The sequence below is a fragment of the Bombus bifarius genome, unplaced genomic scaffold, assembly GCF_011952205.1.
Source record: "Bombus bifarius isolate JDL3187 unplaced genomic scaffold, Bbif_JDL3187 scf7180000007992, whole genome shotgun sequence".
Classification (NCBI taxonomy): domain Eukaryota; kingdom Metazoa; phylum Arthropoda; class Insecta; order Hymenoptera; family Apidae; genus Bombus; species Bombus bifarius.
The window spans coordinates 4,006,685-4,078,773 of record NW_022884373.1 but is presented as its reverse complement, the minus strand read 5'-3'; the positions used below and the strand labels follow the sequence as shown (position 1 = coordinate 4,078,773).

Here is a 72,089-nt window from a genome sequence, read left to right as displayed (position 1 = left end):
AACATTGTCCGAGGTAGCCAGGAAAAGTGCGCAGTAGATTCAAACTTATATAACATTGTAATACAAATTGTATTCTCACACGTAATTGTTCGATATATCGTATATCTCTACGTGATTTTATGCCTCTTTCTCAACCAGGTGGATCCTTCATTAATCAGTTCTTACGTTTAAAATAATCACCAGTTCTAGAACTTGAAAATCCTACGAATGCTGATTTTCCAGTTTCTTCGTTGAAAAACCTCGAGAGGCGTTGTTGGCTGGAAAAGTTTTCATTTCCTGTGTCAACCTTTCTCTATCGTACAACATCAACAGGTACGGGCGCAACTGAAATTCGATTCGCGGCAAGATTTATCGGCAAAGGAAGAGATTAACGCGTGGCGTAGGACCGCGAACGGTGAGAAGCAAAAGAAAGTGCTTCGGTTTCTGGCGAGCGTGGCAGGAAAGAAAAATGAACGCCGCAAAACGGAGATGCAGAAGGAGATCGCCGTCCAGTCTAGCGAAACTGGCACAGTGTCAAGGTGCCTTGCGGGTACATTTGCTCCAACACACCGCTGAAGAGGGGCGTGCAGGACATTGGAGGAGTGGGGAATGTATCGTGGTTACCCTTCCACCTTTCTCGTTTCACCACCGAGCAGGCAGAGAACGGCCGGTCGAGGCGAAACGCTGCGGCATGTACGCGAACGAACCACAAGCGGACTTTCACGGGGCTTTCTTCCTTCGCGGCCGACTTGCTGCGATCGTGTGCCACTATTTCGCGTAAACACGCCCGAGATATCGCCTCGTGATCGCACCATTGGCTGGCATCCGGGGTGAAAGGCAAAACGAAGCACATGAACCGAGAGTTGATTTTCCATGGAAATGAAAAGCCTGACGACGCCTTTCTATAATATGTTTGCTCGTCTTTCTAGCACGCTGCACTTTCTTACTTTCGTTTTGTAATACTTGTATCTATAAGTAGAGAGCTGACGTGGCTTGGATTTCTTGATATATTCCATAAAGAAACATCTAGAATCGATACGATGGTATCAGACGTCTAAAAGCTTATTCAGTTGGTCTAGTGAAGTTATATTAAATCTAAATGGACAAGAAGTAGGAAATGAAATGGGTCGAAGTCCAAAAGACAAGGGGACATCGCACCACAAGCCACGTCAATTATCGCGGTGAAACTGCTAAAAAATTCATATCCAAACATACCGATGGATACGAGAGTGGTTCGTAACGCAGTCACGTAACGTCCTCGAAAATTGAATTCTTCCGTGTACCGTCGCTATAGCATTCCGAACGCCGTACCCGGTATGTCATTCATAAAGAAATTACACCAGCCCATTATTCAACGATTATTTATAGGAGACAGGTCGAGCGTGGGCGAGTCGTTCGGTGATTTCCTCTTTTCTTCGGGACCTAGTTTCGCGACATGGGTTGAACGTATTTACAGACGAACGTTTAAACTTCCTTCGACATCATTTGTAATATCTTCTTTGCCAAATCTGAACGTTACGCGTGCTTATTCCAAAAGAATCGAATAAAACACCTACGTGTGCCATAAAAATCTTCAAAACAACAGTGAATCGCCAAATTCGCCTACATTCTTCACCAAGACCGCAGAAATGCAAAGAGATTGAACTCGAAGAGAACACGAGAGACGAAAAGGTGGTGGTGGGTCTCTGCGATACCGCGGTGCCACGAAATGATATTCAGCCGTGTTTCGACAAGCCGGGTGTCGTTAACCTTTCGCGCGGTTCGACGGAGAAACAATTGTCCGATCTAGGATTAGCTGCTTGCGACTGGGACGCCCACTCCTCAGGGACTATTTCAAGACCGCGAGCGTGTCCCGTAGGTTGCGAATTGGGCGTTGGCCTCCGCTTGCTTCCTTCTGGTGTCAGATCGAGGGACGAGCATGCGTGGAATGCCACGTGGGATCACGAACTACGAGAAAACCTTTTTTCCTCCCACCTTCCTGAACAGATTTTAGTGGGTCCCCCGCTTCGAACGAGCGCCGAAACGTTGCCTGAAGGAGAAGGGCGCTCTCGAGAGAGTGACGGCATGCATAGAGGACCAAGAGGAAAGGGACACGGTCGCGATCAACAACTGCGTGTTCACGCTCGTACTCTGAAAATTCAAGGGATCCACGTGGATGGCCCAAACGGCCGACCGAGAGTGTTGCAATCCTGCGCCGGCCTCGTTTTTTTTCTATGCTCTTGTCGGTCCCCTCGAGGCCCCTCTCGAGCCTTTACGATAAATCTCTGCGTGATTTCTCACGATGAACAGAATAACCGTGGGTGGTGGTTGCTTTTGGATATCCAACGTCCGACGTCGTCGTGACCATGACGCGTAAACTGTGTATCTAACCGGAGACGTATACGCACGTAAACGCGTGAGTTAAAGCGAGAGGCCGAAGCCGAAGAGGAGCGGTGTAGATTTGATTAGAAATGTTTGCTAAGAATTGTTTGAGAAGCGACAATGTCAAGAGCAACAGTTGCCTAACCTTTCGACGCGTACAATACATCGCGTGCAATGACGCGTTTCGTAATCCCATCGGCTCGCGGTAGATCCGAAAACGGTTTCAAAGCGGAAATTTACGACCGCGTTTATCCAGCAGGACGGTAGTTTGCAGCGTGCTTAAAGGCGAGCCAGCGTATAGTAGAAACGTCACGCGAGACGAGCTCAGCTGTCCGCGGTAACGTGCACTAACTCGCAGCTCTGATCTATGGTGTCAGGGTCCGCGGCTACCACGACTGATCGCTCTATTAGAGCTTACGGACCGACCGTTCAACCGACCGCCCTACTTTCTTGAAAATCGTAACTCCATGAGATATCAAAGACCGTTAGCTGGAACGTGCTCCGCTTCAACCGGATATCTGCTAGAGGACTTTTAAACATAACCTATATTCCTCTGTCCTCTAGATTATTTGCTCTTTGTATTATAACAAATATAACAAGTTTCCTGCTTATTAATGAAAATTGGAATTGCAAATCTATATACATATATTTTATTGCCCTGATGCGTGTATTGAGTTGGTCAGAACTCAATTCGGAGAACATTGTGTAGTTTATACGTAATAGTAGTATCCACCCTACGTCGTCGAGTCAAGAGCTACCCGTTCAGAAAGTTAATCTTCAAAGCCCAAATACGACTCCACAATACCACTCTGCTCCGATCCCGCCGTCGAAGAACATACAAAAACCCGAAAGTCCATGTTCCTCGCCGCTACGCCGCGCCGCTTCCAAAGAATCATCGATCACAGAGTCGGCGGACCGTGGTTCAATATCGATCAGCCGAAAGTGGCAGAATACCGTCTCGTGACGGCAGTAGATCTCTACGATAACCGTTAGCGGTGGCTACGATGTTCTACAGATATGTATGCAAATTGCACGAGCGGGTTGACCGAGTGAGAGAATAGCTGGGCTAGCAATAGCGGAGGGGCCGGACGAATCTCGACTAAAATCTCGCGGCAGCAGCGGAGGATGAGGAGGAGGCAAGCAACGGTAACCCATTGTATCGAACAGCCGGTTCCTTTACGATGGGTTTCTCACGATCGGTCAGTCGGCGGATAAGCCAGAGGCAAGCGAACGGGGCCCGTCGCGATCCCTCTCGCGAGGATGTACCCCCGGTGCGTGCAACTGGGTTTACAGCCGGATGCAGGCGGCGAGGTCGCGGCCACACAGAGGTAGTAAGGGAATATACACGCGCGAAGTAGTTGGAGCGGAGTCGAAGCGGAGTTGGAGCGGACGGGACAGGACAGGAGAGGACGGGGCGAAGCCGGATTTCTTTTCTCGTTGCGGAGCCGCTTGCCGGCGCTCGCACGCGGCTACGGCTAACTGTATTTTGACTTTGTGGCCTGAATTGCGGTAACACGGTAACTGGCTCCACCGCGCGCGACACCCTGAAGTAACGGGCCATATCTCGAAGCCACGCTCTTCAAGCCTTTACACGCGTGTAAGCTACCTACATAAAAGGCACTCTCACGCGCGTAACTCGGTCCCCTGACTCTGTGTCGACGTGCGTATATACACGCGTGGCAGCAAGCGTGCATTCACGAGGTGACCGCCAAACGCCACCGATATACCGCGACTCTATGTACGATGGACAGATGGTCGATACAAGCATGCAAGAGTAACGAGGAAACGCGCACGACAGAATGGTGGCATCGTTAGATGCCAGAACGAGACGACAGACGGAGGCAAGCGTAGGATCAGGAGCAGCGACGGTTGTCATCGTGTGCGTTCGGCCCGCCGCGAGTTCTTACGTTGGTACACACGCGCTCGTTGCAACGTGAGTGTAGGTACAGTTAGGTAGAAGGTGGCCACCGGCTCGACTCTGTAGGTCGGAGCCGCGGGACGCGCGGACCGACTCTGTATATTCTTCGCATCCGGGGGATCGCCACCGAGACGACAGCAGGACCTTGGGCCTTAACCCACTCTTACTGGGAAAGGGACTAGCAATATAACGCTTCTTCGTGTCTCCTCTCCGTGGCGTGCCTCTTCCGCGTTCACCGTCTCGTGGACACGGCAGTTCGCGGAATTTAGCTGCGTGTTTCTTCATCAATCTCGATCGCGAGATACGTATACTGAGAAAACATAAATTTGATATCTAGAAAGCGTAATTTTATTCGTTTCTTCGAATAACAAGCCGAAGTAGTATTCAAAAATTCTTTGATTAAACATATCTTCGGTTGATTAAAATTAAAAAAATTGCTTGATCGATAAATGTCATTTTAAACTATAAATCGAACGACGCAGATCGTCTCGTAGTCTTTGTCAATGGGTTCTGTTTAACCAACGATCAACATCGCCTGCACGTAAAGAACCTACCGTGAGAGTATCACGTGCCACGGCACGCGACACTCGATTCCCGAGGTCTGCGACGTACGGTGCAGGATCAGGAAGCGTAACCGAGAGAAAGCCATCTCAGACTCGTCTCTGTTGTTCATCGTTCTCACCCCTTTCTCTCCGTAGGTCTTCGTGCGTAGAAAAGGAAGTGCAGCAGCTGTTTCTGCCGCTTTCTCGAGAAGAACCCTTTCTCGGTTGTCCCTTGAAGAAGGTAAAGAAGGTCCTTCCGGGATCCTGTGTATCTCGTATTCCATCGAATTGGTTTTTTCCTGAGGGGAAAAATGGGCACGTGTCAGCGCAGAGGATAAAAGTGGGGGAAAAAGAGAAGGCGACAGGAAAGAAAAAAGCGGTCTGCTTTGTTGTCCATATGGCGCTCGATCCACGCTTTGGGACATCGTCCACGATCCACGCGATCGATTTCTTCCTGGAAACACTCAAATTTGATCTACGAGATCGACAGCTCCAGCGGAGACCCGGAAGTCGGTGGCGTGGCTCTTCGGCCCACGCAACGCGCGCCTTCTTGTCACGGGGATGCAAGATCAACGTGCTTACCCGAAGAAAGGCGGAATAATTATCGATGATATTCGAGTGACGTTCCTTTCACCGATTCCAGATCCTATGCTCCATAGGAGAAGAACGTCTGCCTTTTTCTTCTGTGGGATCACGGTGAAGAACGCTGTGACGTGATTTTCTACATTCTAGTGGAAAAATTCAAGGATGGTCCTAACAACGTACAATGTTAAACGCGATTGGAACCTATCGGTCACAATTCCATCTTCGTACTCGTATTCTGCTGCTGTCCGTTGCTACTTTCCTTTCAATTTTTCATGATCTCTATACGACTTCAAAATGTATTTCTTCGAACAATACACCCCCGTGCTCTCGTTGGCCAAAGAATAATCGACGAACGAGTTTCTCGGTCGACGTCCAGCCGCTCGGGAAGAATCGGTACGCAGATGTCCAGTGGTCACCGTGGTGACATGGAAAAACGGTCAGCCGTTCTACCACGAAAAATGTCTTTTTAATTGGCAATTAGCCGCGTCATGGACCCTTTCGCATCTGTCACACGGCCACGGGTGATCTTTCACCGGCGGACGTAGCCGCCTTCGAGTGTCCCTCGAGACGTCTGAATGGGTCGGTTAACTAAAAAGCCCGCACAGAATGACGGTACATTCTCCGTTAATCCCTGGGACACGCGTTTCCTCCATTTTCCGGAGAGTGGCCACGCGAGCTGGCGAAGAAGGAAGAATGGACGCGATGAGTGTGGCCATCGTGAAGTAGTCGATGGCCCGCTGGACATTTTTCATCCCCTAATTTGATGGACGGGCGTGCGGCCACTGTGCCTCCTTCGTTCTAAGGACATAGTACGCCAAAGAGGGTCGAATATCCATGGGAGGGCATTCATAAGCGTCGGCTTTTCAATCGTCGTGTTTTACATACCGCTGCTCCGTTTTATCCATGGCTGCTTTCACGAGGAAGAAGAATGGTAGGAGAGAACATTAAATTTTCATCGCTTGCTTCCAGTTTGAAATGTATAAAGCTTTTCATAAAGGAGTTATGCGTAGAATCAATGGTACTTGTTATATGAACTTCAGTTATACACGAATAAATTATAACTAAATTATTTGTTTACCGACAATTTCATAATCCTACTATATGTGATGATATTTAACACAGGGAGTTGATAGAGCTTATGATTAGTTCATTTAACTCGTCTATAGTTCCCATAAAATACGTGCAAAAGAAGAAAATCCATTCGTTCAAAAATCATTGCGACATAATCATTCCATAGAAGTTACGATTTTGGTATTTCCAATAATCTCCGTATCGCAACATTTTATGATACCGGTTTAATGTCCAAATTAAAATCTTCACGTTTATATGTACCGTAAAAGGCGCACGAAAAATAAAACGGTACCAGAAGTTTCATGGCGCCCACGCGTCACCACGAAGAAAAGACGCGTCCCGGAAAAGCGATATCTCCGAGGGAGCATTCGAGAAATATCGTCGAACGAACAATGGGAACGAGCGCTGGTTAAGAAGCGATAACAGAATCGAGGCAGCATATCACGGACCTTGAATTGCACCAGGCACACCTCCGTGTTGCCATTACGCGGCCACTTGGCACCGGCCACTTGGTGCGCCTACCCGGCCGCATACATCGCCACTTTTTACCACTGCTGATCTATGCGTTCTACGATTACGCGACGTTCCTCTCATTCTCGAAACGTACGGTCGGCCGCGCGCTTTCCGGCTGTGAAAGAGAAGCAAGACGTAGTATCGACCATTACCTACCGCTCTCTCTCTTCTAACGCGACGCCGCCATTGTCGCGGTTGACTGATAAATCGATTGCTACGGCTAAGCTGCCGGTAGGAAATTCCGCGTTATCGCCTTTTTGCATATGTTGCATAGGGACATTTTGGAGAAAACAGGAAACGATGACGAATTTTCTATTTTCTTCTCTTCTGATCTTTACGAAGGTATTCCTTTCCTCGTTCCGTTTATATTCGTTTATATTCGACTTTACCGTGCGAGATATAAGAATTTTTACGCGTTTCATTTTATTACCTCCAGCTGGAGGAATTTGGAGAACGTCGGGCAACGTTCAAGATTCGGATCGTAAAAGTCGTCGAGGCCCCAAATCTTCTTTGCTTCCTGAAAGCCGAGGCACGATGGAAAGTCCATGGAGGCAGCACGGCGGTCATCGAACAGAATGCAACGCCGCATATCGATGCATCGTGCCGATCGCAGCCAATATAAACACAGCGAAGCGACTGCTATGGCGAAGTCTAATTTCAAACACTTGCGCGACTCCGACGTGGCGTCATGGGAATCGATAATACGACCGATGCCTGTTGTCTTCTTCGTCCTTCTGTTCGCCAGTTGTCGTTCTTCATCGGTCTCGCTTCCTTCCACACTGCCATCTTGCTCTCTCTCACACCAGCTACTTTCTTTCTTCGGCCAGTGCCGATTCATTCGGACTGCCGATGATGTTTCGAGAACAGTTATGTGGGAGTCTGGGTCACGAGGCGTGGCTTCTATGGGGACACCGTCCACTGTCCCATAGAACCACAATCCCATTGGCCAAGAAACACTCGCGAGGCACGACCGGAATAATTATGTAACCTGCGCTTCGCGGTACGCGAGCCGACGCGTTCGTGCTCGAGGGGGGTTGCAAACCACCGCGTCGAGAGAGAAAGAAAAAGACAGAGTGACGAGACAGCGTAGGGAAGGGACGGAGAGAGCGGAACGGAGAGGAAAGGCGAGTAGAAGAGCAGAGAAGGGGAACGGTGACCCCTGCATGCGAGGAAAATAGGTGCCGGTCTGCCCACGTGCGCCTCGTGTTTTTCCTCTTTTTCCTTTCTCCTCTGGCCTTTCGTCGCGACTGTCTCCACAGCCTCTTCGAATGGCAGTCCGTCATTCCGTCCGTCATTGTGGAAGTGGAAAACGATCGACGTGACCTCGGCTAGGATGTCAGCCGCGCGACTAGCTATTTATTGTCCTCCGTTGGGCCTGTTTTATCCACTCGATGGATTCGTGTCAGGGAAAAGGTTAATTATACCCAGTCACGAGCGAGATCGCGACGAGCTTTCGACTAAGCGATGCTGTTATCTTCGCACTTGAGGAATTAACCTTTAGAGCGGCGGCTTTTAACGCGTTCCTCTTCGTCGGACGATCCAATGGAGGCGCATTTGTAACTGCGAGTTTCAAAATATTTTCAAATCATGTCCGAATAAGATAGAAGGTAAGAAAGGAAACAATAGAAAAGAATTCGAGGAGGATAAATGATAATAGTCGTTCAAAAGTGTTGGTGGTAGCGTGTTTATTTCAAAATCGACGCCCACTCAACGGAGGTTGCATACCATTGATAAACTTCCGCGGTGAGGGCACAATGAATCGCATACTCGTTCGCTCGCGAGATATTATATCCTCTTCTTACGTCAGACCGGCAAATTGATTCCACCTTTTCACGGTGAAACACTCGGGGGAAGCGAAGGTTCTTCCGTAACGCCAGAACGAAATAAGTTTTGCGCGATTGTTGTCCCTGATTATACCCACGCGATAGTTCCTGTATTAGGCGCAGATGTTATGTGGCCAGAAGAATTCTAATTACCATCGGTTTTCACGTGTTCGCTGACCGTTTCCGTGTTTCATTATTTTCACCATGCGTCGTGCCTTTCTTTCTATCTTATCAAACGGACGTTGTCGATAGTTATTGAACTACGGTTCCCACGGTGATCGCGCCATTTTTCACTCTTCGCACTTCATCCTTGCGCGAAAATAATTTTTTTTCCACTCTGCATTTCGCTGTCTCGTAAAAAAAAAAGAAGAAGAAAGAAAAGTACTTGGCTGTCTCATTTCGTTTTCGTTATTCATAAAACTACCACGAAGAGAGTAATTTCGGTAACCCAGTAACAAAGGCAGCTACCAAACATTCTTTCGAAATTCTTCGAAGTGACAGCACTCCTACGTGTTCCAAGTAGCACGAAAATTAGCAGGATTCGAAGCATTGGAGGGATCACGGCGTCACTAACGAACCGTGTTCCCAATTATCATGGCCGCGCGAAACGAGGATTTTCGAGGCACGACTGAGCCTAATGCCCCAGTAACGGGATGACTCTTCTCTGTTCATGGTGTCGCAAATTTGCAATTCAAATAATTAGCGAACCTGGCGAAAAACAACCGACTGCCGATCTCTCACTGTATCTCTTTCTCTTGTATCCTCACGTATGCACACGATCGTGTGTATTCGTGTTCGTAGTGTCATCCAAGTGGACGGATGTTCGTTCGTGGTAAAATCGGACATCGATCGTTCGTTCGCCAGGTTTCGCGATGAATGGCGAACACACAACAGTGACTTTTTGACCTAAATTCTTTAACGACCGGCGAAGCTGACGTCAGCGAGTCCTTGACCGTAACCGGCGATCGCCTATACTCCATCGCCGGCACCTCCACCACCGTCGAAGCATCATGGAATCGCCGATGACCCTACCGGGAATTTGATTCGCGCTGACATTTCCTGCTTCTCTTTTCTTTAGTTCTTCCCTCGCATTTCCCTTATTTTTCACCCTGTTTGTTCTTCTTCGGCGCCACTTTTCGACGATTTTTGCCAGTTTCCTTTGCATTTTTATTTTATGATACTTTTTCTTTCGCAGCGTTTCTCTATGTACAGAATGAAATCAGTGTTTAGCATTCTATTAGGTGTCTTTCTTTCCTGATTATTCTCCTTTCCTTTCGTTTATTCTCGTTATCGGGGTTAGTAAAGTTATCGTTTCGGGGTTAAGCAAGAAGATCCATGACACCAGTGAATTTTCAAAGGCGATAATTCGAGCGAAGTTCAACTGGTAACCCGGTTCTTTAGTGTCTTCTTTCGTCGCATGAACACGTCGGGCTGACTCCAGTTAGCAGGAAATTGAAAACGCGAGAAATTTCACGCGGAACCGGTACAATTATGCGTCTCGCGTACCACTGTGACAGGATGTTTACTTATTGAAATTGTAGGCCTACACAAAATCGGTGAGGATTATGCCGAAACCGGTTCCGATTGTGTAGTTATTTTCGGAGGTACGCAAACTCATAAAAGGCTTTTACGAGGACCGATGGCCTGGCGCGTTCGCGAAACTGCCTGCTCAACGGACGTCCATCCATCGACCAGTCGCTTGTTTCTATAGTGCATGATCCCATCCGAGTAAAATGCAGCTGCTTTACTTGCAACTATCGACCTTCGTCATTCAATCTCTAACGAATATTTAGCATTATATCACTGTGCGATATACATTGAGCCGTATCTACGATCTTGTCCACTATATCGTCAACTATATCGTACGTTTTGTCTCGGGGTTCGGACGACACGCGAAATTGAAATCGCGCAGACGGACGCGTTTCGACGATAGGGCCGCGTTTCGAGGGATACAGTTCGATGGAGAGGTTGCACGCGCCAGCCACGTAACACGAGATTCTCGTAATCGAATACGCGAGAGAGCGCGCGTACAAAGGGGACTACGGGACACGGGAAAAGAGAGGGTGGTGAAAGGCGGAGGAAGAAAAAAAAAGTAAAAGAAAGAGGACGGATAGGATGTACATAGGTGAGTATTCGGACTGGCCAATCGATCGGACGGTATCCGCGTTACTCGAACGCTACTTCTTGCTCGAGAGGGAAGGAGAGAAAGAAAGAGAGAGAGAGAGAGAGAGAAAGAGATAGAGAGAAAGAGAGGTCAGGCCATGCGCACAGGATGCGTCAATTTTTTGCCCGCCAACATTTTTTCTCTCTCCCATTTTTTTCTTACAGCGTCCGCTGTTGCCGCTGCGCCTTTTTCCTCTCTCCTCTCTCTTCTCCGTCGCTTTTTTCCCCCCAGTGGAAAAATGCATAACGGGATACGCGGACCAAGCACCGAAAACCGGGGGAACGTGCGCGGCATCATCGAGCCACCGAATTCAACGAAGTCTTACATCAGCGTCCCTTCGGGAATGGCAACCGTGACACGGGTATTTGGGGATGCTCCTTCTTCCCAAAATGGAGGCGAAAGGAACGAAGATGAAGATTCGTTGCTGATAAGTAAAAGGAAGAAGAATTCTACTAGGAAGCGTGGCTGCGAGGGAGAAATATAGCAGGTATTGGAACTATATGATACTTATATGATTCATTGTATATCGACCTAGGTAGCAGCTGCTATAGATTGTCCGTAGCAATCGAAAGAATTAGCCGGGGTGAATGAAACAAACTCAAATATCACGATGAAAGCCATTATACCCCGTATACGTTGATCGTCCTGCTGTATTTACCAAAAAACCGAGGAAAAAGGCGACCGCAGCAGGCAGCGGTAACACGAAAAAACCTCACGCACAGCGCCACATTTCCTTCCATCAATCAAACCTGGAACACGTGACAGGGGAGAAGGCGCAGACACGGTCGAAGGCCACGGATTGCCTATGCAACTTCTCTCGCAACCTTCTCTTCGGACAGTGAAGGGGAGGGTGTTAGGTAAAAAGATCGTAAATGGTTGCCACGTGAGTCCAGAATTCGAATTCCGTGTGGACGAAAAGCATACATGGTTTCGGCGTTATATGCACGAACGAGGCCTGGTCGTAGTTGCGCACGAGGAAACGTGACGCGAAAGCCGAGTCCTTTTCCGTGCATCTCATTAGGACACCGGAGGGACAGGGGCAACCACCCAGGACCTGTATGTCGCTTATCAGGATGGATATATTTTACGATCGGGAAGTTGGCCAGACTTCCGCTGTTGGAGACTACCTAATTGGACGGCTCTCTTCCTGCTACGATTCGCCGAGGAACCCTCGACTTTCGTGAAGCGGCCCGAACCGTGCTTAGAAGCGTTTCTTTCCGTCCTGCCTCCTCGTTCTCTTCCCTTCTCCCAGCTATACATATTTCTCTCGCGCAACGCTCTTTGTCCACCTCCCTTTCTTGCCTTCGTCGTCTTCTCTCCTTCTTCTTGCCTCCCGTCTCTCTGTTCTTCGACCTTCCTTCTCGCCTTCCCTCATCCGCCACACCGACGAGGAAGTTTAACGCCGACCCACCGTGGTGTGGCACGAGCTGCGTTCGTTCGCCGCGCATCCGTGAAAGTGAAACGGAGAAAATCAGGTTTCGAAGACGAGCCTTCGAACCTCCTCTCCGTGGATGTCGTTCGAGACACGTTGATAGAACCGAGAGCATTGTCTCGCGGACCACGCGGATTCTCCTTTGGACGCGATCCAACGCGACCGGGGACACGCGTTTTTCTACCTGCCTTCGAGGTAGGAAAGATCTTTCCGCTTCGACGCGACCTTTCTCCCGATTCCTATTCGATATAGTCGCTTCGCATCTGTATGACTTAATTATCTGATAATAAATGAATTAAAGAGAATGTTTTTAATAATATCACGGATAAGAGAATAGATATTTTGTAAGTATAAAATACGACAATAAGAAGAATCAGAGTAGTCGATCATCATCAGGCAGAGATGTTGATGCGATCTCAGCTGAGAGGCGGCCAAAGTCAGCTGACTTCGAGCGTTACTTGGCACGGGTCAAGACTCCCTCCCACTTTCCACACTCTCCATCGCGTCCATGTCCGTCCATCGCGCTTCCACTTCTAAATCGTCGAGTCGTAACTGCGAGAACAAGTCGAGAAAATTTCGTGACTTTGCAACGTCGAATTTTCGTCCTCGATCTCCACTTATCGACCCTCGTCGGCGGCTGATTAAAAGACGGAAGCGATAGTACCCCGGACCAAGGACGATTAACAAGCAGCGGGAATCAAGCGTTCGGAGAGAAACCGATCGTTACCACGGCCTCGGTTCATAAACCAAGAAACCACAACGCGCCACTTCCCGTGAGGGACGCGCGCTCGCGCCATTCGTCGCCTTCGCGCCGCGACCGTCCCTCCCGGCCTCTTCCGTAAACAGAGCCCAATTTATGCAACGTTGATAGACAACCGTGTCACTCCGTTGCTTCTATCAGTGAATTTCGTCCACTTATTCTGCGTGTCCACTCGGTGTGATTTGAAAAATGGATCAGAATTATGAGACTGCGAACTATGCTGTGGTTCACCCTCGGGTCCCGCGAGCGGCGGGTTCGCTCGTGTGTTCCGTCCACGCGAAATCGTGCGAATCGATCGGGCCGCTGGCATGGGACAGAGTGCAAGGAGGAAGCGAGCGATCGAAAAAGAGCAAACCGGGAAGACGAACGCAGAGGATGAAACATCGGCGGCGACAGCGGTAGAAGAAGTAGAGAAGGAGGAGGAGGAGGAGGAAAAGCAAAGGTGGTGGAACAGGAGGCGATCGAAGAAAGAGAGTGAAGGATGAAAAGAAGGGAACGAAGGAGAAGAAGATAAAGTAGACAAAGAAGAGGAGGCAGAAGGAGAAGGATAAAGATGAGAGTAAAGAGGTGGAGAAGGAGGTGGAGGAGGAGGAGGAGGAGGAGGAGGTGGAGGAGGAGGTGGAGGAGGAGGCACGAGTCGTCGGTGCAAACCGAACGAGGTATAGAGGAATCGGTAGGCGATACGGGAGCGGGGGAGGTCGAGCGTGCGAGGGAGGGAGGAGGTGGTGGTCCGGGTGTGGGGACGAGGTAGGGTGGAGGCTAGAGGGGACTCGCGGGGCCAGAGACGAAGGGAAGTTGGTATCGCGGATGGCGATGGCGATGGCAGAGTCAATGTCCTAGCGCTCGCACTGGGTCACGGCGAGTTGCGGCCAACGACCCAAGCCAGAGCTCCTCTTTACTTTGCACAGAACGAGCGAGAAAGAGGCCTGGAAAAGGGGAGGAACGAGGATGGAGCGGGACCAAGCGGTAGACAGAGAGCAAGCTTGCGGCGCGAGCGAGCTGAATAGAGGGAGTTGGAGGGAAGGAAGCGAGACGAAAGGAGTAAAAGAGAGAGAAAGAAGAAGATACAGTCTCGGAGGGACAGAGACGAACAGCGTGTTCCCTGGTTCCTCGTCTCGCGATGTGTATACTGGGTGCTCGAAGCGAGAAGTCCTTCCTTCTTCACCGATCTTTCATCCCGTGGTGGATCCTTCTTCCCATTTTCTGCATCTCCGACGATCTCCACCTAGCCTTTGTCCACAGTGTCTGCCTAACCCAGACCTGCTGGCCGGCCGGATTCGCCGAGTCGCCGCTGACACGGAAACCAGCCTGAGAATCTCGTTTCCTTCGAGCCTACGTGGTTCGCGTTCCGCTAAGAGGAGAGGGGGACACGCAAGTTCAGTGACGATTATCGGTGACCTGTCTCTTCTCTTCTGTATATATTTCTGCCTGTGGTGTAGCTTCCTCGACCACGATCCACGAACATTGCCACGAAAATTGCCCACGGGACACGCCGGTTCTACCAAGCTTTTCCCTTTCTTCTCGTTAATCTTCGAGGTCTTCTGAGACTCGACCGGTTCCGCGATCTTTCACGATCGCTATGACTACTCTTTGTGCCGGTACTCTTCGACCGAGACTAATAGATTACGTTCTATCCGTCTGTCTCCGGTGTACAGAGTCCTCTGTGTCCCTTTCCTGCCCTCCGGCGATGTTGTGAGGGCTTCTTATATAATTCCCCGTGTCCTTCCTTGAGGAAAAGGCGAGTCTCGCTCGGAACACGAGACGCACGCGAGATAGAATCTCTCTAGCTGGGATGGTTGGCTGACTTGCGAGAGAATTCGAGGAAAGTCGGTAATGAACGTCCACTGTGCCGGTGAAACAGTCGTTTGCCAGAGAATAGATAAATTACCGAGGCGTCTGGTCGAATGTAAATCACACGATGGTGGCCTGATACGTAAGTTGGCCTCGCCGGAAGAATCGATCGAACGATCTCCTGTTATCGTAGCCTGTTAGATTTCGATCCGACGACGATCCGATAGCGAATTCCTTCAAGCTACTCCCACAACGAAGTTCACGAAGTTCATCCGTGTTCGCTGAAAGCAGCTCCGTTCGCCGAGACCAATCGAGAAACTCGAGTTTCCAGTCGAGCGACAGATACCGTCTCGAATTCCACTCGCGGCATTACTATGCATAATGAAGAGATATTTGTTTTCATAGCGTTCAGACCACGTGCTTTTCAACATTTCCCTTTCTTAGTCTTTTCCTATTCCCTGTCTCGATCCTTCTTTATCTTTTCATAATACACGATGGTAATGAAAATGGCTATGAATACAGAATTCTCAGATTCGTACCGAAGATGCTGCGGTGTTGATCTCGAGCAGCCTCCGCACGGGCAGGTGACTTCACGTATGATCGATCGGGTTGGCTCGATCGAACTCCTCTCGTTCTCACGTGATGGCGATCGATCGAGACGGGTCAAGTTTGAGTACCCTGCTCGCGAATGGTCTCCGAATAATCGGTCTCGGTCGTGGTAGGGGTGGGGATGATCGCCACTTAATTAGACGTAGGAAGCGCGAAGGAGACAGCGGCGAAAAAGACACCGGGGGCTGCGGCGATCTTGCGTGATACGCCGGTACCCGTGGTATTCGCAATAATTTATTCGGCCAATTACTTCAGAACTGACGCGAGCCTATGGCGAATCATTGAGCGTAAAGGTCAATAGCACGTAGTTGTAACTCCGTGCACGGGGAACAAGTCATCTAAGCGCATGTATTCGCAGCGACGCCGCGGAGATCCAGCTTTTCGAGCGATTAGGTTTTATTCTCGTTAAGAGCTCTTTATACCGCGCTGAGGGAATTAAAAAAAAAATATATATATATACCTTTATATAATGTATAGACACGTGTACACACCGATCCGTAGATAGAAGGACGTGGGTTTCCCTTGGACTCCTAATGGAGGCTCCCAGTTAAATATCGCGAAATTAACTTCACCCTGTTATTATCTGTACCACGGTCCCTATACGTGTAAGGGATTAATTAATCGCGCGATTAATAAGCGCGCTACGAATTTCAAATATTTATGAGAATGGAATTCAACTGTGTATACGCGCGGCTCCCGAGGAAAGCTAAGTGGGAGAGATCGCTGATAAGCAGACGGAAAATACAAGAACGAAGCGCTTCGAAGACTCGCTCGCTCGAGCACAGTGAGAAGTGAACGGCGATTAAAGCGGCTAAATTTATATTGGATCGTCGAATTCAACGGCCGGCAGCCAGTTGGAGAAATAATTGCCGCCTCTTACGTCGGATTAACGATTAGGTTACCCAATCGATCTTCTCAAGGTCTGTGAGATCTCGATCTCGTAACGAACCCGCCACACCAATACCGGAATATCGAAATACGGGCGAAGCTTGACGCGAACGTTGACGCGTTTCGCCTCCCTGCGCGAATTCCTCCATCGGTAATATCAGTTAACGCGTACGAATTGACAAGTGGAACTTGTAACACGCCAGTTCCTGTCCGTACAATGTACTATGCTCGCCGTCTCGTGCCTTCGATACCAGGCTTAGGAATCGCGAAACACGCTTGACGGTTCGCAGAGATTCTAATTATAAGTCAGTTTCTAATGGAACCGCCTGGAATTGCCGCTTCAGATAACACGAGAATTATATCCGACCTCTTCCTACGGAATATCAAATGAACAAACGAAAGCCTCGTTAAGCTCATAAATAAACGAACAATTCCCCCCATTCTGCCTACCCGTAACGTCCACCCGATTCGTCGAGGCTTTAGGAGCTACCATTTCGCTCGAATACCAAAGTCCCAGAACACGCTTTAGCGCGCATGAATTATTCTCTCGACTTTAGCGTCGAGTCTTAATCCGCCAACCTATGGATCACGGAAGTTTTTCTTTTTATCGACACAAGCGATCGCCAATCATTTTCATTGCATATGTGATCGATTCTATTATTAACCGTCTGAACGATTGCTATCGTATTGATTTATCGCACGATGTAGAATCGAAGGACGAAGCGATCGAACGATATTCGCGTCACCTTTGCCATAGTTTAACCCGGCAGTTTTTAACGCGATGGATTTTTCTAAACATACGGAAAACTAGAATACCGGCTGAAGAAAATCAATGCGACTACTTACGGTAGAAGATAGAACGATGTTCGAGGAATCGACTGGCCCTATTTCGTACCGAATTCGATGGAACGGCTGGCCAAAAATAAATTCAAGACCCGGTAGATCGGAGAACGAACAGGAACGCCACTAGCAGATCCAGCAGGCAAATATACCGTTAGCGCGTTGCCCACGAATAGTTCACGGCGATCGAGCGAGCCCGATTTTTTTCTGCCAGCCTCGCTGCTCACCTACTTCGAGAGACCGCGCTTCGCTATTTACGGCCCCATCGCTGGTCCGCCAGCGAACTTCTCTTCTTTTTGGATTACCAGGCTGTTTCGGCTGACCGGTATTCCGATTCTCGATGTCGTCGTCTCTTTCGTCCTTCGAACCATGTAGCGATCGTTTTTGCTCATTTTTTTTCGCTAATTTGTGTGAAATAGTCACGCGTCGACCTATCGAACCTGCTCGTTTCAGTTTCGTTTAGTCATAATGGAATTATTTACGGTTCGCGTCCTTGATCGTTTCGATCAACGTATAAATATCTACATATTATTATTCTACATATTTCAGAGTATTATATCTTACCTCTAGTTTTACATCTGCTATACAAGCAGGCATAAATCTTCTACCATAACATTCAACGACAGCATTCTTAACGAAGATGGCAAAGTTCGAATTTTCGAGCTCGTTACATCTCCCTCGTTCGAATAATTTGGCCACTGCTCGCGGAATGGAACTAATTTTAATTAAACGATAGTTTTATTGTTTCAAGATGATAATTCCGTCGTGGGTAATGGCAATGCCGTTTGGGGATGAGACCCACAGCCTTGCAGGATATAGTACCCTTCATGTGAACCTGAAACGATGCCTGGAAACCCGAGGGAGGGAAGCCTGAGGAAGTGTATTTGAATTCGTTACGCGTACTTTGAAAAGTAATAGTAATACTCATAAGCGGGGCTGGGAAGAGGATCTCTCTTCTGACACACAGCAACAATGGGTCGGTTTATTCATCATCGTGTTGCGTACGATATTCCCCCAATTCACTTTTGCCGCGAGCAACTTCAACCGTGACAATTTATTACGACGAACTTGGAATCCTTGCAACGAACACGGAATATTAATACATCGGCAAATACATATTCTGCTATTCGTTGAGCAGCTGTGCTCCCACTGCTACCACACTAATCCATTTACCTGGCCGAAATTACCTGCGAGATCATAAACGAGACACAAGCATAATTCTTTTTACTTCGTTACGATCCTTTCATGCTCGACGACGTGTACAAGCAATATCGTACTTTGCAACGTCGTAAACCGAGTAAACGAAAAATCTACCGATATTCGGTAAAATCGATCTCACTTTTCTTTACGAACAAATTAATTTTTATTGCTCGTAACTGACAAGAGGATATTAATACACAGCCGAAGGAAGATTCGGCTGTGAAAGAGATAAAAAGAAAATCGTAAGAGTTGTTGGAACAATCGGTGAACCGATGGTTTCACAATACACGACGGAATACGATTCCGCCTTCGCGGGACAGCAGCGATGAATAGGCGATAATTGAAACGGTCGATGTTGCAAGAAGCGGCTGACCATCGCATCAGGGTCAGCCTGGTGCAACGAGGAAACGAAGGAAAGAAGAAGAAGCGGATGATGGTCGTTGCATAATCCCGATTTCAATCCCCTCGCCCGCCGTTGTCTCGGGGTCAGCGTGCTTCTCGAAGAAAATCACTTTCCTTCCCATAGCTGCTACGAGGTATATACATATATGCATGTAACTACGTTCTATACGCAGCTACGTATCTAGCTACTTGTTCGCGCTTACGAGCGAGCGAGCAAGCAAACGCGTGCACCGATTCTTCCTTCCTCCCGCGGCGCGACTCTTCCTGGTTTCTCAGCTCGTTACGAACGAACCGACAAATTATCGAGGCTGGCTGCACGAGCCGTGGACGCGAACACGCGCGACTGTACACGACGAAAGAGCAGAAGGGAAGACGAAAGAGGTACGACAGCACGAAATCTCGGATGCGTCAGTAACGCAGGCCTCCTCGTACTTTCACTTCCTTTCCCCTTCGAGCTCTCTTTCCCTCTTTCTTCGCTCCTCTTTTTCCGCCTCTTTCTCGCACCTTCCCGACTCTTCGCCTCTTCCACGCGGCCATTCTTTCTTTCTCCCTGCCTCTCCCTCGGACATAGAACTACTTTTCCTTTCAAGCCCTTGACTCAGGGTACCCGACCATGCCCATCACGAATCCGTGGATCTTGCCGCGTGCATACGAAGCCCTGATCTCCTTTTATTCTTCGCCACCATCTGGTCGCGTGTCCTGTCGTCGACCATTTGGTCCCGTCGCCGCATATTGCCGGCGAACGCGTGGGATAAATAGACGCGTCCAGCCGTGGCTATTGCCGCTCGATCACTGAACGAGCCGCGTCGCGCGCGGAGGAAGGAGAAGGACGAAGCGGAGGAAGAATGAAAGAGGGAACGCGCGCGCTGTGACCTCTCCGCGTGGTGCTTGGGCCATCGCGCCGCGGAGAGGAGCGGCGCAGTCTGCGTGGAGCGTGCTGCCTAGGCGAGCAAGGGTGAGAACCCGAGGGACACGGAGAAACGAAATCGCGAGGGGAGAGACGACGCAAATACGTAGTTGCTGGTGGTAGCGATGATAGCGATGGTAGCGAGGGAATAAAAGAGTTACACGGTAGGAAGAAGAGGTAGCGGGCCATGGAACGGACGTGGAAGAAACCGAAGAGAGCAGGCAGGCGAGGATGTTTCGAGCGTGTGGTGACGCTTTCGCGTGATCGACGGAGACGACGAGGACGTTGACGTTAGGACCGACAACAACAACAACAAGAACAGAACCACTGATAAAGAAGCCGAAGAAGAAGAGAAAGAGGGGCAAGAGAAGAGGAAGGAGAAGAAACGGAGAAAGAGGTGGTGGAGGACGCGTTGAAGAAGGAGACGAAGAAACGGGCAAACAAGAAGGCGAGGAGGGTCGATGATAGAGACAGCGGTCCGTGGCGGTGGAACGAGCGTGAAAGAACATGCAGAGGAAGAGACTGAAGGAAGGCTGCAGAAGGCGGTTGGTGGGTAGGGGAGCGGGTCGGTGGGACGAACAGGGGGGCAGGGAGGTGAGTCGAGATGATGCAGTTGTGCGTTTGCAAGGAAGGCGGAAGGAGGAACCGCGGAGGGAACCGGTCCCGGTCACTGGGCCACCAGCCGGCCGTCGAACCCGCCACACTGCCCCCTACCACCCCCTACCCCTCCTTTTCCTCTCCTCTTCTCTGTCTCTCGCTCTTCTTCGCCCCGTGTTTCGCTCCAGCCATCTCTGTCTCGCTTCCTTCGGCCTCCCTGCGCAGAAATGCCTCCCCCGCCCCTCTGCCGCCACCGCCTCCTCCTCCTCCTCCTCCTCCTCCTCCTCCTCCCCTTTGGAAAGCTTCCCTCCATCGAGAAACCTTTCTCGACGCTCGGACTCTCCGCGACGACGACGACAACGACCACGACGACGACAACTCTACTCCGCTGCCTTGGAGTTCTTCAAACAATGTCAACCGGCGTGCAGCGTTGTGTGCGCCGATAATGCCACCGGTGCCACCATGTTTACCGGCCCGAGGCTATATGCTAGCCGTCTTCCCGCCGTGGCCGACGTTTTCGCGTGTCTCCTCGTCCCTTGTGGCGTGAGCCCGCGCGAGGCCGACGATCGCACGCTTCAACGGTGAGAATGAACATGGATCGGACGAACGATGCCTCGATCTTGTCCCGGACGAACTCGCTGTTTCCTCTGCTCGTATTCGAAAGGGAGCTTGGTCCTTTGTCGATGATCGTCGTATCGATCCTTGGTAGATTTTAATTTAATCTTTGTATCGTGTATTCTTTTCCATAGGTTATGAAACATTTTCTTACTTTCTAAATAGATCGATAATTAGTTTTCCAAAGTTCACGTATTCCTATATCGCAGATATGTAGATATAGTAAATGTCCGGTGATTTATGCACGGCAGAGTACACGCATGTATCTTGAGAGAGTCACGTTCGTACTTTTCAACTTCGAAACACGTGCTCCGTTTTCTCATTCATCGTCTCAGCTTTGATTCTCTTTTCTCGCATCGAACCATGAAAAACTAATAGAGATAGGCGAACTTCAAGTACCAATGCGAATCGATACGCGACAATAGAGATAATCTGTTAATCCGGCAGGAAAAAGCGAAACGTCGGGATACACGCGTGTACGCTGTGCAAACACTGCCGATATATCGAGGCGGTGAAAAGGAACGGAGACACGGGTACTCCGGCGGGCACGGTCGTTCGCGTGGAAAGAATGGAAGAATTAGTTTTGGATCGGGCTTTCGATCGTGAGAGAGCAGGCGAGCAGGTAGCGCAAACGGAAGCTTGACTCGTACACGGTAATCTCGCCGAGATACGCCAAACATTTTCTCTTAATTAAGAAAGGACGTGGCCGTAATTAAGTTTCCCTTCCACGTTATTCTCCTGCTTGTTTCAGACCGCGCCGCGTGTTACACCGCCGCGCCGTCAAAACACAGCGTTCAGCGACTTCGAACGATGACTTCTGCTTTCAATTAGCCACGCTAATTCATCAAAACTGCACCTGCTACGCTCTTCCCTCTACATCCTGTTTATTCGTCATCTCGGTGAAAAATATGTTTGTTCCGGTGTAATTGTAGAATAGGTTGCACCAGTTGCACAAACGACAGCGATCCAAGTTCCAAGAAAAATTTACGATTTCTATCGCGAACGTCACGTGTTTCCAAGCTTTCTCAAAGATAACGTTTAATTTAGCAATCAAGCCGGTCGATATTACAGTTTCGTACATCGATACAGCGCTTGTAGTTCTTATCAGTTTTATCTGAACTGGACGATCGACTTCTCGATAGGAGACTCACCTGGACAATACCGGCACGCGTTATCGCCACTGTCCCGCGTTTCGACCAGCGAGCGAAACGCGCTTTGTCACAAGGTAGTAATCGACAGTCTGGAAAGTTCGATGATTCCTGTCCAGCTCGTGCCCGTTTAGATCGCATTCCGCAGATAGGACACGCGACGGCAGACAAGAATTATTATCGGCATATGTCGTGACATTTTCCTAGGATCGCGAGGAACATGCGTGATTACCGAGTTTTCTGATGGACGCCGGCTTAGAATCGTCGCTAGTTGTGAAACTGGTCTATTTTTGTAATATACGTACATGTGATACGCTCTTTTAATTTATTGGATAAATTATGGAGAAAACACAGCCAGTTCCTTATCGTTATCACGAATACGGTAACTGGTTCGAAACATTGTTTTACAGATTCCTGTAAAATGTTCGTTGATCGCTAGTTACTTTATTTCTAGTAGGTAATAGAAATTTACTTTACCTACAATCGATATCGGATACCGATTGAAGGTACTCGCTGGCGCTAAAAGGTAACTAGGTGTGAATACATTATCGACTTCTTTTAATCTGCAGATATTTCAAAATTCCTTCCTTACCTACATGTTACCAGTAACATACTTTGCATCCTATATTTCTCATTCGACACTCGTATCGAAACAACACCTATCAAAATTCATTTAGTTCAGAATAAAAAAAGACATCACGTAGAAAATTTATTTGAAAATAAAACTTTATTACAAAACAGTCGTTTCAGTTAACACATTTCGGAACGTTCGGTCTGCAGACGGGTTCTACGATGGTTACGTTTTGCCCGCACGGTGGACAGGGTGGACAAGGTGCACAAGGAGCAGGTGGACAAGCTGGAGGACAGCATGGATCACAGGGTTGAGTGGACGGAGGACAACAGGAACAGCTTGATGGAGGACATATCTTCACATCGCATGCAGCACGGCACGGTGGATAACATGGTTGACAGGGTTGAAGGCACACGGGTTTGCAATCCACCTCGCAGACGTATTGCATCTCGAAGGGCAGGTCGTTTCGTACGGTGAGACATTTGCCTTGGATTAAGTAGCAGTATGCCAGAGCCAGGACGGGGTTACCGCTGTAGGGTAGGTGGTGAGGATCGGGCACATGTGCGAATATGTCGATGTGCGTGTATTTTAAGGGAGAACAGCTACAGGCTCCGTGCTGCAATCGATACGAGGGGGTGAGAACGAGTGGTCGAACGAGGCGGGCCGAAGGGAGATAGGCCGGCTAAATGAGGCTTTAAACGTCATTGTAATGGAAAAGCTTTTTAATCTGCCATTAATGCCTCCTCGCGGTACTTATGTTAAGCTGATCGCCCATAAAAAATTCATTCCGCCATCCTAAAGAGGGAAAAGCGCGAGATATGTAGGTGTGTATAAAATTGCTTGCCGACGGATATTGGTTTAAAAACGATGTTAACACGATACCTCTTCAAATACCGTGTTATAGGACTGCGATAACTTATTGAATAGTACTAGTTAAATATAACCATCGCGTGAGGAAATGAGATTAATTTCGTAGAATGGTAAGTTTAATCGATCATGGATTAACACGAGACTGATTATCCGAGTCTAGTGAAAGAAGATCAGGCTTGGCGGTTATTTATCCCCTCGTTTAAGCCTCCGATTATCGTAGTTATTACCTGTACCTACTATACAGATTTCAGTTTCCTTCTTAGCCAAACGCTGTCAGTATATTTTATAGATATATATTTCATAGATCAACGTAAGAAAAATATGTTACACGAACACGTGTCACTGGAAGCATCATTAAAAAGTTATAACGAAATGATCGGTAACGAACGTGCGCTTCTACGATGCAAAGTACGAATAGATCAAGAACCATTACATCTAGTAGTAGTCAGGAGGTATCGTGATACTATTACGAAGTAACTTTGACGAGCAATAAATGAGAACTTCAAAGAGTAACAAATTCAGTCTTTTGCCACATTTTGAAGTGGAGTTGCGTAGCTGTAATCGTAGAAGTATTATGATACCCTCTGACCACTACTAGACGTAGATTATATTATATAATTTATAACTCTTTAACGATGCTTTCAAAGACATGATTAGATGACATTTTTTCCTCTCGTGATCTATAAAATGTACTAATAAAACTGGGACACGCCACATGTTTCTCTGTCGTACTGATATAGATAAAACTGCGTCAGTTTCAGATCATCGACTGGCTAGTTCAGCGGGAATCCTGTAAAATTAAGTTTAAGTATAAATTTCCACGGGCTAGGCTTCCGTCTGGCAGGCTTTCCCGAAAGAAACGTCACGAAAGAGGAACCGTTTGGCCAACGTCAGAACTGGAGCACCTGTTGGAGATTCGGGAAAATCGCCAGCGCTCGAGGCGATGTCGAAGTGAAGGTATTTCAGAGCCGTTTCTGATCGAGTGCCGTGTTAAAAGTTGCGATTCTTCACGCCTAAGAAACGAGATAAATTTCTCACTTAATAGGTTCTAAAATATATTTTACCTTGTCCAGGCCGGAAGCCATAATTAAAAAGGCGGATGGATTTTGGTGCCCTCTGTTCGTCACGCTACTGCCTTTAGGTGGCGCTTGGTAAATATCGTCGCCTTCCGTTCGACCTTCGTGGAAGTGGAAGTCCTCTCTTCGTATCCTTGATATCTCGAATGGATCGCCCATTGTCTCTCCGGAAGCTTGGAGTTTCTCGGCGTTGCTGACTAAACGCGCCACTGCATTGTCCATAGCGATCTGGAGTAAATGGTACAATAATTTATTTCACAATGAAACGATTTTGAAATTCGTCATTTCGGAAACGCTTACCGAGTATCCGCGACCGACGGTGAGCATCGCGTGGTTTGTTAGCGTCGCGACAGTGAAAATATGCGGATTAACCGAGCACAGGGCCATTTCTTTCATGTGACAGAGAGCATCGGCCATAGCCAAGCGACCATCCGCGTCCGTATTCGAGACACGTACCCTTACGCCGGACTTAGCGGTGATCACCTCGTCGGCGACGTAGGAATTCTCACCGATGCTGTTCCGTACCACGCACAGAGCCACCACAGCCTTCACCGTCGGTGGTTGCAGCAAATTCACCACCTGTCAACATCAAATCCTTCCTACGGCTACTTTCATAAACATACCAAACGTATAACACTTTCAACAGTTAACGAGACTATGCGCTCTCTTTTAATCTTCTTACTGTCTCGATTAAGCATTAGGAAATACAAATTACATGGCACAGTTGTACCATCGATTATCCCGATCGCAGAACCGTGCTCATAATCATATCGACCAAATTGCCGGTTTAATCATCGTAAAATGAAACGCTCGAGTTAAATCCCTCCTATAGATTACGCCCGATACTGTCTATAATTTCACTAGCCACCTCTGGTCAAATCGGTTAACAACCTTCGAATACAATTGGAAAAAGCTGCAACAAAGCGAAATAGAAAGCGCAGAGAAGCCTTTTACGGGCTATCAAACGTTTCACTTTGATACCGCAGCGTTCAAACGCATGGACGAACAGTCTGTTATAGCGAAGCACCTGCATGAATCCAGCGCACGCTGCTGCTCCGCATTTGTCCCTCGACATGCCGAACATCGAGCCGCCAACCTTAAGGTCGGTGCCGCCGGTATCGTAAGTGACACCCTTAGCCACGAGCATAACCGTTTCCAGGACGCAGGCAGGATTAGGCGGCTCGTAAGTCAGAAAGATAATTCTACCCGCGTGTCGGGGTATCATGGAGGCTGCACGGTTCACGCACGCGAACAGAGGATATTCCTGCAGCAGAGTTTCCTGGTCGGATACAACCTGCATCGTCACGTTCGTACCGCAGAACAATTCCGCAAGGTACTCTTCGACCCTTGGAGGTGCCATTCTTTCGGGATCTGCGCCACCTGCAGGCAAATCACGTGAAATTAGCGTAGGAAATGAGATTTCGAGCTATCATCGGGGCTAATTCGAAGCCGTGTTATTGGGACGATTTTACGCTCGGAAATGAGGAAGATCGAGCTGTTGAGGAAATTAGGGCGTAATTGGGTTGAACTTTGGGTCGTATATTTTTGAAAGTGTCTACTCTGTTATGGGATACAAGCGAGGGATAATTATTGTTGGTATGAAAAGTAGAGAGGAGGGCGAGTCAACGACACGGTGGGAAGTGCAACATAAGGTTTATTTTCTTACGAGGTTGGTAGACATGAGTTCTCGCCACTTTGCCGAGTGCAAAGCTGAAATATAAATATGACGGATATTGTCTCTTAAGTTTCTAGAGATTTACACGTCCGACCAATTACCGCGCTGCTTCCCTCGGAGCTTCTACAGGAGATTTTATTGAAAAAGGGCCGGCAAGGTTAAAAAAGATTGCGAATGCTGCTGCACTCTGCAAAGTAGAAGCAATGCAGGTCGTTCTACACGCTTCGAAACTCTCTCAATGACGCGAGTAGATTCTTCTAGCCAGGCCATACACTCCAGCGGTATAAAAAAGAGATGGTAAAACGAGAAAGAGTCTAACAAGCGACGAGATTTTGGCTTTTTGAATCTACGGAGTACTTGAGAAACCCTCGTTCCCATTTCTTTTGTCTGTAGTTTCACAAAGAGTTAATATCGTATTAAAAGTAACATTACGCTTAATCTACGGAATAATTCGCCCGTTAAAGATCATCAAAAAATACGCGCGTTCCTTTCTATTTGCTGGTCGAACAGTGCAACTACGACCGATCTTTTCCTTCCTTTAACAATCGGCCTATTCTCTGTGAGTATTATTTCAGCCAAACGGATCAACGTTTTTGTCACCTCTAATATTATTTTACGTTGACAGAGGCACGAGAGAGACGTGAACAGTAGATTACCGGGAATTCCGTTTAAAATTTTTACGCGACACGTTTCTTCCATCGGATATAGAATTTTTTCGGACCCATAGTTTTTCAGCAACGAGAAATTAATACGATCCACGTAGTTGGAAGCGAACGGTCAGCGAACGAGGCGAGGAGAAAAAATTCAGGCGAATAATCAACTGGAAACTGAAAACGGCAGTAATTGTTTCTCGAGCGTCCAGGGTGGAAATACGGCCTGGTATTTTAAACATTGGAGGGAAAGTGCATCGGCGCCGGCGTAACGTCGCGCGAAAACGTATATACGCAACTTTTTCTCGCTTAATTAAACGCCCGAGATTCTTGGGGAGAACGAGCAAGTGGAACAGCCTGAAATTTACATTCCCCCGACCGCGAGGAACGCGAATAAAATGTCGAATCGCTGCGTCTATGTCGAGGAAAAAGTATTCGGGCGATGGCCTCTGAAAAATGTTCCGTCGTCAACGTCCCAGAGTAAACCAGAGGACGATCAACGTTGTCCAGGGACGAGGCAAGAAATTCCACCGAGGAATCCATTTCGAGTCAGTCCCTTTAAAATAAAGAGCACCGATAATGTCTAAATGTTTGAATATTAAAATGGCCCCCAGAGGGACTTTGCTGAAAGGTACGAACACGAAGATTCACGCTCGACCAGTTACTCCAAACGAGTTGTGAGCCGCCAGCGATTTTTCCTTCTTCTCCCACGTCCTATTTCTCCAAGGGAAGTCCGCGAAACGGAAGTCGGGGCCATTCTTCGGCCAGTGTGCTCGATAAAGTAGCAGGAATCTCTCTCGGCCCAGGCAACGACTTACCGATGTCCCTCGCCACGTATCTTCCGCTCTCGAGCGCCGAGGCCAGCTTCACGATACCCTGAAGCTTTTTACTGCAAATCGGACTCCATACGGCCAGTTGACACGCCTTGTAGCATCGGTCTGGGCATGTTTCTCGAACCTCCAACGGCTGTACAGAACCGGCAAAGCGATTTCGTGGTTACAGAAAGTATCATCACCAATCGACTTTGAATAGGGTCTTTGGAGGATTAACAAGTTTCCTTATTACCGAATTCTGTAGCTTTGGTTTGATTGGCGAATGGAAGGATGGTGGTGATATTGATAGAATTATCGACAGGTTTGTTTGAAAGGTCAGGGACACAAACGGATCGATGACCAATTTACAACTTACGCCAGTCACAGCTCGATATGATAATTTTATCGTAGCTGCGGAATAGATGGAAATAAAAAAAATAGGTCGTGGACGTATTCGAATGAACGACCACCGTGGAGACGGAAATCCTGTAAATCAATCGCCTGAAATCTTCTAAGCTTTTGTTCGAGCCTGTTTTCTGTACTAAATTGGAAGAAACGGACTCAACAGAAACAGAAATACCATCAACTACTAAAAAGAAAGCGGGCGTACCGAAGAAAGCTTGTCTGGACTGAAAAATCGATATGGAATTAACCCCAAGAGGCTAGAGACGATGTCCAAGTGACGGCGAATTTTCTGTAGCGTGAAAAAAAGGATGCAACAGCCGTTTTGCTAAAATATCATCCCCTTAGAACCCGTGTACCATAAATCATTAACAGGAACGAGACCATCGCCTCAATCCCTCGAGCATCCTTTAACTACACAAATTCCGTCGTAAAAAAAGTTGATCCTACGAGACATCTGACACGGATCAAAGAGGTCAACGTTCACGTTGAAACAAGATAAGCGGCGAAGAAGTTGGTGGAGCGCCAACGAAGACGTCAGTTCCTGCGGAATATTTCACTAGCCAGAGAGAACCAGTTTTCGCAACGTAGACACGCTGTCGGCGTTCGGTTTCTAACGCAGCTTCTTAGCTGCCTTTGTTTCTCCACACGGAAAATATTAAAGCGGATAATCCTCTTAGTGGATCGCTCGATTCATAAGCGAGCTTGCCACGGAACACGTATGTTTCGTTCAAAAGTTCTCGAATTAATCCCCTTAACATTTCGCTCCTCGACCCATTGAGAGCTTGTTTTCCTCCCTCGTTTTCTCTCCCCTTTCTCAATCCTTTCTGACCATTCTGCTCTTTAAAAATCGCCATATATAGCATTGCTTTTAATCCCCGCTCTTTCCTCGAACGCCTGTTTCTTTCATCATGGCACGAGGCAAGTTTCAGCATGGAAGATGGTTTCTCGTCTTCGTTATCCGAACGCCCGGCATAGTTCCGCGTTAATGTATTCGCTGCTCGTATCGGAGCCGCGTGTCTGCCTACCCGATAGCTATTATTTCGAAGTAGGTGAATAGTTTACGAGTATATACATGTTGGCGATATCCTGCGAGAGCTTGAAATCGAGGCAACGTTATGTAACAGATTAGGCTGTTAATACATTGCGAACAGTGTTTCCATTTCTCCAACTTGTTAGCGAATGTAGATCCCTCGCGTCAGATTTACCGGTTAATATTTAATTTCCAATCTCTCGTCCGCCACATATGCTTTCTATCGAAGAATTTCTTTCTCGTCGAGCTCGAACTTTGTTAAAACGTTATAAATATCTGATTTATTTCCATTATCGTTTTAGTTCTTTTGGAAAATTGGAAATAAAATTTCTTTTCGGAAAATTCCGATCGGAAAACCAATTCACTGAGAGAACCACGACAGATAATTTTTTAATTACAATTTTTCTGAGATACTCTCTGATTATCGCGTAACTTCTGCTTATTTTTTGTTCCTTATAATATCTTGCCGAAAGGATAAAATTCGTCTAGAGCGACACGTAGATAATCTCACGGCATGTCTCAAGATCAATAACGGCGAAATTCCGAATGTTTAAAAGAACCCGGGAATTTCAATCGAAGCATCTGAAATTCCGGGAGCACCGAAAGACAAGTAATATTCGAGCCGGGGCTAAAGTACCTGCAGCTATTTTAATCTTGTCGCTGACCGTCTTCTGATCTCCTTCGACGAAAACGAGCTTTCTGACAAAAACGCTAATCAAATATCCGAAAAAAGCGAATTAAAGGAACCATGAAGCGATAAACGACGGGGGAGAGAAATAAAAACGAGTCACAGCAAAACGAGAGAGACAGGGAGAGGGAGAGGGAGAGGAAGGGTGAGAGAACTTCTACGAGAAGAAGAGCAAAGGAACGAGACGTTCTACAAGAAGAAGGGTGAAAGTGTCGAGAGGATGAGAAACGGAAGTACCTCAGGGTACGGAAGCGACGAAACGAAGAGGCGACGTTCACAACGGCGTTCCGATTACGCGGCGTCGGAATTCCGAGGGCGTCTTCCGGTATTTGGAAAACGATGCTCCGTATTCGCGAGACCCGCCTTAGGAGGATGGCTAAACGACGGAGGAAGTGCGGGCCGACGAAAGAAGGAACGAGCTACGCGTCGATGGCTCAGACACACAGAGCCTGGACCCTCGAGTATTTCGCTAATTAGGTCGCCTTGCCGGCCGCTTGGATTTAGGAACGCCAAGCATCCACTACTCTTGACAAGACGAAACTCCCTACTACGTTACCCCTTCAACGTCTTATACCGTTCTCCCCTACTTTGGCCAAAGAAGGTGCGTGGTGCTTCTTACTTCGTGTGTTCGTTGCTTAAAGCTGCAATAGCAATGGAGATACGAGTTTCGTTTCGGAGATAAGGGTCGAAAGTCCCTAGGCAGTTGTATCCGAAACAAAGAACGTGTAACGTCAACAGGACGAGGTGCTACGTTTTTGAGAAAGAGATAATCTTTTCTGGCACCTGGTTTGCTGGCGGATGGCTAGCTACGCGAGCGGTTTGGAATTTGAAAAGAGCGGCTGTTAATTTTCTAATGCGATTAAATGGTATTAAGTGGAACTGATACAGAAACGGGAATTCGGTGTAACTGTGTGTACAGTGGGCATTAGCGAATAACCAAGTTTCGAGCGTTAGAAACGCGTGGCAAGAGGTGCATTTGAGATTAGGATTGAAAGGCAGTGAATAGCGCTTGGCCACTCAATGTTCTGGGCGAACGTTGGTGAAAAAGAGATTATGTTCGTGCAAATGTATGAGCGATTTAGTCACCGAGTCACTATTCAGAGTTTTATCTTGTTCTCTGAACTCTATTTTATAATTATTTTTAATTGACCTAACCGGGTTTTACGTGGTATTAAATCTGGTTTATAGCTCGACCTTTTTACCTTTCTATAGGCAAATCGGACAAAAATTTCTAGAACAATATTGTATACGTATTTTGTGGGACATTTCAAGATTAAATTTACGTTGATTTTAATTAAAGCCGCGTTAGAACGGATTTAAATGCGTGTATGTAATTTCTAAGGATAACGAAGCAGCATGTTAACCCAAATATCAGCAGTATCAGTTTTCCCTGCTAATTAATCTTGTCTCCGTGTGGCGTTATCGATAATTTCGCAGGCAAGATACCGCGCCGATACGATTGACCAATGTCAAACAGGCAATTCTGGTACAGAACACGGCTCGTTTCCGATCGTAATTCCGATTGTCAGGTATATCATGTGCTTGTGAGAACGAAGCTGTAATCAAGCGTAGTTTCGCAACCTGGGAAGACATCGATGAACAATGGGGACTCGTAAGACACACTTATCCATCATCCGCAGCTCGCGTTGCCACTGCCGCTGACGGGTGTTGTTTAATAGCTCTGTTGACCGCGCGTTTCGGAGCTGATACCTGTCATGCGCTGCTGTTTACTCAAAATGTCGTCGAACCGGAAACGCTTAGGATTTTATTCGCTCTAGTAACCAGACGACTATCTGGGATCTTCCCATCATCCACGGAGAACCATCCTCAGGCTGACATCTAGAATCACGCGCGGAAAAGCATAGTTACGAAGTACCGGAAAACAGCGATTATTAAGGGATGGAGAAGAGACGACCTTGACCGGCCAATTGATTTTCTACGGGTTACACTCGATGGTCGTAAATAAATCAGAAACGAAACTTTTCAGCGAAATTGCTTTCCGACGTGTAATTAACGTCGACCATCGAGGGGATAACGAGGTAATCTAGAACGTTCACTTAGTGGAGTTGAACCAAGACCAGGATCAATCGTTTATCCAGAGACTAACGGAGCATTTGGAACAAGAGTTGCTCAGCAAGTATTACTGTCTCACTGGTTTTCGATAACTGAGCGTACGGTGCCGTTTGTTATGGATTAAGATGTCAGAAGGATCGGCTGAATTCATTCGATCCTTGCCAATCCACGAGAATGTGACGGCGGATTTAGGTCGGTTTAGCGAACGAGAGTCGACCAGCCAATCAAACCCGGGACCAGGTTGAAACACGGGAAGCTGAATTCCTTTCAAACACAGGCCACAGGCTCTGCGAGCGTAGTCCGCACGCCAGCGGCCTGTGTTGTCTCTGTTTGATTGGTTTAAATGGCGCGGCAGTGACCACAATTCGACCGACTATCTGGGAAACGCTTTAACCAGCCGTGTTGCCTACAATTGAGCGGCGCGCGTTTATCAGCAACGTTGACGTTACTAATCTTCGGTTGCTCCACTTTCTTCCGGGAGCTGTTCGATCTGTCATGCTCCAGTCAGTTTCCGTCGTTTCCCCCTTTTTACTCCCCCTTTACCACTCTCTACTTTGGTTCATCGATACGCTCCAACACCGACGAACGTAAGCAGAGAGTCTCGACTTCTCGTTCGATTGTCTCGTTCGTAACTGGTTAAAATTGTTTTCGATGGTTCTCTGACCAACGCGATTTCAACACTTGATAAAGACACGCGACCGAGGAAAACGATCGTTCACGGTATTTTGAGCGTTCAATTTGGCGATTCGGGTGAACTAACGTCGAGTACTTACTACGTAGAGGCCTTCTAGAGCTCCAAGAAGCGTGACCAGCTCGACGTTCTCGAAGCGGATGTCTGGTAGAAGCGCAAGCAGCGGACACCTGACGCCAGCCTTCAACGCTCTGTTTAAACATGAATTCTCGTTTAATAAACAGTCGAACGAGAAAATAAAGGGAAAACAGAAGGCAGTGCACGGTCGGTCGAAAGTAAAATTAACCCGATTCCATTATCCCCGGAAACGAAAAAGGAAATAATATATCAATGTCAATCTTGGCAGCAAAATGAGAAATCAGGATCGATTTTAATAATCATCAAACCATGATTGAAATCAATTGCATGAAATAGGAATAACCAGCGATAAACTTCGTATTGTCAAACTATCGTTGCTTTCAACTTGACGCTTGAGCTGACGAATATTAAATAGAAAAAATACAGAGGGAAATATCGAGCACGCGTTTCTACGTGCAAAATGCGACATACGTATCCAATATTTCACCCTATCGCGAGTCATGCTCTCTCCAAAACACAATTTCCTCCCCTGAAATCGTGTCTTTTGTTCGACGCGTTTAAACTTCGGAACGGTGTCATTCAAAATCAAGGAATCGTGACCAATATCGGTTGAAAGTTATTCTTTCCTCCTCGTTTCGCTGCGGTATTTCAGCTGTCACGCTCGCGAGTGTCGTCGATGTGCACGCGGAATCCCACGCGACAGTCCTCGCGGCGTTTCTGGTGTCAGCTCGTGGAATTTCATTTTTCAACCGAATTTCGGGACACTCGGCTCGCGTGGAATTTCACTTCCTTCGCGCTCGCGCGATTACCAGACGCTATTTTATGAGGAGATCGAGCGATGCTGAAGATTTCTCATAGTGGAATTGTTTGATTAATCCCCTCGAATTGAGGAGGGAAAGTCGTCGAAAAATTAGGGGAGTCATGAGTAGCGGGCCGAATCAATATACTTATTTAGGGACGCCAGTACGTTTGTATAGAGATATGTGAAAGAATAATAGTTCGGTTAAAAAAAATACAGAGACATTAAATTTTTATAAACGTTTCCATCTTATTCGCCACTTAAAATCATTAAATTTTGGCTAATTAAATTTTATTTCATTTTCTATTGCTTCGAAGTTATGACTCTGTTCTGTATATTGAAACTCCAATTCATAAAAAGGGGTTCTACTATATTAACGACATCTATCCCTTTTCTGTTATAAATCTCAAGCACAGTGTCAATTTTCTGAAACGTGTGAAATCCCTTCCATAACTACGATATTCGTTAAAAGTTTCTACATTGCTCTGGGTTGTCTGATTCTCCTTTCTAAACGCATTTATCTTGTTCTTTTGCTATTTCCTTACCGTCTTCCGCCTGTATCTTCTATTTCCGCTCGCGGTCAAACTCCAATCTTCGATGGCCGTTTAATCGACACCGTTTGACAAACGGTTATCCCTTTTCTAACCAAGAAAACTGGATGTTATCGCAAAGAACCTATCAACGTTCGTCGAACCTCGGCGCGTTCGACGTTTATTCCGCTTCCGGCGTATTAAGCGCGACAGTAAAAGGCGGCTCGGGGAGAGAAACTGTTATCTTGGTGCACCCTCGATCATGAATATTTATCTCTCGTCCCGCAGCTTCGCTTCATTCCGTATTTATTAAGCGAGAGACAGTCGCGAATCAAGCGTGCCATCGCCATAAATAGACAGGGTCGATCCTCCGTTAAAAACTGATAGATCCGATGAATCATTCAGCCGACCGTGCACGAACAACCCTTCCACCCGGGCTTGGCGGCTACCTATTCCGTGTATGTTCTTATAAATATTCAACAGCTCTATTTATCTTTCCTCCTGGAGGACATCCATCATATGAAACGAGAGAACCTTCCAATCGAGATAGGTGTGAACGCTACTCCGCTTTCGACCAATTCTGCGGGGATTAACACGATGAAGACCTAGCCAGATATCTCGAAATTTCGTGTTATTGGTAGTTGACGTTGTTTGAAGGTTAGTAGGGATCATCGAGGTCGTACCACGTTTACAAGGTTATTACAAGGCCAACGAAGCCGTACAAACGGCTAAAAATCACGAAAGTTCACGTCGTGTTATTGATATCCGCGGTGTCATCGAGATCATGTCATTGACACTCAAAGTATCATAAAAGTCGCGTCATTGACAGTCGAAGGTCGTTTCAAAGTCCACAGGGATTATTGAGATCGTAAATCAACGATCATTTAATAGAAGTAAAGCTCGTGACGCTGTCATTTGAAAAAAAAAAGAAAAATGAGGAACTTTTTTAAAAGTAGTTCGACCGTTCGTAATTACGGAAATTGTTAGAATAGTTGAATAATTAGGGTAGGAAGTTGAAGGTAGTAATATCAAACAGCACATGTGAGTGGACGTCCTCTCATATATAGTCAAACTTGTAATCTGAAAATTCACGCGGCTCGTTAGGCGATGGTTTGTCGGTCAATTCGATTAACCAGCTTCTCTCGGCGATGCACCGTCCTTTTTCGCCGCGAGCAAACATTTCGGTCCCGATCGGACAGCCGTGCCCACGGGAAGGCAAAGTTAACCGCGTTATCCCACGCGAAACCTCCTTCGTTATTCAACAATCGTGTAATCCGAGTTCGTCTAATGAGCCTGCACTTTGATCTCCCGCACCAATTAAGCCGTGCAATTAATAAGCAATTACGTGGTGATTAGCTCTGGGTAATCCGCTTGTTCCTTTTTCCCTTTCGCGGGAAATTACTGACAAATATACACTACCAAGTCTGATCACTCCCACGCGCAATCCAACTCAGATTAGCCTAAAAAATCCTACTAAGAATATCTCTTATTAAAAAGATATTTATTCGATACTACCTTTTGACGCCTTTAGTGGCCGCCTCGGCGAAGCTGCGAACGTCATGGTAATCCATGTTGAGCGGCCCGGTCGGACTGTAAATGAGCCTTTTCGCGGGCAAATTGATGGACAAAACCGCACCGATCACGCCCAGAGCGGAATCGATCTGGGCAGCGCTGAACAGCACCGTTTTGAACGGCTCAGGCTCATCGAACCCCGGCGCGCAGCCCGACACCAGGATTATACCATCGTAGTCGCAGCTGCAGATGTTCGGCTCGATTTTCAGCTGACACGGCATCCATCTGAAACGAATCATTATCCTCGTTAGCCCTGCTCTTCGCTAATTGTCGTGGCCCCGGGCTTTCCGAGTGATTATTTGTCAACGATGTATCCCGTCATAACTCTTAAACAATCGACCACCATCGATGTGTGGTTTTTCGATCGTTTTTATTCTGACACAATTAACAGAGGAGCAAACTGGCTAGGCCAAAAACTACTCCGGAGAAAATGGAAGACCAAATCTTAGCCTAATGAGAGATTCGGACGTGGATGGAATTATTTTAGGAGGACAGATCAGATTTGGCGCTCATGTAACAACACGGAAATCTTTGACGTTTCGGTTGGAATATAAAGCCAGTTTAATTGCAAAGACGGTGTAGGCGGTATTCCGAGCTTTAGACTTAAGAATGGAGATCTATCCACGCTGCGAGTGACTCAATTACACGACACAGGAAAGATCGCTGTTTGAATCTTGATGCAGCTCTTCTCTTGGAATTGGTAATTTTAGAGATAAGGTTCTCTCTGTTTGAGAGTTTGGGTCATTTGACGTAATAAAATCAGAATGTATCTCTTGTATAACGAATGAGAGACTTTTATGTTTAAATAGAATTTCTTTATTAGTATGAGTTCAGAGACAATAAGGATTCTAGCAACTTAAAAAACACATAAATCTCGCTATTTTGGAAATGGCCATAGTTTCGTTCTTTGATTCAAGATCTATTGCGTGCCACCAACTTCCAGTTCGAACATCTCCCCATTACTGTTAAATCCACCATCTCTTTATCGTTTCCTCCTTTCTCGAAACTCTATACAAAATCTCAATTTTCCGAAAAACGTTAAACACCCTCATCTCGAGTCTCTTTTAACGAAAAGTTGAATGAGTTGAGAAACTCCGCTTGAACTGGTATTACGTTGGAGGAAATTTCGTACGAGTTTTCCTAAGAATTTTCGAATCCCACGTGGTGCAGTTACACGCGTCGGAGGAAAGTTTTCTTTGGCTTATTTTCGCAGACTCGCGACCACATCGAAGGGGGCGGGGGCATCTTCACGCAAGTTCGCGAAAGCAACTCGACCCCTCAGGGGCGGAGGTGTTAGATCGTGCAGTAACTCGTACGCTTTTGTCTTCGTTACCCATCGATAGCCACGCTTCACACTGCTCAGAACAGCCGTGAGCGTTTATCACGAACAAATATACGAATATTCGGACGGTATGCACGATCTGACACTCGAAATTTTGCCCCATGGATTTCACTCCAGATTTTTGATCTCATAAAAAAATATATTCCTTAATAAAAAATTTAATAGTTATTTCTTGTAGATATTAAAATTTTGTATTATTATTTATTCGTATTAATATTTGCTTGAGCCTCGTTGAAGTTTCGTACAGAGTACATACGTCTTTCTCAAAGTTTCAATTATAAAGTTATGATGTTAAAATAAGTATCGTTACTTAAATAAAAATATTTTGGTGAACTTGTTGGCAGATCCCTTACCGACTTCGATGATTTTTGAGTATGTTATCGGAGGCATAACGCTGTAAAACTTTTCCCTATACATGTAACTGTCGGTCAGCCCTAGTTTCCGACATATTTGCAAGAAACTGCCGGTACCAATACGTTGAATCCTGGCTATCTGTTCGTATCTGTGATACAATCGCGGGCGTAGTCGACACTTTCGCCACTTGGCGATCTGTCGATATCCATCAACCATCGATTTATTTATTTTCGTATCATACTTTACGGATCTAATTCAGCTGCTAAGAAAACCTCGATCACAACTGCATATACCAATGGTCCGAGTTGTGACTCAACGCAAAGTGAAAAAAATTATTATTCTTATAATTAATTTATTATTATGTTATGCAGTTGTTGTCAGACTGAAGAATTTTCTATGTACTATTTGCAAATATCCCGAAGAAAAAATCAATCAAAATAATTCCTCGCAACAAAGCGAAAAATCATCGGAGTCGGTGACGCAGTAATCTTTCGACAAGTTCACTAGTATTTTTAATAAAAAAATATACAGTTATGTCATAGTTGTAACAAAAAATGTATCAAATTGAAACGTACACTAGTTTCGTCTACGGAATTTAAGAAAATCGAAGTTCATTAAAAGTCACTTAACGCCAAACTTTATCGGAGTTTCGATAACTCGAACAACTTTCAATCGAAACTTGTTCCGAACGAGACTTATTCTTCCACAAGAAATATCCAATTAACCGTTAAAGAAGACGAAGAAATGTTATAAAACAACGTTCTTCTCAAGAAGACTGTAAGAAGTAAAATCGAAGCGTGGCAGTTTCTCGAAGTAAGCCGAGTGGACGTCGAGCCACTCCGAATCTGCACGAGTCCTCACGGGTCAACGATTGCAGAAACGCACGAGCGTCTACGTGGCGAATTGTTTCACGGTCTTCATGAACTTACCTTGACTCTACCGCCATGGTAGCTGTGTTAGCGACGTCCTTTCGGAAGAGAAATTCGAAAGACTGCTCTCTTCTCGAGATCGATGGTCTCTTTTCTGTTACTGGGCCACTTCGAAGGAATAGATTCGAAGGCGCATGGATGGCGATTGAAAAATCGCGAAAAAATCGAGATGACGTTTCTCGACGTCGACGCGAGACACCGAAAGGACCGAAAGTATCGAAATATCAAAGAAGAACAACGGCCAATCGACCGTTGTCCTTCACTGCCAGCTTCACATTGGATATCGTTCCTCGTTCACTTGCTGCTTCTTTCCCTTTTGTTCTGTGTTCCTCGGCTTCTTGTCTTCGCGATCGATTTCTTTCGCACGCTGGATGCTCACTCTCCAGGATTTTTATGGACAGCCAGGAACGCTAGGGTGTACAGTGTTGCCACTGTTGCCAGTGCAGCCGTGATTCTTCCAGGAAGTGCTATGTATATGGTACTTCGCAGAATGATAATTCTTAGCCAACTATGTTAGTCAAGTTGGAGTTAAAGTTGATAAATGATAAATTTATACGTAGTATAACACTATGGAAATAACAATAATATTTTTTAACGTTAAAAATATGATAATAAAAATTTATTTGAAATACGTAATGTCGTTAAAAAATTTAATAAAGCTGCGACATTTGGCTTCCAAAATTGATAATTATGAAAGAGAATTTTTTACAAAATTTAATTAAAGAAACTGGTGTATTTCAATGAATCCTCGCTGGCTATTCAAATATCTAAACATGCCTATCGTGCGACGTTACCACGTTGACTTCTCTGCATAGCTTTTGAATTCGTGCGGAAACCTAGTTTTTCATTAACATTTGACGCATTTGTAGCGTAGATTGACTTCCTTATAATTTCTTTGAAATTTTGACGACACGTTATTTATCACATTATTTATGCATCATGCAATTTGCAGAGAGCCTGGCTTTACCGAGGTAGAAATATTCATCTTGAAAGTTTAAAATTTTAACACGTAATTCCTATACATAGTAAGCCGTAAAAATGACTTTTTGATTAATTACAGGAAAACCGTTCCTAAAAAGTTATTAAAATGCTAATATGTTGTGTAAAATGTTTAAAAGAACTTACAAAAAAATTTTGCCCTTGCCTCACCATTTTCCAATAAAAATAATGTGGAATACGTAATATCGGTAGTTTCGGCGTTCAAAATACCGTATGTTATAATACGAAGTTGCGGTCCTATCCATTTCTGAATTATTTGTTAGTGTGCGCGCATAGTAAGTACAACAGCCAAGAAATTTCATCCTAGAGGGAGAATCTCAGACATGTGTAAAGAATATGAGTTTCGAGTTATGAGATATCGTCGTGCTACAAATATCTTAAGAAAAAAGTGTGTGAACAGTTTTACAGAAAGTAATAAATTCGTTTCATGACATTTCCATGTAATCTTGTGCCAATTTTGGTGCGGTTCTTGAATACAGGTTCTCTGTGTTACAAAACAAAAGTAAAACTAAAACTCTCTTTTTAAAACTCTCTTTAAAGTGCATTAACTTATTCGATTAATTATTTACCTTTATTAACAATTTCTCGGTAACTGTGTGATAAGTTCAAAATTCAGACAAAGGTTTCTTGTGTTTCAAATTAGTTTTGCTCGAAATGTGAGAGTAGTCTTAAATTTTGAGGTTTATCTAAGAACTACTTACCTTAACTTCTTTATCAGGTATGCCTCGCGACATCGGAAAGTTGAGTAAAATTTTATGGTCTCCATTTCGATTATGTTCCTGCTTCTCACGGAGATTCTATGGGGATTCTACGGAATAGATATTTTCTTGCCTCTGGTTCCTCGTAAATTTGCAACTTTACTTTTGTCGAAAACGACGATCGATAGATTTGTCGTACTTTAGTTTCAAGGAAATTCAACGATAAAGTCGTTCGATGCTGATGGCTTCTCTCGACAAACGCGAGCTGATTCTTAATCCAAGCGATTCGTTGTGATTTTTACATTGCAATGGTATCAGATTTGACAGAGTTCGAAGAAACAGTCAGAACAGCTGGAACGATTTGACTCGTAGAGATATAAAGATTAGAGTGCGTAAGCGAATTGAAACAGTGATGCAGGAATAGAAAGAGGACTCTACGTATATAGTGGCCTCTTGAGTCCTCCTCTAATAACATATACACGTTTGTACAGTAAATATGTAAGTTATAAGTGTAATATCGATCAACGAGCAGCGTCAGTGTGCGTGTCTTATTAGACAATAACAGAAAGAATCTCTATGCAGCGTTCTCTTTCTATTTCCGTATCGCATCCACTTACACGATAATATATGACTCGCGTATATACTCTATCTTTCTACATATCTTTATAACCTGAATAAACGATAACGCTATCTAATCGATTGATTGACGTGATGAATGAACGGTATAACATAGTTGCGGAGTTTTATTTCGTACAATAAGAGATCTTTCTGCTGCAGTCGGCGCTAGAATTTGTTTATTAAGTGAACGAGGTTCTTGTCTTCAAATATCTGTTTCGTTATTGACAGAGTAAAATAATCTTATCGAGTAAAGTAGAGGAAAATGTAAATTGAAGCGCGAAATTCGAAATATTTCAACTTGAATAAATAACCAGACAGACGATAGATGAAGCAGGAAAGAAAGTAAAGAATGATGAATTTTCAACACAACACGTACAAAACGTGATATATTTGTATGCAAAAAGAGAACAAAATAAATATTCACAGTATTTCATACAGATTCATTTTATATTTTACATATATCGTGTTTAGCGCTGCTATTCTCTATAGATATGTCTATATATTGTTAAAAAAATAACGCATAATCTATGAGATATAAAACTTATAATAACGTAGAATATCGTAGAATATACAATATCGTTCAATATACAATTTGCGTGAACTGTTCATCACGCTCTGTCAATACACGCCTCATTCATTTGCATATAGTGAATCATTCGTCGCGGGAAACTCTGACCTTAAGAATCCGGACCTTGCGCAACGAAACGCATTAACATCTACTTGATTCTTTGCAATCATATCACGATTCAATACTTTCGTTACACGCTAACGCAGGAGCGGACCAACAGGCACAGGTCACCGGCGTGAGCGTTCTACAAATGTCAGAGATTACTTTCTCTCGTATCAAACACGAATAACGAACGACGTTTCCCCGTATCGCCGGGGAGCGAGATAGACATACCGGATAATTTCTCGATGATCGGGAACATGAACTCTGCAAACAAGTGCTTGACATCGCCAAGGACTCGCGGATTCCGCTCTTGACTTTAAACAATGAGTATTAGATGCGCGTGTACGTATAACGTACAGTATCTTTACAAATTTGCGAAATGAAGATTCTATCGCAAATGGCTTGGTGTTCTCACGAAGTTTCGTGTGCTCGAACGAAACTTACGTTTCCTTTAAGTGCTTCGCATGGGAAGCTCGCGTTGAAGAGGAAAACAAAGTGAGAGCTTGTCGATCTCGTCATTAAAAGACGTAAAACGGACAAGACGGAAGAGGAACGAATATAAAGGAGGAGAACACGAAAGAAACGCGAGGAGAAAATCGAGTCAGCAGGGTAGATGCAGTTTCGCGTGCACCGATAAATGCCACCGTTTGTAGTCTGCAACTACCGAAGCGGGCTCGTTTGGGGAGTGTTTTAGGAAATACCTTGGGGAAAAACCGACTGAATTTTAGTTCTCGGCATCTAGACACGCGTGATCGCATCTTTCCTGGAATCACTTCACTTAACGTAATTACTTCGCTTAAGTATGCGCGTGCACAGTCGGTCGATTAATATCGCGCGCCTACTATTTCTTAAATGTGGCTCAACGAAGCCATTCGTTCATGCATATAACTTTGTACTAGCGTCTACCCTGTAAAATTGCGCGTTTGTCTGGTTATTGGAAATAAAAATAGCTGTATGCTGATTCTACAGGATGGTCAATGAGAATACTACTAACAATAAGATATTTCTAGGGTCGTCATTTGACTATAATACTAACAAAGAATCGTAAAAATGGTGCATCTACGGGAAAATAATTCGCTCACCCTGAAGGTTCGTTAACACAACAGTTGGAGAGGGAAATGGAAATCAGCCTCGTTTTCGAAAAAGATCGAGCAACACTGTAATCGCGTTCTGAACGTCACACTGGGAACTTTTTCTCAAAGCCTTGTTCCTTTGTTGACCTCGTTGGTCACATCGAGCGAGACGTTCTTGAGTGCATTAAGCTTCTCCATGTAACCGATGTCGATGTGAAGCTTCCCATTATCATCGACGATTCCTTGAAGAGGAGCAGTCTTTTCCGCGGCATTCGCGATCGAGGTCACCGACGAGGAAGCAGTCGCATTCGCTGCGTTCTGCTCGTTCTGTAACCGCGTGCTGCTCGCGTACAATCTTCGTCTTCCCGGGAAGTGTCTGGATATCTTCACCGCCAGTGGATGAAGCAGATGTTGCTCGTACATGTCTTCTTGTGGATTAGCCGTCAGCAGACTCACGATAATGCCGACGATCACCGTCGACAGACTTCCTATGAGCGCGTAATACATGTACGTGATGCTATACAAATATTCGAGTGGACCTCTGGCAGATATTGCCTGGGTCGCGTTAAGTAATGGCACGCTTTGATACTGATTGTTCGTGACGTTGAGCGCAGCGTCCAACAAGCGTTCAGACTGCGTGACCCAAGGAGAGAACGTGTCGTTCTGACAGTTCTCCGTCGACAGAGGAAGCGATTCCGCCTTGTGCATATTGCCGATACTCAAGTGTCCGAAGGTTATCCACAAAGTGGTCACATGGCTGAAGATCATCCCAGCCGCAGCACCTTTCCAGTTGGCACAGGGAACCAACATAGCCAACACAAATACGCCAAGCAACGGACCGGAAGTCGCCGATGTCATCAGCATCGACGACTCGATTACTCCCGACAACATCGCCACGAGAAAGCTCACGCCTATTATCAGCACGCCGTAGATAACGCTGATCGCCTTGATGAGGTGTAGCTGCTGCTTATCTTTCAACTCTCTGAGTGCGGGTATCTGACTGAGGAAGTCCTCGAACGTGACCGTGGCTAGAGAGTTGAGGTTCGACACCGCCAAGGTGAGCGCGCTGTTGAATAGAGTAGCCATCACGAGACCCAACAAACCGGGGAAGTTAAGGAACTTGTCTTCCACGTAGAACGGCACGATCTCGTCGAATTTCGAGATGTATCCTAGTGTGAGAGGATCGCAGTCCGCGTAGTTAGCGAAGATTACCATGCCAACCACCCAGGAGAGAGAGAACAAGATGAAGATTATCGGCATGTTGGCTAACATGGTCCTAAAAGAAGCACGAGATATTTTTCCATTAGGATGTGAACAGCCTGAGTGTAATGGTAAAAGTTCCTGTTCGCAATTTATTCATTGCTCGTCATTCGATGGACTTTTATTTTCTACCTGCAACTCGTGCAAAACCGATTCGGGGTAGATCTTACGAGCGAGGAACGTCATTAGATACATACACGGTCGACTTGATACTGTTGACCTTAGCTAGAGAAGGAGTATCTGCTCCTAAAAGTTTGGCCCGCTGCCATTTAATCCCAGTCCGGGTGCCAGGCGGAGGGCTCATTGATTATGTGGTAACGAGGAGTGCGGAGAAAATTTCACGAATCAGAAAACGGTAAGCCGATACGAACTGCATGAAAATCTGCTCTGCTACCAAGGGGTTTTCGACGTTCGTAAATTTTAAACGTTTTATTTCACGAGATATGTAGGATTATTTACGTTTACGATCGGAGCTCTCATTCTCGCGACGAATCTCGGTAAAATCCCAATCGAAAGAGGAAAAAGTATCGTTGGATTTCGGACGAATTTCAAACGGTTATCCGTTCTGTGCGCGGACGTCCTAGAACAAAACAGCGACGTCGTTTTTCTTTCGCACGTTCTCACAATAAAAACTTTATCAATGCTGCTCGAAATTGCGTAATAAAGTGACAAATCGTTGGTAGTTTCGGATCGCTCGCTCGCACGCGGTTATACTCTAATAAAAATCCATACGGGAAAACATTTTTATCGCGAAGAGAGAACGCGTAACCATGGCCGCGATTATATTCTAATAAAAGTCCATTTCGGCGGGGCTTTTTATCGCAGCTACACCGATGCGTCGCTGTTCGGATTTATGCTCTAATAAAACGTCCGCGAGCATGGAATGCCAACGCGTGTCCTCGTCGATGTTTCGTTCGAAAAAGGGAGAGATAAATTGCCTCTGAAATCGGCTGTTCGTTTGTTTCATTTTTCTCCTGTACGGTAACACGACGGGACGGGTTATGCTTTTCACAAATGTCACTTGTTCATTTCGCGAAACGTCACCAGAGATCTTTTCGCGTTTCGATCGTCGGTTATATAATCGACCATCCTGTACGGTTTCCTCGTTTCGAATCATTCGGAATTAACTTTCTTATCCCAAAGGAAGGATGAAAAGAAGTTCGCAAATTACTTTCGGCGGGAAGAAGTCCGCTTTTCATCGCAGGTGTTCGGCGATGAAAAACGGAGTTATCGCGTCACCAGATGAAAAGAAGCGGCTGTGGTTCTTAAACGGCAGCGGATACTACAATTTCCTAGAAATTATTTATAGCCTTTTTGACTTACAGATGATTCTATGCGAGTTAGATAAATGTTCTGCTGCATATCTTAGCTTTTTTAAATAACAGGCTTACACACACGTCATTAACGCGTTTTGCGCTCGATGTTTATTCCAATTGGATGCAGTTAAAAAATGACACCGATATGAAAAATCGACGAGCGAAAGTAAGCAACGCTGTTGTTTGTCCGGTGTTTCGATAAACGAGGAGAAGGACCGATTAATGGACAATCATAAGTAAGAATAACAGCCAGACGACTGTAACAATTTGCATAATGCGAAGTGACTGGTTATCACGTGCTGTCACGCGACTCATGCAGCCGGATCATAATAATAATTTAGTAAGATAACCAACGCAGCGGCAGGCAAAAATTGCGTCTCTGGCAGCGTGACGATGACTCATTTCACCATTTGTGATTGACCTTTTAATTAAAAAGTCAGACCTCGATTGCTTCGATCGATAAAGAAAGAGTGAAAGAACGTGTAAAAAAGAAAGAATACAAAGCTAGGAAGAACTGAAAAAAGAAGGAAAGAAAACTAGACATGGTCGGCCGGACAGAGATCACCTCCGGAAGGATTCCCCTGCTCCTCGTCTAGCTCCAGGGGAAACAGTCGATTCCGTGTACACGTCGACTAAGTGATCCGCAAACTTTCGACTCGTACTCCTGTCGCTTCGATTTCGGGGATACAGAATGAATCCCAATTCTCATCGGATCTCCCTCACCGGTGATTTTCTCGATTGTTCGGCGGAAAGCCACTCCAAGGGGCCAGAAGTAACGCGAGGAATGGCGATGGCAAAATATTACGACAAATTCAACTTGTGAAATTTACTTTCTCTTCTTTCTATCTTTCAGTTGGAAACTTCCTTTTTTCGTAGAATTTTAATAAACGTTTCCTTATTGGCAGACCTCTTCCATGACACGAATTTTAGCATTGCACGTTGTAACACGTGGCGTTATCTACGCGACACTTGTTTACATATCTGTCGCGTAAAATGCTAATTCTGTGCGTGCCTCGAAGTAGTATGGGCAACTTCTGTATTCACGAACTTCGCCCTACATATCGTGTAATTTTTGCTGAAATTGCAGAAACTTCGAGGCAGATTTCGAATAATTGATGCTCGGAAATTCCGAAATTTTTACCGAGGTAGAACATTCGTAACTTCATTTGAGAAATTATTTCCTCTCAAAATTATCGGCAAGGTACGAAAAATCTTCTATAAATATGCGAATTTCTAGAAAAGGTTGGTAAGGTCGAATAAAAGAAATTACTCACTTTATGACTTTCCGTTGACTAGTCATGCTACAGTATCGTTGCACAAAGTTCTGCTGGCAGCCAAAGATGGACAGGCTCATGAATAATTGACCCAAGGTTGCTGACAGAGTCGTCACTCGGAGGGTGGGATCCAAATCTGTGCTGAAATCAGAGACCGGCCCTATTGACTCAATAGAAATTGAAGTAGCAGTCGATCAAAAGTGTTCTCGTTTTCAAAACGCTCGACGTTATAGGTTTAACTTGGAGAGAAACGCTTCGAGTTGTTTTTCACTAAAAATGCACCGAAGCAAACACGGATTTGGGCTAATTCGATAGGGACCCACGGTTGTAATTCGAGGTTACGTTGTTCCTTCTCCACTGCCTCGCTTCGCGAGACGAGTGTTTTGAATTAGAATTACGCGATGAATGTCTCGTAATCTTATTGCTGCTCTTAGCTAGATGTTGCTATAACGTCCACAGAGGATCGATTGTTCAGAGTCAACGTTAAAATAATAAAACCATGTGAACATCCCCTTCGAACTAACACCGATTTATTATTCGGTTAGATCATACAGATATTTCGTACGAAACGTGACACAGTTTCAAGCTCGCGAGATCGTCGATAAATGTCCAATAAAATAAAGTGTGAAATTCACCTGATTTTAATCCCTAATAGCCTACTTAATTTCGGCACCTAGATAATCGATTTATATTTGTACTTACTTGAAGAAATCTAATCGACCACGTTCGTACGTCACGTTCAAAATCTTATCAGGTCCGATATCAGCGGAACCCTTAGCGATTATCACGAGCGAAACGCCGATCATCGTCACTCCTTGTATGACATCCGAGAGGATGGCTGCTTTCAAACCACCCTGCGAATAAAAAGACGAGCATTTTCGTTTGTAGTCTGCAATATTCGTTGATTCGAGTTTGATTGCGGAGAGCAACTGCAGATTATTAAAGGACGCGTAAATGAATTCGAGAATGGGAACGTATCGATATAAGCAAGGCCATATAAAGCGGTAGATTTTCACACTTATGGCTCGTCACCGCTGTTCGTGTATGTTTTACGATCGCGCGTATCGTATTTACGATCCTCTCTACTGGAAATGCACCACGAACAGGGACGAATAGTCTGCTTCCTCGGATCGCGAATAATTGATGGGACGAAAATGCGGCGGACATCGTGAGGACGATTTAAATGTTTCAGTCTCTACGCGGAAAATCATCGGTCCTTGGAAACGTTCTTCTCCGTTTGCATCGCCGCGTTACAGTAGAATCATGCTAGTCGATGAACTTTTGTTCTCGAATGAATATTTATGAGGTCACAAGTAACGAGGTTTTTCTGAGAGTTGAGTTTAAAACAATGGAACTCGTCACCATCGGTCTTTTATAAAAGGGGAATGGAAAGCTTAATAGGAAAGTGACGACAATTGTAGAAAATGAGCGAAATACTTCACTATGTTGCAGATGTTTATGCAAATTTACATTTTTATGAATATTAGTAAAGAAATAGAATCTATCTAGAATAGAATAGAATCATTATTCTTTCAGCCTTTAATTGTTATAAATATAATGGTACAGTATTTTTGTATATTAGTATGTACATTCTGTACTCTTCTGGACATTTAAATTTTCCATAAAAACATCAACAGTCTATATATCACTGGTTAATTTCCGTCAGATTTTGTTTTCATAAGAAAGAAATCTCATTACTTATGAGATAACCTAATATAACTTGAAACGATATCATTTATTTTCGAAAATATTTCAGTCGAATATTTGTATTCTATTTCTCTGTACCGTTCTGTAAGTTAGATAAAACATTCTTTTGTAATTTTAATAGGATATTCAACCTCTTGGTTACATGTAATAGGACATTACGATACGCTTAACGTTTCATTTTTATGATTCTCGAAAATCATTATCCGAAGCTTTTACGTTTAATATCAAACTTACCATAACGCTGAAGACGACGGATATTGAGGTGATCCCCAAGATACTGGCCCAGTACGGCAAGCCAATCACAGCCTTCAGAGCGACGCAAGGCGTGAATATCGTGACGGCCAAGTTCAACAGGCTACGTATCACGTAAGAGAAGCTCGCGAGGCATCTGACTAGCTTCGAGTTGAACCTGGTGGATTAGCATAATTACAAGAGGTCTATTCTCCGACACGGCCGGACATAATCGTTAAACGCGAGAGTAGTTTCAAGGTTTATAGGAAAAATCAAACTCTAAAAACTATCTGAAACAATCGTTTCTATTTAAAGAAAGAGTCTAGAAAGGTTCGCAGTATCGTGAAAAAGAGGAGAAGAGTGGGGATTATATCATGGTTGGTACACGTAAATTGAAAATGTAAAGCAGCCTGATTTCGGCGAAGCAAACGACGATATCGAGCTTCTCGAGCATCGTGTACACGGTGAATTTAAATTTTTCCATGATCCGTCACGTGTCCGCGTGATTTCGATGCGAAACGCCACGAAGTCGAGGCGTTCTTATTTCGAGGAGAAAAAGCTGATGCTACGCTTGGTATTCCGTTTAGACGACAGAATCTACTAACTTCCTCGGTCATCGATTATTTCGATATATTTTCGAAATATGAAATTTACATGAAACAAGTACATCGGTTGCTTCCTCGCGGCATCAAATTTTCCATCCAACAAAGGAAGAGATGTTTTCTTTCGCGAGAATTCGAATTTGCAAGATACAATATACAAGCTAGCGTTTCTCAACGTATATTCTCACGAATATCGCGAAATAACACGATTCTCGCAGATAATTACCTCATATCTAGATACTGATAGACTGACGTGATGCCGAGGCTGTAGTAAACAGGGACGAAGATGAAGCACACGATGGGATACGCGAGCAGCATACCATAGATGGTCTCCCACATGGCGCTACCTCTGTAATACAGCTCTGACGGATAGCCAAGGAAAGATCGGACACCAAGGGTGCCACGGGCGATGGACAACATCATGGCGCCCATCGAGACGTTTCCGGTGGCGAATACATAGTCCGCTTTGGTGGTCTCCTTTCGACGGCCACGAAATTTGCCCCATAGCGGAATGACAAACGCGGCGATGATACAGCCGACGAACACCAGATAGTCAATCACCATGGACGACGCGCCGATCGTCATCCTGGGCTCTCCTGCGGGGCCGTTTCTTCCTGTACTATCGAGTCCTTTCTGGTAGCGGAAAATAAGAGCGTGTCAATGCTATCGACGTAGATCGAGCTTATCCTGAACGACCTCGTGTTTGAATCTACCCGCGGAACAGTCTCGAGTTTAGTTATGTTTACAGGTGTCGCGCTCGATTCCCTTCGACACCTTGGCCAGTGAATGCCGAGAGCTCGGAACGATCGTTGCGTGACAAGACGATTCGCGTCGCGTTCACGCGTTTCTCAAGCTAGAATTTTCGAACGTTTTACGACGTGGTCATAAACGTACACGTGTTGCGTGTTCGTGGCGAGTGTCGCGATGCTTCGCGAGTCTGTATCGAGTAGCGATAGAAGATTGATGTGATCCGATGCGATCGGAACGGCAGCGCGTACTCTGACTGAACGCAGTCCGTAAACCACTTCACGTTATTATGTTCGGGACGAGGAGCGAGATAGAGCTATCCGCAGCGATAGAGCGACGAACATCAACTCGAGACTATCTTCCGGCAAGTGCGAGGAAAGGGGTAAGGGTAACAGAGTGGAAGGGACTAGTAAGACACTGCCAAAGCTTTTTCTTATCTTCTATCGCTTTATTGTTTATCGGCGTTTGCACACCGCATTAGGCTCCTCGTTTGTTCACTTACGTTATTTGTTTACCGATTCGATTCATAATGATTCTTCTGAAATTAATAATCCTATCCGTAATTCTGTCTAAACGACTATTTAACGCTGATTTAAATCAACTAGCAGTCGTTTGTGCCACGTGAGCCAGGTATTCGGATTCTTTGCGTTTAGAAGACCGAGAGCTTAGAAACTTGCTTGTTTAAGAGCTTGTAGCAGCATTTAATGCATAATAAGTCAGTAAATCTCACTTTGTTTGCAGTTACTTAGAAATTAAACGCAGATATGGTGTTGTCGTGTACTATTCCAAATTGTATGTACAATGGTACAGGGATTATTAGAATAACTGGTCTTTGATAATCAAAATTTAAGGAGGAAGTGAAAATTATCGAATTTGGAGCTTTCCTCCCGTTAAAGCAAATATTTTGTTTATGATATTTGTATTCTTGCAGATTTATTAATTATCGAGGACGTAACTATCTTTGATATATTTAGTCAAGGAAAACTTTATATGTACGTATATCGTGACGCATCGATCACAAAAAAGAAGTAGAATCACTTAACTTTTCAAGATAAGAAATTATCATTAGAATATTTATATCGCTTGCTGAAAATGAACACGAGAGAACCAAATAGAAAGGAAGAGTCAACAACGTAATCTTGAAGAATATTTAGTGTCTTGAAAAAATCACTTTCTTTGACATAACCCACTTTCCTATTTTACTACAAATTTGTATATTCTTTCGCGTTATTATACTTACGCTATTCTTATCCTTGTAGAAAAAGTTACAATCTCATTATCAGAATCGTGTCACCTCGAATCGATCGCTATTGACAAAAAAATTTCCTTGGCGGGCAAGCGAGAGAATTCTCTCCGTTAATTTTTTTTTCTTTGCAATTTTATCGAATACATTCCATACAGTTTAGAGACGCGTAATCCGAGTTATCGATCCTTGTCACGGCTCCACAAACTCGCTATTGTCTCGTTGATTTTCGGAAATCAGGAAATATTCCATTGGACGTTGTTCCATCGACATACCTGCGTACACTCGCGAATATCCTCGAGCCTCGACTCTCGTTTCCGCAGTTACAATGCGAAATCAATTGCAAGCTATTTATCGTGCTGCGTTTAACCCATTTCGCCCGAGCAATCGAACGGTCGGCCGCTCCGAACCACGTTCCTCGCGAGAATATTTCGTATGCGGATCAGGAATTCTTTAACCGGAATTGTTTCTTCGTTTAAAACAAATGGGACAGTACGAATTTCTTTATTGAGTTATAGTAACGTCGCTTGTTCTCTGCAGACTTGATAAACAAACGTGAATCAATTGCAGAAATTATTTGGAGAGAGATAAATTAAAAGATCGAGATTTTTTCTTATGTAATTTATCTCTAGTAAAAAATACGCACGTTTACACAGATTACGTTTCTGCGGATAGAGGAGAAACGGAGTTATCATGCATTTTAATCCGTAATTAAAATTTAGAATCCCGGATGTTTTCTACTTATATCGACACGATTATTCTCCTTCTATAAATTACGTACGAGAACTTTCGTTCGTACGGACGTAATTCGCTTTAGGGTTATCAAAGATCTCGTTGAATTTTTGCGGATTCTCCTATTGCGTCTACCCCACGCGTTTTCTGGCGACCAAGCTCGCCAAAACTTTACGAATTATGTAAATAACGATAGAGGCGTGCATAGATATAACGCAACTGGAATCATCTGCTCCAGTTCAGCTGATACGTCGGCCTCGGTGTCATAAATAAGGCAATAAATACCGCTGCTGGCATGTGACACACGAGCCACTTGTTTTCTGCGTGCCTATCGAAACTCGTTCGCTCGTGACAATTAATCCAACAGCGATGGACGAATCATCGAACAGCCGTAGAACATGAAACGAACACAGAGAACTAGATGCATCATCTTCTAGCTAATCGTATCTAACTCGGGCCAGTGACCCTGCAGCTTTCTAAATCCTAACCTCGATTTTTTCCGATCTACCTCAACTTTAAATTGAGTCGCGTTTGGTCTTGAAATCTCTTGCTTCTCTCTCTCATTTTCTCTCTTTTTACTCTACTAGATTCTTTTCGAAGGAAAGATTTTTTCGGCTTTAATCGCTCAGTTTGAAGCCACGTCGCTACTCGTCGACGCGCCCCGGTGAAATCACAAGGGAAGGAACGAGCTACTTGTACGGTCGAGCCAAGTGGCGCAGCCACCGTGAAACGCACGGCGCCGCAGTCAATTTCATTCGCTCGTCCTTGTCGTCTGCAGGTATCAAGAGAGCCACCGCCTTCCTTCCCTATACCAAGATCAGGCGGCTGCCTTCTACTTAGATACGTGACACCCAGCCATGCTGCGGCGCCGACACCGCGGAAATTTCCCTGAAAAACTCTAATCTGTCGACGTCTGACTCGTCCCATTCGTTTCCCCTTCGCTCTCTGTCGCCAAACTACTGTGCACGAATGGAGACGAACGTGTGAAGGGAACCAGACGAACACTTATCAGTATGTCTTTAGGTAGCTGAGAAATTCAGGTCGAGGACGTAATTAGTTTCGTGAGGTGTTGATTGTATCTGAAGGTGTGTTTGAGCGTTGGTAGCACACGAGCGACAGTTTCTGGAATAAAAGTAATTTCTAGAATAGAGATGGTATATATACATATCTTTTTATATGTGTATATATATATATATATATACATATGTTCTTGGAATTATTTTATCGATTTGTAAATGTAAATTCCGCGACTGACAATTTGGGAGATTCATACGAATGTCAATTGCATAATTCATCGAGGGATTTCTGCGATATTCTTTTTTTGATAAATGTTGCGTCAGCGTGACAGATGTAATTACACGTGAGTCAATTGGAATCTTCGGTCGACGTACAATGGCTTGTCACGTGAATATTGAATAACATAATTGATCATCACGCTATCAAGGGTCTTCGCCGATTTGCATTCGACCAGTTCACTTCTCTTCGTTTAAGATGCAGAAATGATATATAATTATCGCGTTTACACGACTACATACAGAACTGAAATATGCCATAGTCTCCAGAAACCTAGCTTTTTTTCACAACTTTCTCATCTTCCATCGTACGGAGCGTTGTTCCCGTATCGCCACGCGTTACTTAACGCGCGTTCGAGAACAATGCGGGTCGCATAATGCAAAGGAAACGTCAAATGTTGACGAAAGACTCGGTGACGGTAGTGTTTTTAGCCAATGGCTATACTAACGTTGGAAGCTTTTTCGTACCGTGCACTTTGAAACAATGAGCCCGTGACGTTTCCTCTTTATACGCATTTCTATCTGCCAGTGTCTCATTCCGTTCCATGGCCTTCGACGCCTTGTCTAGAATCCCACCCCGAACATTTTGTCCGGACGTAAAAACCTCTTACATTCTACGTAAAAACCAAGGAAACTTTACGCTTCCTCTGATAAAGTAGCATTTCGTGCCATATATTTTTCTCTCCGTAGAACGAGGGATTTTTTTTTATAATCCACTGCATTCAGGAAATCTCGAGAGCACGTTTGAAATCTGGAGAATCTTAATCCCTGCCATGAAAAGCATCTTGCGAGCCGCGCTTCCTTGGAGCTGAATCCCAATCCATTTCCCTCTTTCACGGAAATCAGATTTATAAATTCAGGAGCAAGGTGTGGCTCGCTTAAAACGTAGGTCGAGGCTGGACAAGAAATTAACCGTGACAGGTGAAATCGCGGAAATTACGACGAAAAGTTCTCGATGTTTGATCGTGCACGTGAGATATTAGGAAAATCCCAAAGACGTCACAGTGTTGCGGATCTTTGGAACCGAAGCTAATTGTAAAATCAATTTGCAAGGAACAAAGGCGGATAACATCCTTCCATCGTCAACTTCAGCGAACGGAGAGGGTGGATGTCTGTTTTATGGAAGCGAGATGACGGCTGGAAACGGTGATAAATTTCTCTTATTTCGTAAACAGCGATAGTGACAACATCTAACAAGCTTTTCGTGAAGAAAGGCACGTAGGATTCAAACGTTAGCATGTGATTGCCGGTTATTTCGCAACGCGCGATTAACCGAGATCTTACGAGACACTGCCCAATTTATCAACGACGGTATACCCAGAGCTCGCGCAAGAAGAATTTCGTTTACCCAGCACGCGTCTCGTTTCAAAATCTTTTTGGACGCTCGACGATCGTGAATGACACCGTTCGAATTACGAGGAGCGGTACTTAATTAGATCGTTAGAGAGGATCGTTAGCGAAGAAATTTTCCACAGTTTCTTATCGATGGTGTCAAGAGTCATGGGCAAACAACGTTAGAAAGATTACACTTGTTACGTGGTTTTTATTCGGTATAAGCATCGAAAAAACCAGTAAAAAAATTCCCTTGTGGTTATCACGAATGGCAGCTTCGCGTAGATTTAACGATCTCAATTTAACTGATTGCTCGTTATCAACAGCCGCCGGCTAGTATGATTAATTCGTTGGTAGAAGAAACTACTTACGTGGAGGGGAGAGCACGTGCTTCGAGTTCACGGAAGCTGATCGATCACGAGAACGGTTGTCACGAGACAAACAATTGGTAGACCGCGAATTAAATCGACGTCTCGATGCTAGCCGGCTCTCGGAGAGCGGCAAATCCATTGCGACCTATCGGGGCCGGGGAGCGGATGCAAATTTATTCGCGACGCGTGATTCCGATCAGCCGGGGCCAATGAAATTTTTATCGGACCGACCGTGACGGATCGCTGCTTTTGGAACTTTTGTTCTTCTCGAAATTTCTTGAGCAACGAAAAAACGCGTTGAAAATCCAATCGCTTCGAAATATCGAAATCTTTTGTTCAAAATCTATTTCTAAAGAAATTTTAGGTTCGAACTCGATCGACCGACACGAGTTTTTTTTTTTACCTCCTGCTCGATGAACCAGCCATCGATCGAAGTATTTCCTATTCCTTTAAATAGCTGATCGACCGAAAATCGTTTAACGGCATTACGACGTTTTTCTGGAATTTTTCACGGGAAAATTGCTTTCGCCGAACGATGATCGACGGTTCCGGCGCGATAGGGAAAGCTGCACCTCGCTGCCTACCGATAAACTCGACGCGATACAGCTACACGGTGTCTTTTTCTTTTTCAGCCTCCACTTCGTGTGCACTTCGCCGACCTGTAACAAGAAGGACCTTCTACTTTGCTGATATCGATGCACTTCGTGGATTTATGAACGATCTACAAAGTAATTGTGCAGCGAAGCGGTAACGCCATGGTTGATGAAAGCTGGGACTTTTTCGAAGAGACAAAGTTGAAGCGCGAATTTGACAAGAAAGGAAACGCTCTGCATTATCCGTCGATCGTTAACTCTATGACGATCGTTTAGTTTCACGCCAACAATGGATAAGATATGATTTTTGTTATTTGTAAGAAAATTTAACGACTTTGAATATTTCTCGCTAGTCATCATAACGTTAATAACCATTACGATTATTGTACCAGAAGACTCGAGAAATGTTAGAGAAACGATGAAGAATCTCGATCGATTTCAATAGTATGCAAAGTTTCGCAAGAGTTATTATGAAAATTTGATAAAACTGAACAAGCTTTCTATTGCAAGATGCGAGAACGACTAACGAAAGAAGAATAAATTGAATGATAAAAGAGTTTACTGGAAGCATCCATGAATCAATTATACGACCGAGGCATTTGATACGATTCTATAACGTTTCGCTTTTGGACATTCGTTTCCCAGCTATTACGGCTGGCCGAACGTTGCGGTTCAATCGTAAATGGCGATTGCTTGCAAATTTAATTGAAGTTTTCATCGAGCGCAGCTTTTCAAATTATTGCGTTTCTATAGTGTCATATATGGAGGGAAAGAGATGAAGAATAAAAAAAGGAAAGGAAGAAAGGATCTCCGCTGTAAATACGATAGCTTGGGTCTTTTCGTCGCGATTCGATTCTCGAGGAATCGTATTCAACGAGACGAATATAATGAACCGTGACAACCCGAAATAACATTGCGTAAAAAGCAATCCTCCGAGACGGTCGATCTGTTTCTTTTATCCCGTCTGCTCTGTTCAGCAGCAACGCGAACGAACAGAAACTTGTGACGTACGAGTCGCGATACAAATTCGCGTCTCATGAAACTTTCATTACCGATTGATTTCTCGCTTGGTAGCCGATTTACAAATCGAGTATTAAAATGCGCTCTGGAACAGTCGCGTTTTCACCGACAGACAAATATATCCCTTCTATCCGTTCCTTTTAACATCGTCGAAACAGAGATTTCCGCATTCGCCAAGGATTTCCCAAGGGGCTAATCGTTTCTCGATTAGTACGGTGACTACTTATGAATCGTCGTACGTGAAAAGGACTGTTTAATTAACGATTATTCGGAAGAGATTTCGAGTTCGACGATGGTTTCGGTGACTCCATAGAAAAATTCTCGCATGACGAGCATCAGCGATAACGGTATTGTAATTGGTAGCCGGAGATTAACGATAAACCATATCAGCTGCTCCGGCCTTTGCCAGCACGGATTGTATGCATATTGCATGAGCTTCGGTCTTTTATTATTTTTCCTTGCTTTTTTCGTTACTCTTTTAATACACGACGGTGGTCGTGATCTCGCCAGTTGAACCAGCGAGAGCATAATCAAACTGCTTTGAAAGAAAAAAAAAAAAAAGAAAAAGAAAAAGTAAAGACAAAAGCTTCGCAACAGGAGAACTATTTTAAGAGTTATATCGATGAGTTTTCATCTTGATGTGTTTATAGGAAAACTAAGCGAGCTGAAATTTTCGAGCTCGATGAATTACACGAGTATTTCGCTTTTAGACGAAACAAAAACGGATGCAAACGCGTACCGAAATCGAAGCTTTCTACGAGTTTCTAAAATTCTACGAAAGCCTTTAAACTCTGTACAACGTTCGAAACGATAATAACGTATAATTGAAATAACTGAAACTAGGGATCCAGAACGACAGTCAAAATTGTCCCTTAATTGCGTCCTCGCTTAGCTCTGAAAGAAAAAGAAAGGAAAGAATAGGAAACAATTTTCTCTAGTTCTTAGGGGACGATAAATCTTCGACGGCGTAACTTAAAGCATTTTTCTGTAATTCTCAAATCGGCGCTCTTAAACGTTCTCAACTCGTCAGCCGAATTTCCTGTCGGATTTCGGCTAGCAGTTTGTCCAGGGATCGTTCTAGGAAAGTTTCCAAGCTCGGGATAGCTCGCGATAACTCGCGTTCGACGAACGAAAAACACTCGAGAACGGGATAGCGTGGCGTCTGCTCGATTCGAAGGCGATGTCGGAAACAGGACAGGGATTTTTCTTACGAGGACGCGTGCATCGTCGCGTTCGGTCTGTTTCTGTGCGTCACGAGACGCGGTTGGATCGGAGCCAAATCGCGGCGACGTCGCACAGATCGGGAAACTGCGCTTGTCGCCGCGATTCGACAGCTTCTCGACTCTCGACGAATTCCTAACGCAAATAGGATCGACGTTCTTATTCGTTTCGTAGATTTCGGCCATCCGGTTGAGCGGTCGCTTGCCTGTTTGCTTTAAGGTAACGATGTTTGCTCGAAATATTTAATATATACAGTGCTTCTCTTATTGATTTTGCAGAATATTTGATTGGTAATATTATTATCGTGGTTAGGTTATTTTTACTACGCATGGATGAAGATATAGAAAGTCTGTAATATATACAGGCACATTGAAGTACCTTCTTGAGCCATCGTATAAGAATAACAAAAATATGTATATTCTAGAACGTAATCTGAGAAGATTAACTTTTCTTGCAAAAGGTTTACATAGATCGGACGTACATATAAAAATTTGATACTCTTACTTAATAACGGACCTTACATTGGCCAGTACAGCTTATCGTTAGTAATATCTTGGCATGCTTTGGAATAACTTTTTGGCATATGAGACAGGTAGCGAGCGTCATATTTTTCGAATAGGATTTGCTTGAATTTTAACTTTTGAATGCGTTTGCTTTGAACTTTGCATTGGAAATTTGCATATGGACTTTGCAATGAGATTTGCATAGGAAAATTGGGATGGGGATTATATTAAAACTATTGCTTTTAAAAAATCATGCCGAAAATCGATTGACGTAGGGTTCATGAAAATATCTATCAGGAAATACGCTTTTTTGTAACGATTCTCTGAAAATAAATTTTCATTAAAGCATCATACGAATAATACCGATCGAGCTCGTAAGATCTCATCTCTCAGATTTGTTTACTTGATTGACGCAGTAGAGGCATACGTATTTAACAGAGATACATTAAGTGTTTCGAACAGCGTAGTATTTAATGATAATTTTTCTTGGAAAGGATTAGACTCATCCTTAAGTAAGAACGTATTAGTACCTTGTTACAAAGAAAATTCATCTTCAGAGATATTTCTTCCGAAGTATCGTAGCTTGCAGCTTCACTAGCAATAAAGTAGATAGAAAATAAAAAGAGAGAGAAATAGAACATGAGCCAAAAGCTGGGATAAGAATTAGAGTAAGTTGGAAGACTAGAACAATAGAGTGATGTATCCTGGCGGGACCTGTAGCCTGTACTTTGAAACTTCTCGTACAAAATATAGTGGTAACATAGAAAACGCGGGGGAAAAATAAAATTTGCGGACAGCACTCTCTAAAGTGCCATCTAAGCGAGACGAGGTTTCCCTGTTGAAGCTCCGGTCTCTTCTTCCTTTTCTGTTTTTCTTTATTCGAAACCTCGCTCTTGACGTCACACTGATGTATCTTTATTTTTACACAAGCACTACATGATGCAGTCCAACGTTTCGGTGTTACGTTTATAATACGCGATAAGAGGCGATGATATATGAACGTGGATCGTACAGACCTCGCTTAAAATGTATATTACTGACGCGAAGGACTGGGATTGCATACCTATATCCCGTATCTCACAGGATGATGTAAATCGAATCTTAAAGCTAACAGAATCGTCGTGGAGCAATAAGAATCGTACTTGCGTGAGAACAACGGTATATACAGGGTGGTTGGTAACTGGTGGTACAAGCGGAAACGGGGTGATTCTAAAATTTTTATTCTATATTTTCGACTCCTTTTTTCGCGTAAAATCACCTCCTTTCCGCTTGTACCACCAGTTACCAACCACCCTGTATAAACATTCACAGTTCGAGACAATTTCGATAATTCAGACTCGAGATATTTATGACACATTCTCGGAGTAAGTCGTGAACGAAAGAAAGAAAGGCAAATTACATCGATAAGAATGGATTAGGGAGAGAGTGCGAGAAAGCTTCATTCCATTCTGTGTCGTAATATCGTTCAATGTTTGATATTTAAACACGCGTTCGCGTATTACCATTAATGTGATAAATTGGCCTTAAATCATTTTATGTACACACGAGCGATGATGTTGCCATCATTAAACAACACGAAAGATCTATCGAGAATCACGCAATTATTTTACTATCTTTCGTAAAAAAGATCTCCTCGTGACTCACGAGAATGTTACGAGCCTCTTAAAACACCCGGGAAAAACAAACGAATGTAATTAACTTATTACCGTGTGACTAATAAGACTTTAAGTATGGGCGTAATGCCGATAAGAAGAGAAACATCTCTCGTGAAATTACATCTGGCCTGTTCTTCAACTGATTTCAAGGAACGAGAGAACGAAAAGAAGAGGATGCAAAGTACACTCTGCGCTAAAAATACATATTTGTTTAAACGAGTCTGTTGTGCGTTCATTAAGTACGTCGCTGTACGCAAATACTGTTTCATTAAACGTTTCGAGAAACGTTTTGCGTTACGAAAACATGCATCGATGTCTGTAACTGTGACATTGGTAAAAATGCTTGATCTAAAGAGAAAAACATTCGTGAAATATGCCACATAATTCGTCTATCAGAAGTCGATCGCCCGGCCCCCGGCAAACAGAGATCTATCTTAATTAGCAACTTCATTAACGACGATAAGGACATTATTCGACTCAGTGCTCGCATCATCTGCGGCAGATCCAGATCTTGCGTCACTTCCACTATTATCAATCATAGAATTCGAGTTCTCTCTTCAACGTTAATCGAGAGCGAAGAGGGATAAGCAATTTATACCGCGATAAATACCAATCTTCCATTTAACGAGAATATTCGTGTTAAACGATAGCGAAATTTATCCATACCCTTCTTTAATATAGTCGAAATCTTTCTCGAGAGTATCAATTAGAAAGTTCGTACGAGCGCCTGCATCGCCTACATCGAGTGTAATAAATAATACATCCATTACCTCGTTAACGAATGTTAATGCAAAACAAATGATTTCTATAAAAAGAAAAAAGAAATGAAAAAAAAGATGATCTCATTGCGACTGTTTAGAACAATGATGAATAGGTGATGAATGTTTGTGCACGGTGTTAGCTGCCAGAATGCAAAGTTTATTTTTGTCGATTAGGCAACTGAAATGCAATAGTAGTTGTTTCTTTCATAAAGTATTTTTGGCAATGATACTTGACAACGAGCGACGTTTATTTCTCGCGAATGTCTCATGAGTGTTTATTTCTTTATATGAGCGAATAACAAAGTTTAATCAGCTCGGTACTTGAGAGCGAGCTACATCTCGATATTTGTTACTTATTAATCGATTCGTTATTTTTTTGGGGGGGGGGGGGCAATGAATCGCGCGTAATTTACAGGCAAGAAAATATAATATAACAAGAGATTCTATTATATCTTGAAAATTGTCCCTCGTGTTCGCATACATCGTCGCGAATTGCCTAAATACTCGAGGAACGAGTAAGAGAATCTTACGCAATCAAAGCGTCATTGAAGGTCGATGCGAGGTGAATTTGCAGATTGAAGCTCTGCCCGCGAGCCACTGTAGCGCAAAAGACATCCTCATCGATAATTTCATTATATTGTCAAAATCGACACGGCCCGATGGTGTCTGCATTTGAGCACGATTGCCAGCCCACTTCTGGATGAGTTGATCCTCACGGTGCACCACGGTACGTCATTGCGCATTGCTGCGCCATCGTTACACTTGGCTATCCTCCAGATGCATCGGGGACCGATGGCGAGCGCCAAGGGCCAGAAAAGTTCGACTCCTGGTCGATTCTGGAGTCGCGACGTGATTTAAATTTTCGCCGAAGTCGATCGAACTCGTTCCATGAGACTTTAGATCTCCCCAGATTCGTTAGAGTATTCTCTTTGCTGCACTTGCACTCTGATTAACTTTACTCGGTCTGATTAAAGACCGTATAATCCCCTGTGTTCCGTGAAAGATTTTCGCGTTGGTTTCGGCAGTCGTTCTTGTCGTGCAACTTTATAAATTATGCGCGGCTGCTTTTTCGTTCATTTTGATGATTAATCTATTCCACTGCAAGGACAATTAATTTATCAGCGTCGAGACCGCTGCGGATTATTTGTTCAACTGAATACAAGTATGTGGAAGTTACGTTTTGCTGCGTTTTATTTGAGTTGGATCGTTTTATCGATCTCTGCGATTTATTATTAGCTCGACCCGCCAATTATAAATTACAACGAAAATTCACGAACAACGTGGAGTACTTTTATTACAGAAAGTTAACCACACTTCGTTTGTCAATTTCGATCTAACTAACGAGTCACGGTTAAATTTAATTTAAACATAAGCTAAATTACCACATATACATATCTACATACAGCAAGTCTGTATCGCGGAATGAAATCTAAAGCCACATTTTAAAAAAGTTTCCGTTTGAATTGTTGTATGTCAATATGGATTCAGTTTTTTTATCAAAATTTTTTGCTGGCTCTAAGCGCAAAATATATATCGGGAGAATTCCATCCAATAGTTTCAACGGTTACATCGGCGAAAATTTTTCGATCGTTTATGGTGACAGAATCGATGCTCTGACACCTGACGCGTGACGACAGTTGCATCCAATGCGATCATCAATCGGCCAACGATCGTCGCCAGAACTCGACACGTTTTCACATTTGATGAGTCAACACATCGCGAACGAATTCGCTGTTTTTACTCGGATAGTGCGATCGTAATCGTGAATCGCGATGATTAATCACGTTTTATATCTTTCTCAGAAAATTGCCTTAATGTTTCTCGTATCTTGTATCTATATTCATATAATAGACTCGACATTTACGTTTAGTTAAATCGTTATTTGTTCACAAGCGATCCGAGAGATTTGCACAACTGTCACGAACTTTGCGGTAGTTTGTTTGATCCAAGTTTCGAATAATTAGAATCATGAAACCGATAGCGAATCGATGCGTACGATACGCACACGAAGTCTTCCAGAGATCATAGACGATGACACGTTTGAGTTTGAAAATAATTCTCCAATTGCTAGGTGTGCAAATATTTGCCACGAAACAGGCGTTTCTTTGCGACTCTCACGAGGTAAATTTTCGGTTGCACGTTCTTGTTTATCAGAATTTTTCTCCCCACGTGCCAGTTGAACTTTATTTATCATCATTTTTTATCGCAAGTCACGTGAAGCTCCACGTTTTAGTAAGACAGCGACATTTACAACGTATGACGTTAATTTCAATTTGCAATTTAAGGTTAACTGATAACTGATTATATTGCTTTCTTACTCAATATCACGTGAAACGAAGCGGTTGGTTCTTACAGAAAATCCTGAAACAATTTGGAAAAAATTGGAAATGTCGAGAATTACTTTTAGCAAGTTTTAGTAATGCAAAACATCTGTGAAGGGCAGATAAAGGGAAATGATTCGGGCAACGTGGATGATCTAAGTTTTTAAAAGTACTTTTCATTCTACTATCAAGATCGTTCTTAAAGATTCTAAAAAAAGAAAAAAAAGAATATAAACACGATAAGAATGTACACACATTATTAGCAAATTTTGGCGTAATTAAGAAGAATTATGTTCACGTGATGGTTTAAGGGAATTATGTCGGTTTCCCTGACGCTTCAGTTTGAGGAAAGTCGTGATGGAAGGAGAAATGGCCGTCGGTGGAAAGTTCCCGTAGCGCACAAACCAAGCGCATTAGCGGTTTAATATTATGCAAGTTTGACGTATTATGCTAGACTGGTAATCACGGTGTTTAACCGATTTATCCGCCAGCAAACACGCGTTGATTCATGATACCGTCAACAATTAGTTCTCACAGGCAGCAATAAATTTCACATGTGCTGGCAAACAGACATGGGCTGGTAAACGAAGTCAAATAAAACGCTGCCAGTACGACTGAACTTTCTCTCTTTCTCTCTCTCTCTCTCTCTCTCTCTTAATATCTATCTTTTCGTTCAAATTCCGCATCTGCAAACAGTGTCAAGAGTACAAACTCGCTCATAAAGAAACAGCCTGTTTACCTGGGAATAATAGTCTTTTTCGTAGTTGTAATCGGTTTCGTAACTCTTTGGATCGTATGCATTCTTTTTTCGAGCGTCGTTGTTTTTGACAGAGAGAGAGAGAGAGAGAGAGAGAGAGAGAGAGAGAGAGAGAGAGAGAGAGAGAAACAGCTCGATGTTAATCAAACGAGAATCCACGGATGCAAAGTTTCTTTTTCTCCTTGTTACTCTTTTTCCGTTCGTGGCCAAAAGTAGATTTATTTGAAAGCAGCGGCGCGTCACGTCGTTTCGCCAGTTCGTTTGAAATCCCCTTACTGTTTGCCGCTTCAAAGCGAAGTGGTGCTGTCGTCAAACTTCTTCGAATGCGATTTTCTTTAAACCACCGGTTCTCATGTAACGGTAGTACGCTCGTAGTCCTTATCCTTTCGATGGTTGGAAGGTACTAATTTCATTAGAAGAACTTCCCTACTATTAAAGAGACACGAAAACTTGTCTCTTCCTAATATCTCGCGCAGTTCATCCAATTCTTTTTCCTTTTTTTATTTTTTTTTTTTCTAACATCTCGTCACTGCTTATCTCTGTACGAGTAGACAATACGCACATTTTCAATCCTAGAAAAAAAAAAAAAACAATTCGTGGATTCGTACGATTCATCATTTGACGAATACTGTAAACAGTGATCTATCAGTGAACAACGACAAGTGTTACGTGAACGTTTCAACCGGAAAATAATGAACGATTAATAGATGCACAAAACAAATTGTTGCAGTAACTTATTGCAGTCGAGCCTCTTTGAAAAACAATGACGGTTCAGAAAAAACAAAGCCTCTGTTAAGACTGCGTGTTTACTCGACGAAATTCTATTATATACTTTGGCATTTTCTCGAGATGAAGTAAGCAATTAATGAATATGAAATGCGTGAAAGGAGGAAGTTCAGCTCCCAAGTACCGCTCGCATCATTTAGCGACAGATCTTGAGGTGACCACGCGTAAAGATAGTTCGTAGTCAATAAAATAATAAAACTCAGTTTACGGAAAGATAGGAAAGGTATGCTAATTCTAAAAACTACGCATCGTTCGGTTTTTCCTGATTATAAACGACCGTCGATTATTCAATGGCAGTTATTTCTAAAGACCTGACAGTTTTATGATTCTATTGCTACGCTACGGCACAAATCGTTGTCGCGTATTGTCAGGATTTCCGTTAGAAATTCGCTGATGCAGCTGCAGCGAGTCACTGGATCGAGTTCTCAAAGTAGATGCACCATTAGTAATCGGTTGCAGAGCTAACGAGTAGTTGGAGGTAAGTTGGAAACGCGTAGACATATACACGCTCGTACGTAGGGATTCCGTGGAAGTTACCGGTGATCTAATCATCGGCGCCCATCGTATCAGGAGCCATTAAATCTCTCTACCAGTCAAGCCGCTGAGTTATGTTAATTGCACATTCGATCATAGAGAAAGCGGAAGACGAGATAGAATTTCGAGCGTAAAAAGAATAGTTATGGTTATGACGAGATTCAGATATTTACACAAATTGGTATCTTTGCAAATGCAAATAAAAAAATTGGAGGCAGAAATTTCTTATTCAATATTTCTTTAGTTTCGTTACTTTAGTTATAATGCATGATTTTTAATATAACGTGCAATTTTGCAGTCTCAAATTTCCATAAATGTATAAAAATCTGTTATCTAATTGTAATAAAAGAACACCAGAAGAAAAAAGATGTCGAAAGAAACTTGTATTTTTTACCTACGATCGGTAATATCATAGTAATAAAGAACATCGACTAACTGACAATGATTGAGAGGAAGAAGAAAAACAAGAAGGTAAAAAATTGTTACGAGCATGATTATGCGCAATTTTCGTAAAATTTGCGCCAGAAGAGCTATTGCTCGTTATTTTACGCGAGAAGATACGAGAAGATAAACAAAGGAGGTCGATGGATGTTCGACGCGCGTTACCGTGATTTTCTCAGCGATCTGCAAGATCTTCCGCAAAGGGCATTTTTCTGCGTTATAGTTATTTCGGGAGTAAATTGTCCGGATTGATAAAAATGGGCCGCGGTTTGTACACGTTACGAGTACGAGTACTCTCACGTTAGCGCCAAGAGTCGGCAACCGCAAAAGAATATAAAGAACCGAGGCGAAACTGGACGATGATATACGCGTTCCCGTGGCTAACGACGATTCTCTCTGATTTATGTTCGCTTTGCAACCTGGCTTGCGATGACGAACCTGTATCGTTAACGAGAGCTTCTCCGTTTCTTCCTTCTCAAGTATGGTCTACGGAATAGAAGAAGTTTCAAACAAAGCCATTTCTGTTTATATAGTACGTTAGATGGCCTACTCTCGCTGATAAAAGATAAATTTATGGCGTTTGGTTAGGAATAAAGGAGATTTAGAGGCGAAGGTGTCTAGATGCGTATTTCACGGCCAATTTTTCCACGACTTTTCCTTCGTCGCATTTCCATTCGATACTTCTTTCTTGCTATCTCAAACAACGATTATACCTATGCAACGTAAGAAGAATAATATGCATTGCATAACTTTGCCTTGAACGGAAGAAATATGTATTGAACTCCAGATGCGAAACTTTCCGGAGATGATGTAACTCACACCTGTCTACGAACCATTCAAACATATTCTCGATTTTTCCTTTTTATAGGCTTATTAGTCGGTGAAGAACAATGGCCGTTTAATTATCATCCGAAATAGAAGATTCTAAAGTCTCGAGACGGGCGATCGACGAGTTTCGATCTCTTCTCCACGGTTCTAAATTGAACGGACCTTCGTCTATTTGAAATCCCCTGGCCGAAAGTTTCGAGGCTTTCGTTTAATGTGCTAATTCCGGCCGGGTTTGTTTGGATGGCTCGCGTCTTTAAGGTAGTCGGTTCATCTGCATTTCAGATCCCACGGAACACCTGAACGAATATTAAACTCGACCACTTCGTTTTACATTACCAGTCGTGCAATATTCTTATATAGACATTAGCATTAACCGATATTACCTGTGTGATTCTTTATTATACTTCGATATTCTTTTTTGCTGAAAAAGAGAAATGGAAAATGCTTGGAATAGTAAGATCTTATAAAAGAGATCGAAGTCAAATGATGCGTTCCGTTGAAGAATGCAATCTCGACTTTTCTCCGTCGCTTCACATAACGATTACATGGTAATGGCGCGTTCACGAGCCATCTACCGAAACCCACCTGCTAACTCCATCAAAGGATCAAAAATCGGTCAAGGAAAGAAATCTCTTCGATTTCGTTTCTTCCATTTCTAAATACTTTGTTCAAACTGTGCTAAACCCCTTGTGTCTGTGGTTCTATCTATATCGCGGATTTAACAAATTAAATACAAAATTTATAAATTTCACTGTAAGCTTCGCCGTTTCATCCATGTTTCTTTACAAATGAATATCCACAACGAAAAATCGAAATAGCAAACCTTTGTTCGAGAACCTTTGCTCGAACGAATACCAGTATTTTTACACGATAAAAATAAACCAGTTGATTCACCATTAGCCTGAATAACGTGCGCGCGCGACGTTTAAAACGTTTCAGCTTGGGAAGGAGATAAGACCGACCGTGGTTTCAGAGCCACGACAGTACTCTTTCCGCCTTCGAAAAGGAACGTTGAACGAAGGATATCACGTGAGCATGGAACTCACGAACTCCATTCGGCCGAATCGAAAAGCGCCGTTGCACGCGGCATTAACTTCAAAATTAGCGAGTTCCTCGTGAAATAGCCGGCCCCGCTACCAGATCTAATCAACCTCGGCTTGAGAAGCCCGGTGTGCCACGCTATAATTTGCGGAGAAGCGTGAAATAAGTCGCGGCTGAGTCGTTATCGTCGACGAATCGAACGGCACCGCTTCGAATTCGCCGCGGTGCTCCTCGAAATTCCGCCGAACCCCGTTACATTTTCTTGGAGACGATCGATTGGTTATTGCGGACCTTGTTTTCCGTGAAATTAAGTCCTTTGTACTTTTGTTCTCTCGCCTTTAGAAACCTGATTCATTTTCGGTGGAAGTAGTTACGTTTTCTAGCTCAGACAAATATCCTCAAGTTTTTATATTCCAAGTAGCAGAGAGTGATAATAGAGAAATTAATTTACAAGATAAATTCGATAAACGTAATTACGACCCCCGGAATTTTTACATTCTGAAATATTTGTTCTATCTAAACTAACTAACTAAAGATGCGATAAGAAATCATCCAAATTATTTTTCAATACTTCCTTCTTCATCTTCTAATCTGGTGCATTTCGACCGCAGTTTTTTCCGTTTGTAAGATCTTATAAAAGTGATTCGATGTCCTTGAGCGAGCAATATCTCTGGCTCCGGCTATAGTGGGGACCAACCGCGGATATTGGACGCGAAAAGAAGCCTGATCGAACGCAAAGGGGGAGCAAAAACTGGGAAATTACATCAATTGAATTGCCGGGCGGAACACGTTTAAATGGAACAGTGTGACAGATATTGTTGGCAGGGTTACAAATTCCAGCTACGGGGTCAGAATTAATCAAATCTGTTCTGCAAAGTCGAGCAAGGAGGAAATGTTAAAACGTTCGAACCAATTAACTACGAACACATGACCGTTGCTCAATATTCCCCTGTACGGTTTAATCTTTCGGAGATTAGACTTCCGAATTAACGAATACGTACGTCGAAAAGTTTCAGACAGGTACAGAGATATACCGAATTAAATCTGAGAGGAAAAGAGAAAAAGGTGAAACTTTGCTTTCAAACGATCTCTCGATTCACCTTTCGAATTGCTCTTTGAAAATTCGATCATGTAATTACCTCGTCGCAACTTGTAAGTCACCATCTAATTAATGAATGAAACAGGCGTTAGCAAAGCCACCCGACGTCAACGCAGTAGCAACTGTTTCGAAGTTTCCTGAAGCTGACACGTTATCGCGTAAGTTTACCCGAATAACATACCGCAAACCGAGGTCACGTCGTGATAGTCGCAGGATTGATAAAACCATCAATTTGGTTCGCGATGACACCCTTAATCATATTCACGTTCGACACTTTTTTCATTCCGTTATCGACGCTGCCTCTCTACAGGACCATGATATTATGGGAATAAAAATATTCTTTCTTTGCGAGATACGTAATCTAACATGTTGCTTTTCATCGTTGCTGTCGCTCTTACAAAACTTGCTGGACACAGCTGTAAAATAGCAGCTTTTAGAGAAGTTAAACCTTGTTACGGCCACTCGTCAGCAGCCATTCAACAGCTGACGCCTCGTTTCTCCTTTTTTGCGTCGTGTTTTCGTTGCTCGTATAAGAATCTCTTCCGTGTCATGAAACGACTTCCGATCGATGATAAAACAAGCCAGTGATTCTCGGTGCTTAATGCCAGTCCAGACGCTTGATTGTATCGGAGATCCCTAAAACTTGTTTAGTATCGTCTCTGGGGTAAGCTTATTGAAGCTTCTCTTGTCCTTTATCTTTCGCGATGGAAAGAGGTCTGTGAAGATGCTTCGAAGAATCAGACGTTCTTAATTATTTTCTGGTAAAAGCAGCATTGGGAGAATTAACCATTCGTATTGAGGAAAAATTATTCAATACGATCGTTCACTCATTCAAGCACTCTTTCGCAATAATACGTTTTAATACCGAATATTATGTTTCGAAAAGAAAAAGATTATAATTGTTTCCGAACCTTTTCATTCATACACGTTAGCATTGTTCGCTTTTCCATTTTAGATCGGTAAAATTAAATAAGTAATTGTACCTTGTCACGTCACCGATGAAATAATATAAATTGCAATATTTCAAAACGAGGATTCCCAAAGATTTTAAGAGAAATTGCAACTATTTTCTCAACTCTAAGCACTAAGTTACACTTAGTCTTTGGTTGCAACAATATCGTATAATTTATCACTGTCTGTCAGATACAGAATATTCTTCGAAAAGCTGGAAATATTTGACACGGACTGAAATCAAATAGAATCTTCGTACGAAAGAATTCAAGGGAAGACCAGGTGCGAAACTAATCACGTTGCAATCACGCGAGCGGAAAAAAAAAACAAAGGAGACGACAGCGGGAGTTGCGAGGATTGCGCAACGCGCACGATCAAATGCGCTCATCTCGTACCGGCGTTAACCGTGTAATTGCACTTTTGTCTGGGTACAAAGTTATCGTTGTTCCTTCGTTTCCCTGATTCACGATTTCACATCGATCGGACAACCCCCTCTTACTAGCTTGTTTCACTTCTTTAACCATTGAAACGAATTAAATATATAGGTGCAGCACGAGGAGAGGAGAGAAAAATGTTCTTCTTGTAATAAATAAATAGCAACCGCGATATTCACGTCATCTTCTGTTCTCGTTGATGAATCGTCGTACTGGGGAGCAGGCAATTTCGCTTTCAACAAAACTGCGGTAGACGTGACGTTTGTCTTGAAATGGAGGCTAGGTGTCTGTCGTAGAGGGTTAGGTAGAACTGTGTGCAGAATATGAATGACCCGAGCAGACTAATTAGAATAAGGTGGTATTGACTAGCAACCACGCGCGCGTAGAGTTTGTGGTGAGTTACGATACGGGCTGTAGAACTTGGGAAAATGTGGTGTGCGTGGAACAGTGATAACTGTAGAACTACGTAAAATATTGTTGCATACGTGAATATAATAGACTGTTAGATTATTACGAACAAATAGCATAGTAGATAAGTAGTTTTCGAATTATCGATACTTAAAGGTAATAGGATAAAAGATGTAGCTAGTTTGATTCACGAGAAAGTTAGGTAAATCGGATAAGGAAATCTACAAAAGCACGATGTGAAAAGCAGAAAAGCTTTCTGTTCTTGAACAATAGATGCTCCGTCTGCGATGATAGATGTACTATCCTGTGTTCTAATTGTAAAACTTTTCACCCGTAGACTGTTTGACGATTAATTTTTAATTTGTAGAGTCGTCGGTGACTAATTTTCGATTCGCGGTAATTACTGTTCGTATGTATTATTCCATGTTCTAACTGTATAACTTTACATTTCTAGAATGTTTCATGATTAATTTTTCATTTGTCGAATCTACAGTGATTAACGACGACGTAAACAATCAGCCACTCAAACGAATTTACGATGTCTCCAATTTTAATAAATTGAGATATCCGGTCAAGACACGAAAGACCTCGACAACGTAGGTAGATTTTGGGGATCCAATTACGGCGAGGCGATATTTTCAGAGAAATTGGGAATGCCGGCGCAATTAGCAGATGAGAGGTGCACGGACGTGGAATTCAGGTGTCCACACACGATATGCTTTCTAAAATCGAGGAAAATACGGTGTTTGTCTTGCAGTGTTTGTGTTCCGAAGGTAATTTCAAGTGCTTGGTGTGTGAGGAAACGTGGAAACACGGTGAACATGGATAACTCTAGGTGACCAAGTGGAACGTGATAAGGGCAGTGAAAATTTTGGAGTAAATTACAGCGAAGAAACTTAGAATTCAGATGGTCCGCGACACAACGAGAACCTTTCGACAACTGCTTCATTAATTAAAGTGCATATAGTTTTGCTAGTTGGATCGTCGATAAATAACCCGTAAACGAGGTTAAACGTTCGATGAGAGAAGAAATGTAACTCGATTCGATGGCGTAAACGTTTCAGGACTTTTAACTAAAGAGTTAAATTTCAAACTAGCCAGATATGAAAAACAAAAGATTCGTTTTACAAGACGAGCGTACACTTTGCCCCCTGGAATTTGTTTTTTGTTCAACTTAATTACACTTCTTAATGGTATTCTAAGTCCGTTGATATCTGAAACTTTCATTTAATTTACATCCATTCTTGTTTGCGCGATTAAACGTCTTCACTCGACAACCAGAAAGACGAGGGTTCCATAAGATACGTTCCTCATATCATGTTCGATCCCGCTTAGCAGCAAGCAGATAGAGGTTTCGCGATGAAAAGAGGTCACTTCAAGCGATTTCATGCATATTTAGGTCTATCTTCTACTCAATCCCCTTTTAGGTATATATTCTACAATACGAACCTATAAAAAAAACATCGCGCTCATTCATCATTCGATTCGACGATAATTTTAACTGACCGTATTTCCGTTTGCGTAACCAACTATCTATCATTATGTCTATGTGCTCCTTGAATCGCGACTGTTGTCAGTAGAAAACAACAAAAGAATCATCGGTTATTCGTCGACGTGACTACTTATACCATTGCTGCATTGTTTGAATTTTGAATCGATTCTCCGGTGGAATATGTAATCGTAAAAAAACAGCAAATTGCACGAAAAGACATATGAAATATCTTTAATCTTTTTCATTCAAATGGAGTTTAATTCTTCGTTCATTAATTCGATGATTAAATTCAAGATTTAGGATGACATTAATTATATATTAATTTTAATTCAAGGTACATGTTCCATGAATTTCTTTCGGGTTCTTACTGTCATTCTCATAACTGATGTTTAATTTCTTTCGAAATTCGATATACAAAGAATTTACACGAAGAATCGATCACATGAGAATGTTCTTGTAAAAAAGGAAGATATTTTTTAATTTTATAATCTGAATACGTTTGTAAGCGAACTGAAAGAATCGTACCAGCGCAGCTGGCTTTCCGAATGCGGGGAATTGAAACAATCGTTTAATTTCGTCTTGATAACATCGACATCGAATAACCAGGCATATTCTACACCACGACGTTTCTACATGACTGTGCGGCCAGACCGCTCCGTAAAAATATATTTTATAATAATTGCAATTTATTCCTTTTTATTCGATCTATTTTACTTGTTTGCTTTCAATTTCAGTTTACATACATATTTACTCAACAGCTTTAGTCTGGAAACATTTCGGAAACGAATC

The 72,089-nt window shown here is 43.9% G+C and overlaps 2 protein-coding genes and 1 long non-coding RNA gene across 3 annotated transcripts; 1 reads left to right on the top strand and 2 right to left on the bottom strand.

Moving 5' to 3' along the window:
- Positions 1-22,833: 22,833 nt before the first annotated feature.
- Positions 22,834-38,655, bottom strand: LOC117205722 (putative aminopeptidase W07G4.4). The gene is made up of 8 exons (XM_033444419.1): positions 38,291-38,655; positions 35,609-35,890; positions 32,769-32,877; positions 27,806-27,953; positions 25,690-26,042; positions 24,963-25,241; positions 24,651-24,890; positions 22,834-23,332 (listed from the first exon to the last, which is right to left on the bottom strand). Exons 1-8 carry the CDS (start codon positions 38,305-38,307, stop codon positions 22,892-22,894), a joined length of 1,869 nt encoding a protein of 622 aa, XP_033300310.1. The 5' UTR covers positions 38,308-38,655; the 3' UTR covers positions 22,834-22,891.
- Positions 38,656-40,958: 2,303 nt separating this feature from the next.
- LOC117205721 (sodium-coupled monocarboxylate transporter 1) lies at positions 40,959-49,751 on the bottom strand. The gene is made up of 5 exons (XM_033444418.1): positions 48,965-49,751; positions 48,140-48,314; positions 46,901-47,052; positions 46,199-46,339; positions 40,959-43,624 (listed from the first exon to the last, which is right to left on the bottom strand). The coding sequence occupies exons 1-5, from the start codon at positions 49,321-49,323 to the stop codon at positions 42,472-42,474; spliced, it is 1,980 nt and encodes a 659-aa protein (XP_033300309.1). The 5' UTR covers positions 49,324-49,751; the 3' UTR covers positions 40,959-42,471.
- LOC117205724 lies at positions 49,522-56,159 on the top strand. Its single transcript, XR_004487282.1, has 2 exons — positions 49,522-49,867; positions 55,088-56,159. It is a non-coding gene; the product is annotated as an uncharacterized LOC117205724 (long non-coding RNA).
- Positions 56,160-72,089: the final 15,930 nt, after the last annotated feature.

Bases quoted from the DNA above. Each gene is read 5' to 3' on its own strand.
- LOC117205722 (XM_033444419.1), bottom strand. The intron at 27,954-32,768 runs GTAAGTACTCGA...GGTTCTGTACAG, and splicing joins CTCTAGAAGGCCTCTACGTA to CCGTTGGAGGTTCGAGAAAC. The intron at 23,333-24,650 runs GTAAAATATATT...TATCGATTGCAG, and splicing joins TGGCTTCCGGCCTGGACAAG to CACGGAGCCTGTAGCTGTTC.
- LOC117205721 (XM_033444418.1), bottom strand. From the start codon at position 49,323: ATGACGATCGGCGCGTCGTCCATGGTGATTGACTATCTGGTGTTCGTC. The intron at 48,315-48,964 runs GTAATTATCTGC...CTAATCCACCAG, and splicing joins TATCAGTATCTAGATATGAG to GTTCAACTCGAAGCTAGTCA. The intron at 47,053-48,139 runs GTAAGTTTGATA...TTTTATTCGCAG, and splicing joins CCGTCGTCTTCAGCGTTATG to GGTGGTTTGAAAGCAGCCAT.